Source organism: Cucurbita pepo, chromosome 14 (genome assembly GCF_057944985.1).
Source record: "Cucurbita pepo subsp. pepo isolate OVF chromosome 14, ASM5794498v1, whole genome shotgun sequence".
In the NCBI taxonomy this organism is placed as follows: domain Eukaryota; kingdom Viridiplantae; phylum Streptophyta; class Magnoliopsida; order Cucurbitales; family Cucurbitaceae; genus Cucurbita; species Cucurbita pepo.
Genome location: NC_141811.1, coordinates 11,531,348 through 11,589,592, shown reverse-complemented (window position 1 = coordinate 11,589,592; position 58,245 = coordinate 11,531,348). Strand labels below are relative to the sequence as shown.

The 58,245-nt window shown below is 36.6% G+C and overlaps 6 protein-coding genes, 1 long non-coding RNA gene and 11 other non-coding genes across 26 annotated transcripts; 7 read left to right on the top strand and 11 right to left on the bottom strand.

The window, feature by feature from the left end:
* The first annotated feature begins 1,448 nt into the window (after positions 1–1,448).
* TRNAW-CCA (transfer RNA tryptophan (anticodon CCA)) lies at positions 1,449–1,520 on the top strand. Its single transcript has one exon. It is a non-coding gene; the product is annotated as a tRNA-Trp (tRNA).
* An 83-nt stretch (positions 1,521–1,603) lies between these two features.
* On the top strand, positions 1,604–1,675 carry TRNAW-CCA (transfer RNA tryptophan (anticodon CCA)). Its single transcript has one exon. It is a non-coding gene; the product is annotated as a tRNA-Trp (tRNA).
* A 393-nt stretch (positions 1,676–2,068) lies between these two features.
* LOC111809630 (serine/threonine-protein kinase SRK2A) lies at positions 2,069–7,007 on the bottom strand. Of its 4 annotated transcripts, XM_023695996.2 has the most exons (9): positions 6,638–7,006; positions 6,103–6,177; positions 3,448–3,549; positions 3,295–3,348; positions 3,102–3,194; positions 2,925–3,017; positions 2,752–2,856; positions 2,584–2,682; positions 2,069–2,476 (listed from the first exon to the last, which is right to left on the bottom strand). In XM_023695996.2, the coding sequence occupies exons 1-9, from the start codon at positions 6,758–6,760 to the stop codon at positions 2,198–2,200; spliced, it is 1,023 nt and encodes a 340-aa protein (XP_023551764.2). In that variant the 5' UTR covers positions 6,761–7,006; the 3' UTR covers positions 2,069–2,197. The 4 variants fall into 4 exon arrangements, with proteins under 4 accessions (XP_023551764.2, XP_086973556.1, XP_023551762.2 ...); XM_087117430.1 differs by having other exon boundaries at positions 3,295–3,549; positions 6,638–7,007; XM_023695994.2 differs by having other exon boundaries at positions 2,925–3,194; positions 6,638–7,007.
* A 9,211-nt stretch (positions 7,008–16,218) lies between these two features.
* On the top strand, positions 16,219–19,882 carry LOC111810845 (calcineurin B-like protein 1). The gene is made up of 9 exons (XM_023697645.2): positions 16,219–16,490; positions 16,930–17,044; positions 17,119–17,201; positions 17,322–17,381; positions 17,909–18,017; positions 18,102–18,154; positions 18,490–18,570; positions 19,272–19,384; positions 19,478–19,882. The coding sequence occupies exons 2-9, from the start codon at positions 16,966–16,968 to the stop codon at positions 19,539–19,541; spliced, it is 642 nt and encodes a 213-aa protein (XP_023553413.1). The 5' UTR covers positions 16,219–16,490; positions 16,930–16,965; the 3' UTR covers positions 19,542–19,882.
* Positions 19,883–20,435: 553 nt separating this feature from the next.
* LOC147789597 (uncharacterized) lies at positions 20,436–23,965 on the top strand. Of its 5 annotated transcripts, none has more exons than XR_015411664.1 (3): positions 20,436–22,041; positions 22,109–23,039; positions 23,824–23,965. It is a non-coding gene; the product is annotated as an uncharacterized LOC147789597 (long non-coding RNA). The 5 variants fall into 5 exon arrangements; XR_015411667.1 differs by lacking the exon at positions 23,824–23,965 and having other exon boundaries at positions 20,436–21,550; positions 21,618–22,041; positions 22,109–23,323; XR_015411666.1 differs by lacking the exon at positions 23,824–23,965 and having other exon boundaries at positions 20,441–20,599; positions 21,071–22,041; positions 22,109–23,323.
* A 5,861-nt stretch (positions 23,966–29,826) lies between these two features.
* LOC111810264 (uncharacterized) lies at positions 29,827–33,857 on the top strand. The gene is made up of 3 exons (XM_023696921.2): positions 29,827–30,857; positions 32,165–32,423; positions 33,268–33,857. Exons 1-3 carry the CDS (start codon positions 30,049–30,051, stop codon positions 33,442–33,444), a joined length of 1,245 nt encoding a protein of 414 aa, XP_023552689.2. The 5' UTR covers positions 29,827–30,048; the 3' UTR covers positions 33,445–33,857.
* A 509-nt stretch (positions 33,858–34,366) lies between these two features.
* On the bottom strand, positions 34,367–34,454 carry LOC111810966 (small nucleolar RNA snoR114). Its single transcript, XR_002817481.2, has one exon. It is a non-coding gene; the product is annotated as a small nucleolar RNA snoR114 (small nucleolar RNA).
* Positions 34,455–36,932: 2,478 nt separating this feature from the next.
* On the bottom strand, positions 36,933–37,020 carry LOC147789596 (small nucleolar RNA snoR114). Its single transcript, XR_015411850.1, has one exon. It is a non-coding gene; the product is annotated as a small nucleolar RNA snoR114 (small nucleolar RNA).
* A 10-nt stretch (positions 37,021–37,030) lies between these two features.
* TRNAG-GCC (transfer RNA glycine (anticodon GCC)) lies at positions 37,031–37,101 on the bottom strand. Its single transcript has one exon. It is a non-coding gene; the product is annotated as a tRNA-Gly (tRNA).
* Positions 37,102–37,762: 661 nt separating this feature from the next.
* LOC111810967 (small nucleolar RNA snoR114) lies at positions 37,763–37,850 on the bottom strand. Its single transcript, XR_002817482.2, has one exon. It is a non-coding gene; the product is annotated as a small nucleolar RNA snoR114 (small nucleolar RNA).
* Positions 37,851–37,859: 9 nt separating this feature from the next.
* On the bottom strand, positions 37,860–37,930 carry TRNAG-GCC (transfer RNA glycine (anticodon GCC)). The gene has a single exon. It is a non-coding gene; the product is annotated as a tRNA-Gly (tRNA).
* A 1,171-nt stretch (positions 37,931–39,101) lies between these two features.
* LOC147789595 (small nucleolar RNA snoR114) lies at positions 39,102–39,187 on the bottom strand. The gene has a single exon (XR_015411851.1). It is a non-coding gene; the product is annotated as a small nucleolar RNA snoR114 (small nucleolar RNA).
* Positions 39,188–39,197: 10 nt separating this feature from the next.
* On the bottom strand, positions 39,198–39,268 carry TRNAG-GCC (transfer RNA glycine (anticodon GCC)). Its single transcript has one exon. It is a non-coding gene; the product is annotated as a tRNA-Gly (tRNA).
* Positions 39,269–40,489: 1,221 nt separating this feature from the next.
* LOC111810965 (small nucleolar RNA snoR114) lies at positions 40,490–40,576 on the bottom strand. The gene has a single exon (XR_002817480.2). It is a non-coding gene; the product is annotated as a small nucleolar RNA snoR114 (small nucleolar RNA).
* Positions 40,577–40,579: 3 nt separating this feature from the next.
* Positions 40,580–40,650, bottom strand: TRNAG-GCC (transfer RNA glycine (anticodon GCC)). The gene has a single exon. It is a non-coding gene; the product is annotated as a tRNA-Gly (tRNA).
* A 1,369-nt stretch (positions 40,651–42,019) lies between these two features.
* On the top strand, positions 42,020–47,264 carry LOC111810706 (putative plant SNARE 11). The gene is made up of 8 exons (XM_023697462.2): positions 42,020–42,753; positions 42,847–42,939; positions 44,436–44,529; positions 44,627–44,664; positions 45,076–45,164; positions 45,435–45,514; positions 46,523–46,747; positions 46,831–47,264. Exons 1-8 carry the CDS (start codon positions 42,677–42,679, stop codon positions 46,918–46,920), a joined length of 786 nt encoding a protein of 261 aa, XP_023553230.2. The 5' UTR covers positions 42,020–42,676; the 3' UTR covers positions 46,921–47,264.
* Positions 47,265–50,142: 2,878 nt separating this feature from the next.
* Positions 50,143–57,227, top strand: LOC111810558 (putative serine/threonine-protein kinase PBL19). 2 transcript variants are annotated; one of them, XM_023697277.2, is made up of 6 exons: positions 50,143–50,347; positions 50,695–51,021; positions 51,908–52,168; positions 53,107–53,229; positions 53,339–53,797; positions 56,535–57,227. In XM_023697277.2, exons 1-6 carry the CDS (start codon positions 50,309–50,311, stop codon positions 56,562–56,564), a joined length of 1,239 nt encoding a protein of 412 aa, XP_023553045.2. In that variant the 5' UTR covers positions 50,143–50,308; the 3' UTR covers positions 56,565–57,227. The 2 variants fall into 2 exon arrangements, with proteins under 2 accessions (XP_023553045.2, XP_086973575.1); XM_087117449.1 differs by lacking the exon at positions 50,143–50,347 and having other exon boundaries at positions 50,375–51,021; positions 53,339–57,227.
* On the bottom strand, positions 53,914–56,678 carry LOC111810557 (beta-amylase 3, chloroplastic). Its single transcript, XM_023697274.2, has 4 exons — positions 56,173–56,678; positions 55,885–56,095; positions 55,089–55,199; positions 53,914–54,953 (listed from the first exon to the last, which is right to left on the bottom strand). Exons 1-4 carry the CDS (start codon positions 56,676–56,678, stop codon positions 54,168–54,170), a joined length of 1,614 nt encoding a protein of 537 aa, XP_023553042.2. The 3' UTR covers positions 53,914–54,167.
* Positions 57,228–58,245: the final 1,018 nt, after the last annotated feature.

Genomic DNA, 58,245 nt, shown 5'->3' with positions numbered 1-58,245 from the left:
GATATCTAAGGTAGACACTGGACGGTATGTTAGCGAGAACGGTAAGTCCCTAAGAGGGTGGATTGTGAGATTCTATATCAATTAGAGAGAAAAATGAATGACTCCGAGTGTAGAAACTACTTTCTAGTAAACGCGTTTCAAAATCGTGAGACCAACAGTGATACGTAACGGAACGGATAATATTTACTAACGGTGTACGGGTCGATTTGGTTTGAAATTAAGAATTTGATGGGTTAGGAGTATACCAACTTGGAATTAGATTCCACATTTTCCCTTGTCGTGTAGTTATTAGTGATGTACGGACACCAACTTTCTTTCCATTTTTTGATGATTGTGGTCCTCTCTAGGACACCGACGCGGCGGTACGACTTGCTTTATTTTCACTCGTTGTCTAATGTTATTGACTAAGTTACACGATTTTGTTTTTATTGATATCGTTGCTCGTTCAAGAGGTCTCTCATAGATCCTTAAACTTAGAACAGTGCTTTATAGGTTATTAAATTATTAAATTATATCGGATAAATCTTGAATTATTCATGTTCGGATGCGTAATATGCTCTTTGGCTGATTAATTCAATGTGTTCGACCATAAACATGAAAATTTAAATCGTGTGATATCTCCTTTGATATTGAAATTTTTTAGCTAATTACAACTTCAATCCATGAATCTTTAAAGACGTGGTTAAGGGTAAGAATTTTCTATTGCAATGGAGATTTCCAACCGAGAATTAACCTAGAGGCTCACGTATATGATATACGTAGTTGAAGTAATTAACAAAATGATGTTGTATTATCATACATCATACAATCCGTCCAATCAAACGAACACTGAAGTCACTTACCTAGTTGACCTAAGCCAACGTCTCTAAATTTTTTGAGTCGATGTTCGTTTGATTATACTCGTCGTGGTCTAGTTTCGAAGCTAACTCCAAATGCTGCTACAGGCAACACACCTTGGACAAACATGACCGTGACATCAAGCAATATGAACAATACATGTGTTGATAAACGCAGTAGAAATATTCAAGTCAATATATGCTCTTAATGTATTGGTTGATGATAAAGTTTTTGTTGGTCGAGTTTCTAGCCTTGGCTTCGGTTGCATTTTTGTCTTGCATATCAATAAGTAATCGTTAATTCAATGCTTCAAGCAAAACCTATTCGCAAGTTGTGACGGGTGGCAGAGTACACTGTTCTCGAGTTTTATACTAATAAAATTTTAAAATTTAGGGACTTGTTAAGCGTACACGTTTAATATTATTAAGATATTTTTAAAGTTTAAAAAATTATTCAATCATGAAATTAACATGTAATGATGTGGGTTGATATTGCCCACTTGTCCATTTATTCCTTTCATTAAATTGAATATTCTTAATTAAAAAAAAATTATGGATCTTATAATTTTTATATATATATATGTATGTTGAAAGATAAAAATAGGTACTAAAGGATCCGTGGCGCAATGGTAGCGCGTCTGACTCCAGATCAGAAGGTTGCGTGTTCGATTCACGTCGGGTTCATTTTTTGGATTATTTTTTTTATTTTTTATTTATTAATTTGATGTCAAGAAAATAAAAAATAATCATATCTTAGTGACACCAAAGGATCTGTGGTGCAATGGTAGCGCATCTGACTCCAGATTAGAAGGTTGCGTGTTCGATTCACGTCGGGTTCAATTTCCTGAATTTTTTTGGATGATTTTTTATTTATTTATTTTTTTTTTAATATGACGTTATGGAAATAAAAGAGTTAAATATTTTTAAATCGGGTGAAAGCTTTCAAGTCGAAATCTGCTCTTAGCCTATTGGTTAATGATAGGGTTCGTGATGGTGGAGTTTCTAGCCTTTCCCCGTGATACATTCTTGTCTTGCATTAAGTAACCGTTAAAACTCATTCCCAAGGTGTGACAAGCTGGAATGCATACTCAATGTGGCACGTTGATTAGCGATTACTAGCAATCCAATCTCAAGATTAGCCTCACGATAACGAGGTTATACCCTGTGAAAACCTCGTCATCGTAGGTTTGGCGGGTGGGTCAGGAATACCCGACTTATCAAGAACTTCGATCAACAAAAAATGGACTATGTTATTGTTGATACAATGAACATTTTGCACAATGTTCCATGGCTTTCTATTCTCTCTATACAATGTGCTTTTGACACCATTTTATGCTTGTTTTTTCATAATCATACCATTCTCAAACAGCAGTTACATAGTCACCACTGACATCGACTTCAGAATCGATATCGGCGTCGAGATCGTCGAGCCCCGACCCTCCGGCCAACGCTTGGTCCCCGACCTTGGATCCTTCCCCAGGCGTCATTGCTTCCCGAACAATCTGCATGATTTCCTCGACGCTCTGCGACAGCTGGTTGTGTTCTTGTCGTTTGAAGTTCGTTTTCTCAATCTCAATCAGTTCCTTTGGCAAGTTCTTGAAAAACCATGGCAGCTGCTTTATCTCTTGGATAGTGATCCTCTTCAAACAAGAAATGAACAAGATTTATGACCAAAACTAGATCGAACGGAATTCAAACTTAGATTAATATGATCCTATATCGACATAGAGTCCGAGCTGCTTGTTACCTTTGCGGGGTTGGCAACGAATATGCGAGAGAGTAGGTTGCGACACTCCACGGATACACGTACGTAATCGGGTATGGAGTATTGAACACTCAATATTCTCTGTTTTTAAGATTACAGTCATGAGAGACATCACATACATTGTAAATGTTTTGTTTGAGAGACACTTACCGCTATCGTCTTACGAAAATTTCTTGGATCTTCGGGATCTTCGAACGGATACGCTCCGACCAACATCACATACAATGTAACTCCACATGACCAAACATCTGATATCTACAAGGAGTAACAAAATCATCAAGAACAGCTGCAGCCTGCAGAAGAGTATACCACATGGAAAATACCTTGCCATCGTACTCCTTCCGTGATAGAACCTCCGGAGCGATATATGCAGGCGTCCCAACGGTCGATTTCGGTTGCGAGTGTAACAAGCCAGACTGCAACGGATCGAACAAGCAAAAAAGACTGAATATATGACAGAACGAAACAGATTCGAGCTTGTTGGATGATAGATTATCAACCTTTGAGTAACCAAAGTCACATATCTTAAGTTGTGGTGTAGGACTTCCATCCAAGAGTGTGTTTTCGAGTTTCAGATCCCTGTGACAAATTTGCTGTGAACGACATAGAACGATTAAACCGAGCAAACCGAACTAAAACGTATAAGAAAACGAACATGTTTTCGACGACGAAAAGGAAATTTGATTGTTATACCATGGAATGGCAGTAGCTGACTCCGGATATTAGCTGCTGGAAGAAAAATCTTGCCTGATGTGCAGAACGATTCCGAGAAACCGAACAAAAGACGGGTTGAGAAATGGAAAAGATAAAGAGATATAGAAAAGCAAGAAAAGGTAAAACGTCGACCTCGTCTTCACTAAATCGACCAGCGCTGCATATTCTTCCGAAAAGTTCACCACCAGCTGCATATTCCATGACAATGGCCAAATGAGTTGGGGTTAAGAAGACCTGCAGACAAACATCACTCATTCAGGTGCTCCATCCATGTGGAATCTTTACAATGTCCAAGATAACGGTTAGAAGATAAGGATTTCGTGTGATAACGATCATGTTTTTAAGAGTTACCCTCGTTTTCCATATTCTTATAAGGTATGCTTCGTTCTCCCTCCCGACGTGGGATCTCACAATCCACCTCCCTTGAGGCCAAAGGTCCTCGCTAGCACGCCGCTCAGTGATTGGCTCTGATACCATTTGTAACAACTCAAACTCACTACTAATAGATATTGTCCGCTTTGGCACGTTACGTATCACTATCAGCCTCGCAGTTAATGTTGAGATATGATTCAAAGTATTCAAAATGAAGATATGATTTGAAGTAGTTGAGATATGATTCAAATATTCAAACTACGAAGATTTTAGGAGATTGTTAGTAGATTTGAATTTATCTAGATCGGCATGATTTACTATTTCTGGTCCAGTGTATTAGCTCTAAATACTAGAATTGTGTAACCCTCTAAGCATCAAGTTAGTAGACATTAATAAAGCACCGCAGCTTCTATCTATTCTCATCTATTCTTATCTCTTTCACTATTCCTCTTTCCAACAGTTAACACGTCGGTTAGGAAGAGGTTTCCAAACTCTTATAAGGTATACTTTGTTTCCCTCTCCAACTGATGTGGGATCTCACAATCCACCCCCCTTGAGGCCCAGCGTCCTCGTTGGCACACCGTCCAGTGACTGGCTCTGGTACCATTTGTAACCGCCCAAGCACACCGCTAATAGATATTGTCCGTTTTTGCCCGTTATGTATCACCATCAGCCTCACGGTTTTAAAAGACGTCTGTTAGGAAGAGGTTTCCAAACTCTTATAAGATATGCTTCATTCCCCTCTCCAACCGACGTGGGATCTCACAATCCACCCCCCTTGAGGCCCAGCGTTCTCGCTAGCACACCGTCCGATGACTGGCTCTGACACCATTTGTAACAGCCCAAGCCTACCGCTAGTAGATATTGTCCATTTGGCCCATTACATATCACCATCAGCTTCGCGATTTCAAAACACGTCTGTTAGGAAGAAGTTTCCACTCTTATAAGGTATGCTTCGTTACTTTTCCAACCGATGTGAGATCTCACAATCCACCCCCCTTGAGGCCTAGCATCCTCACTAACACATCATCCGGTGATTGATTCTGATACCATTTTTAACAACTCAAGCTCACCGCTAATAGATATTGTCTGCTTTGACCTGTTACGTATCACCATCAGCCTCATGGTTTTAAAACACATCTATTAGGAAAAGGTTTCTAAACTCTTATAAGATATGCTTCGTTCCCCCCTCCAACCGATGTGGGATCTCACAATCCACCCCCTTGAGGCCCAACATCCTCGCTGGCACACCGCCCAATGACCGACTCTGATACCATTTGTAACAGCCCAAGCTCATCGCTAGTAGATATTGTTCACTTTGGCTCATTACGTCTCACTATCAGCCTCACGATTCTAAAACACGTATGCTAGAGAGAGGTTTCCATACTCTTACTTCGTTCCCCCCCCCCCCCCCCCCCCTCCAACCGATGTGGATCTCACAATCCACCTCCCTTGAGGCCCAGCGTCCTAGTTAGCACATCGCATAGTGATTGACTCTAATTCCATTTGTAACAACTCAAGCTCACCACTAGTAGGTATTTTCTGCTTTGGCCCATTACATCTCACCATCAGCCTCACAGTTTTAAAACACGTCTGTTAGAGAGAGGTTTTCACACTTTTATAAGTTATGCTTCGTTCCCCACTCCAACCGATGTGGGATCTCACAATCCACCCCCTTGAGGTCAAGTGTCCTCGCTGACACACCGCCCAATGACCAAATCTGATAACATTTGTAACAGCCCAAGCTCACTGCTAGTAGATATTGTTCACTTTGGCCCATTACATATCACCGTCAACCTCACGATTCTAAAACACGTCTGCTAGAGAGAGGTTTCCACACTCTTATAAGGTATGCTTCGTTCCCCCCTCCAACCGACGTGGATCTCACAATCCACCTCCTTTGAGGTCCAGCGTTCTCGTTAACACACCGCTCAATAACTGACTCTAATATCATTTGTAACAACCCAAGCTCACCACTAGTAGATATTGTCTGCTTTGGCCCATTACGTCTCACCATCAGCCTCACAGTTTTAAAACACGTCTATTAAAAAGAGGTTTTCACACTTTCATAAGTTATGCTTCGTTCCTCCCTCCAACCAATGTGGGATCTCACAATCCACCCCCCTTGAGGCCCAGCATCCTCACTGGCACACCGCCCAGTGACTAACTCTAATACCATTTATAACAACAAAAGCTCACCGCTAACAGATATTGTCCACCTTGGCCCGTTACATATCACCATTAGCCTCACGGTTTTAAAACACATCTATTAGAAAGAAGTTTCCAAACTCTTAAAATGTATGCTTCGTTTCCCTCTCTAACCGACGCAGGATCTCAAAGCAAGCCAATCAACAACATAAGCAAGCCAAGGGAGATAACAAAACTCAATTTGATTTCATTATAAACTATCCTTACCTCCTTGAATCTGATAATGTTCGGATGCTGCAACGATCGATGATTAATGATTTCCCTTTGAACTTTCTCATCAATCTAAAGAACAGAACCATGAAAAAGAATGATTTAAGCCTTCAAATCAACCATTAACAAACATGTTTATGAACAATCCACATTCAAATATAAATGGAAAAGGCCTAAACAAAGTCATTAACAATCTATAATGAACAAAACCCATCTTGCATTCGTCTGGAATTGATGCATATGAATCATTATTAGGCCTTGTTCTATGAACACATTGAACAAACACCATGATCAATCAAAAAGCTTCATAAATTTCTTCACAAGTCAACAGAGAACAATGGAACAAACAGTGGGAAGCCATTAAAGCACCAAGCCAAAAGGTAATAAGAAACAAGAAAACAGCCAAACCCCATTAGCAAAACAATAATCAGACCAAGTTCTTCAAATCCCACCATTGTTTAAGCAAATTCTAAAGCATTAGAGCGCTAATCAGACCCATTACAGCATTAAATCCAATTAACAAGCTATTTACCTTCTTCCCTCTCTCAATGTACTTAACAGCAACAAGCTCGTTCGTCTTCTTGTCTCGAACGAGCCTAGCAACTCCAAAATTTCCAGAGCCAAGGTCCTTCAATGGCTCGAACCGATCCTCCATTAGAACTCAATTCAAAAGAAAAAACCCCCAAAAGGGAAATAAGAACACTAGGAAACTTGGGGGAAAAGAAATGGGGTTTGTCAAGAAATGAAGGGAAAAGCAAAGGGTATTGTTAAACGTGAAGCAGGGTTTTAATGGCGGAGAAAGTGGGGTCGTAGAAGAAAGATAATGGCTCAGGAAAGAGGCGGCTGCAGAGCAACGCACCCTTTTGAAGATGAAGTTCCTCCAAATGGGACTACTTTTCAACGACCCAAAATTCCTTTTACACGAGAAACCCATCATTTACGTTCAAAAACAACACTATGTTGTAATTGGTGGATGAATGATTTCCAAAAGTGGGTAACAATCCAATTTTTAGTTCATGGAGATTTACTCATGAAATCACTAAATTTCAATCTATATACTCCAAAAAAAAAAAAAAAAAATACCCTTCAAATTTTTATACTAGTTCGTAGCTATACCCACGAGTATATACGGGATTTTATGAGTTTAATCTATAAACTTTTTAGGTCCTTCATTTGATCTTCAAAAATTAAAAAGTATTTAATTCATCTGAGATCCCGATTGGGAGGAGAACGAAACATTGTTTATAAGGGCATGAAAACCTCTCTCTTGGATGCGTTTTAAAAACCTCGACCGAAAATCCGAAAGGTAAAACCCAAAGAAAATAATATCTGCTAGCAGTACACTTTGATCGTTACAAAATGAAAGCTAAAATAATAAAAATACTCTTTTAAGAAAGTTTCAAAAATATTTTTACCCTTAGTTTTGGATAAAAACAGTTAACGAATCTAATAGTTAGGAGTTTAATATACGCTTTATAAAGTTTAGAGACTAAATAAACTGTCTTTTTTTCAATAACGAGACCTGATATAATATTAGTACGAGATTAAATTCACCTTAACTTAATAACTCGAGCTTTTAAGTTCATAGATAATTTAATCCGAGATAATTAATTAAAAAAAATTGATATTATTTTTTCTTTAATTAATATTGATCACTACTTTTGGGATGATTAATGATTTAGTACTTAGCTCGATAAAGTATATTAATAAAAAAATAAATTAAAGAATATTAATAATAATTTATATTTAAAAGGCATTTAAAATTGAGAGAAAAATATTGTGTTGAACTCAATAATTGAATAATATATACAAAAAAATGAAAAATTGAATAAATCAAAGCTATAAATAACAAAATTATTTAAAATAAATTAGAATTAAATAACACGTAAGCTAAAACGAGCCGCTTCCAGCAAAATCATTGACCACGACAGTACGTGACTGTCCATTGATAATTAGCCACGTGGCGTCTGTGTTCTAAACGCGTGCGAATAACGTGAACCCGGTGCACGATAGCGTGAAGCGGACCATTTAGAAACGGGTCTTTGGGTCTAAAATGCACCGTTTAGTGGGACCCACTTCTGTAGCTGTCGGCTACGAGAATATTTATCCACCTGTAACTCTCTGGCTGATCAGATTTGTTTTTTTCTACATCTATCGAAGTCCAGTCGCTTTCACGGCGCGTGCATGTCACGATTTTTTTTTTTTTTTTTTTTTGTAGTTTTTTTTTTCAATTTTGGTTGAGTTGAATTCTTGAAAAATCGAAAATTCGGGTTAGTTTATGGGTTGACGTTTTTTTTTATCTGACCCGACCAACCCAAAAATGTTGGTATATTCCACTGCTGTCCTACCCTATTTTAAATTATATTCAGACTATTTAACATTTGTAATCGATGTTAGTTATGCATTGTGACTCGTGAATGTTCGATATTTAGAGTTTATGAGATTTTAGTGATTAATGCATGTATTGTGAATAAGTATAATATTTTTCAAATAATTGCCGTCCAACCCAATTCAAAAATAGAGGGTTGAGTTAGATTGGGTTGTGAACTCTATAATTTCGGGTTTGTTCAAACGATTTCTCCCACCCACCTCGTGTACACCCTTATTAGAGGATTTAGAATAAATTCTACCAAATTTTCTTTTCAATTTCGAAAATCAGAAACTTAATGTCGAGCTTAAGGAAATTGTTGCCGTGAATGTTTTTATTAATTTTGCAAGTTATGATGGTAACAGTTCGAGTCCGAGTAAGAACGTCAAACTATGACTATTTTCAGTCGAACGCAAAGAGTGAGCCTCTCAATACATTATGCGCCCAAGGTTCAAACGAAGAAAGGCTTAACGCGAATACCTAGGCATCCAGAGACAAGGAAGATCATAGTAAGCGATGAAATGCTTCGGGAAGTTAAAAATAAGCGTAGATCCAGAGATTCTTGAATAGGTCAGCAAAACAATCGACCAAAGGTAAAACACTTTATGAGATGTCTATAGATAATTTTCTTCCACATATATTGACAAATATATATATATATATATATATATATATATATTTGTAAAATTAAGAATTATATTGAAAATTTTAAAACTTTAGAAGTATTTATTTTTAGACGAAATACAAAATTTATATATTTTTATTAATTTAACTTATTTTGATTGTCCTTGAATGCGTATGATCACGCGCCACGGTGCACGTGGGGACAAATATGGATAAAAGGGTTGAATGAACCGATGTAACGACTGGTAGTTGAGTTACTAATCCAACAGCTGGACGCCACGTGTTCTTACTCTTCAATGGCCCACGCGCCTCAAGTATCGTGGATCCCATCTTACCTCCAAACAAACAATCACATCAATTTGCATAAAACAATATTATCCAACAACAATCTAATTAAACTCCAAATAAAAAATAAGATAATTATTATAATAATAAATAACATTCTAATAGTAGCCATCAATTCATTCTTATAAACTCGATATTATTTTTATATTTTAAATTTAAATTATATTAATTTAATATATATTATCAAACGGGTATTATTAGAATAATAAATTATTTAAAAATATTCCCAGGTAAAAATCTCGACTATCTAAATCATCCTCACAAACAAACCAAATGTGTTAATCTAAGGTTGTCAGACGTCGTTAACGACTAGAAAAATAAATTAATATAAAAAAAATGAAAAAAAAAAATAGCATATAAATGCAGTCACGAGCAACACTTCTTGAATAAGCATGACTATGACACCATACATCTATATTTTCAGACGTCGAGAGATTTCTCGATTATCCAGTAGCACGTCTAAAATAATTTATATAATAATATTTGTTTTTTTTTTAATTTATCAAATTAAAATATCTCTTTACCAAAAAAAAAAAATTATTATATTTACAATTAAAATTTTAGTTGATTTAAAAAAAATGGATCTATTACTTTTAGTCCATTTGATGGGTTACAAGCCCATGAAAGCTCAAATTGCAGGCCCAATTACTGGCCCAAGTCCATCGCTAGCAAATATTGTCCACTTTGGCCCGTTACGTATCGTTGTCAGCTTTGCAATTTTAAAATGCGTCTACTAGGGAGAGGTTTCTACGTAGTTGTAAGGAATGTTTCGTCCCCTCTCTAATCAATATGGGATCTCACAATGCACCCACTTGGGAGCCAGCATTCTCGCTGCCACACCGCTCGGTATCTGCCTCTGATACAATTTGTAATAGTTCAAGCCCCTGACCTATTACATATTACCATCAGCTTCACGGTTTTGAAGTGTGTCTACTAGAGAGAGACTTCCACTGTTACATTCCGCTGTCCTAATTTAATTTAATTATAATTTGAAAAGACGTGAGAAAAGAAAAAGTGTAATATTGGGTGAATATTTAATTATTGTTATATAAAAATAATTACATACAAATATACCAAACAAAAATTTAATTTATTCATTGGATTGATTACCTTAAACGTAAGGAGTTATGGCTTTCGGTGGTCGGTCATAAAATGTTTTGTCCATTAATTTCCGTAATTAATAATTAATGTTGGATTAAAATAGTCAACTTTCTGATTAAAATATAAAAAAAATTATAATTAAAATAATCCAATAATTGAGTAACGGCAACACGTCAGCACTTTGTTTGTGGTCTTTAATGATCTTGTCCCCTCGATGAAGGAACAGCCGTTATTTCTTCATTTCTTATGGATAATGTTTTTGAACGCTTCTATTTCTAATTCTTTATAATTTCAATTTTTTTTTCGTAACCGTCTAAACTCATCGCTAGTAGATATTGTCCGCTTTCACCTGTTACGTATCGACGTCAACCTCACGATTTTGAAACGCGTTTACTAGAATCGGTCAAACAATCTGATTGAGTCTCGATTTTGAATGAATCGCTGCGAAAACGAGAACGAGAATGATTTTCCTTCCCGATTATTCCTATGATTGTCGTATAAAATCTGTGTTTATTAAGAATTGGGTCCTACAAATAATAAGAATTTTCTCGTTTCCCTCTTCTTCTTTTTTTTCTCGATCGTTCAATTCTGAGTAGCTATCGTCTTTTTTTCATTCGTCTCTAAGCTTTTTTAGGTTCTTTATCTCCGTTCTTCTTACTTCACATTTGAGACATAAAAAGTTTTAGTGGGTTTCCTTCGAAATCCATATGCATTATTATAGTTTAAAAGCGACCCTTCTATTCTCCACACTACAACAAATTCACGTATTTTCAATACTAAAAAAAAAAAATTCAAAAGCATTGGCAAAACAGCTTATGAGAGCGGTACTGCAAACTCTAAAAAACGAGAAGAGGAGGTTTCTTCTGACAGTATGTGACGTATCTTCAAAACAGGTAGCTTCTCGGGACGATTGTTATAAACCAAATTAATAATAATAAAAAAAATATTATACATATATATTTTTTTTAATTTTTTTAATTTTAAGATGAATTTGAATTTTGATAATTTATTTAGAAACTGTTTCGATTATTTTCATCGAATTAAAAATAATTTAAAAAGTCAACGTGATATGAATTTTTTCAAAGAAATGTTGAAGGTCAATATTAAAATTTAATGTTAAATAATACATAAAAAGGATGACTTTTTTAGGGAAATAAAATAAAATAATACAACTACGTAAATAAAATTTTTAAATATTGAAAATAGGATAAGATTTTTGATTGTGAAATGGATCTATTGATGTGACAAAACTTATTGGAAAATAATATTTCTTTATTTCTTTATTCACTATACTTTTCTAAAAATATATAAACTTTTAATAATATTATTTTTTAATTATAAAAAACATTGAAAAATAGCCTTAAAACTTTTTTTTTAAAATTTAAAATATCATTATGATGAAAATAATTATCGAATAATACTCTTATAATTTTAAGAATATTTTTGAAACAGGGTATCCAATTTCCATCCAAAATTAATCATAATAGTATTTTTTTTAATTTTTTTTTAATTCTTAAAAAATACAGAGATAAAAATGAATAATTTAAAAGTATAGGGACTAAATTGAAATCTAAGTCGTCCAACGATTTTATTATTATTATTATTTATTTATTTTTGGTGAATTGTGACAAAATAATATAAAATGGCATAAGGTCCAACCACACACATGGACAAGCAAGGACATGTGAAATGTTGGACGATATTCCAAACCCCATTATTGGTTCTACCAATAAATTTCATTTTATTTTATTTATTTTTTATTAAAAAAAATGCTTTCAACTTAAATTTGTTTGTATTTTAGAATTTTTTTAAATTATATTTTAATAAAATTTATATTAATTTTAATTTATAACTCCGAGTCTTAAAGTACGGATCGGTTACTTAAAAACAAGACTCTAAAAAAAAAGTCGAACTTTCTCGAGTACATCTTTAAACATATTTTAAAAGACGAATTATTTTGAGAAAAAAAATAGTGAATATTACAAATATTCACTAAAACACCACCCGATCTAGCGTCTCTACTGGCACACCACCTCGTATCTACCCCATTTCGGGTCTCAGTGTCCTTATTAGCACACTGTCTCGTATCTACTCCCTTTCGAGGCTCAGCGTCCTTACTAGCACACCGCCTCGTATCTACTCCCTTTCGGGGCTCAGCATTCTTACTGGCACACAGCCTCGTATCTACTCCCTTTCGGGGTTCAGCGTTCTTACTTGCACACCACCTCGTGTCTACTCCCTTTCGGGGCTCAGCGTCCTTACTGGCACACCGCCTTGTGTCTACCTCCTTTCGGGGCTCAGCGTCCTTACTGGCACACCGCCTCGTGTCTACCTCCTTTCGGGGCTCAGCGTCCTTACTGGCACACCGCCTCGTGTCTACCTCCTTTTGGGTCTACCTCCTTTCGGGGCTCAGCGTCCTTACTGGCACACCGCCTCGTGTCTACCTCCTTTTGGGTCTACCTCCTTTCGGGGCTCAGCGTCCTTACTGGCACACCGCCTCGTGTCTACCTCCTTTTGGGGCTCAACGTCCTTACTGGCACACCGCCTCGTGTCTACCTCCTTTTGGGGCTCAGTGTCCTTACTGGCACACCGCCTCGTGTCTACTCCTTTTCGGGGCTCAATGTCCTTACTGGCACACCACCTCGTGTCTACCCCCTTCGGAGCCCAACGTCCTTACTGGCACACCGCCTCGTGTCTACCCCCTTCGGAGCCCAACGTCCTTACTGGCACACCGCCTCGTGTCTACCCCCTTCGGAGCCCAGCGTCCTTACTAGCACTTCCCTTTCGAGTTTCCTCTTAAGGCTTTAAAACTCGTCTGTTAGTGAAAATTTTCTACACCCTTATAAAGGGTGTTTCGTTCTCCTTCACAACCAATGTGGGATATCACACTTCTATATTGAGATAAGATATGCATACAAAAATATAACAAAAAATAAATAAAAATTAAGTGATTGATTTTATTGTGAGATCCCACGTCGGAGAGGGAAATGAAACATTTCTTATCAGAGTGTAAAAATCTCTCCTTATAGCAGACATATTTCAAAATTGTGAGGCTAATGACGATACGTAACAGGTCAAGGCAGACAATATTAGCAGTGGTCTTAGACTTTTACAAATGGTATCAAAGTCAAACACTGTGCGGTGTGCCAGTAAGGACATTGGGCCTATAAGGGTAGATTTATTTTTAAAGTGGAGTCACTCGCTCGTGACTTACATCTACATCAAGATCATCTAGCTCAACCTCAATCGATACACATAGATATTAACTAACCGGGATGACTTAGATAACTCTCTATCGGTTATCTTGGTAGCCAAGCACATAACACATTTAAAACGTGCTTTATGAGACAACTAAGCATATAACACAATAAAAACGTGCTTTATGAGACAGCACAATCATACAAATCACATGGTCATATACGTATACAAATATCGAACAAATTTAGAAAACAAAATCGTATGAAACTCATTCTATATAAGCAGAGAAAAATATAGAAATACAAATTTATTTATTTAATTTTCTACATTTTTCTCTCATTTATATTAATATTTATATTTTAAAAGTCTTATAAATATGTAAAAATTTAATGGAAGGCCTAAATTAATTCACTATAGTTTAAATCGATTTAATAATTAATTTAAAATTTTAATTAATATTCCTCCACATATAAATTGATTTTTTTTTTCAAAAATTAAATTATGACCTCATTATTTTTCTTCTAAGTAATAATAAATTATTTTTTTATTAGAATTGATAAAATTAAATTATGCCCGAACAAAATCCGACCCTAATTGTCTCGCTAAATCAATCATAATTGAACCAAACCGAACCAAATCAATTAAAATTAATAATATAAGTCTAAAATTAAATATTATAATATATTCATTAAAATGACATATATGACTTTTTCTATAGTTTTACAAAAAAAAAAAAAAAAACAGAAATTTTAATATATTTATATTATTTTTAGTCAAGATATTGAGCATTTTGTCTTGGTCAAACATTTTTCGAGATTCAATTTTATTCGGTTGACGAATAATTTGCCTAAATTAAATCAAGAATTACGAGAAATGAATCTCCGATCATACACGTTACCTAAAAATAATGGCGAAAATACAAAATTTCGATGTTTTGACAACCTCGACTGATCTATAAAGTCAAGGTCGGAATGGTAACCCATCCTAATTTACAATCTCCAACTGGGTTTTTATTTTTATGATTAATACGTTTTTTTAATTAGGTTAACGACGATAACCGAAGATAAATAGTTAACCCGTGTCTCGAACGAGGGAAGTCATTTGATATCTGTTCTTAAAGTTAGATGTTTATTTCTGAATATTCGTTTCATACTGTAGAATTAAAAAAATTATGGTCGTAATTTGACATTTTCTTAAAAAAAATAAAAATAAATAAATAACATTAAAAAAAATTACCTAATTTATACCAAAATTATTTTGAGAAATAAATTACATATTTTGAAAAAGGAAAAAAAAGTTGGTGAGGGCTATAAATTCTTTAAACTTAAGATACAAGAAATACATAATTAATTAATTAATTAATTAAATATATTTCATTATTTATTTATTGGTTTCTTTGATTTTGTTATTACTTTTTGTATTAATTTTTTTAAAATAGTTTTTTTTTTTTTTTGAAAGCTACACAATTATAAACATCGATCAACGCTGTTGAGCTGAAGCTCGCAACCACAAAATAAATAATAAGTGAGATAAAGAAATTTGAACGGCTCGTCTTTTAGTCAAGCACTCACGTGCGTTAACCAGTTATGCTATGTTTAGATTGTCACGTGCTCGAGGTTAGCATGCTATAGGTGAAAAGTTAAACCATTCTGCTAAATTTAGTCTTCTAAATATATATAGTTAAGAGATTAATATAAAAAAAACAAACTATAGAAGGTAAAACTTCACCCGACTTGGTACCCAGAACACCGACTTATTAACTCTACCGACTTATTAACCCTTGCTTCATAACTTAATTTAGCGCCCGAAAACGCCCACAAAATTTGGTCCATGGTTTGGTAATTTTGGGTGGTTTTTTCTTAAATCTACCATTTATTCTCTTTAATTTATCATTTATTATTGTACCTTTTTTTGTTCGTAAATGTTAGAATTGGTTAACGAATAATTAAAAAATATGAAGAAAATAATGGATAAAGTCGAAAAATATTAAAATATACCGAATTAAATTAAAAAATTTCAAATAAATTTAAAAATACCATTTTTATCCTTGTACGTTGGGTTCGATTCCATCGAGTCTTTATACAAAATTTAAAAATTATTTTAAAGATTTATTAAAAATATTAAGAGTTGAAAAATACTAAAATATTATATAATATACCAATTTAAGCATAGTTCAGTGGAAAATAAATTTGAGATATTTTATTAATGAAAAAGGAAGGGCAAAGGAGGAATTATAGAAACAAATGGAGGGCAAAATGGGAAGAAAAGGTTTTTATTTAAAATTAATATTTATATGGTAAAGATGGGTATATAATGTATTAAATTGAGCATTATTAACGTTAATTTTGAAGCATAATTAATTAAAATAATTAGCTTAATCACATAATTAAGAGTGAAGAAAGGAATATTCGGCGAAGGCCACGGTCACGGGCCATGGGGTCCCTTTCAGTTTCCTTTTTAACGAGCTCATGATTTCCACTTTCTTCCTCTCCCACTGTTCTTTCAATTCTCTTTATAATCGGGTTTTTGATTTGGCGCTCTATCTTCCACTCACTTTAATCCAAATGCCACTTCCATTTGCTCCGTTGGAAAAATCGACGGGAAGTTTGTAGCCAAGTTTGTTGTTCTTCCTCCAATTTTCCGCCCTTTGATCGATTTCTAAAACCCTCTCATAATCTCTAAATCTCGATTCGATCGCTACGTATTGATTTTCTCGAGTTTTTTGGGATTTTCGGTCAATACTTTGCCGGTAAGTTGTGTTTTCTTCTGGGTTGTTCTTGTTTTGTGGGGTTTTCTACGTGGATTGGTGTGTTTTTGATGATTGGATTTGGTTTCTTTATGCGGTTTGACATGATTTTCTGATTCTCATGGAATGGAATGGATGTAGCGTACTATGGATCTCTTACTGGTTTTGATTATCTTTCATGCACATTCTATTGGTTATTGAGATTTGGATAGCTTTTGGTGGAATTATTCATAGAACCTTTAGTATAAACTCTGTTTTTGTTAAGAAATCAAGTCATTTCCTAGCTCTGAGAATTGAAATCAAACAATTTGGTATTGCTGTTCATTATGTTGTTCTTTTTGACTTTCTTTTATGCTGATTTTCTCATGGATTTGCGTGGTGTTCTTGTATCTGGGTCTGTATTTGTAGTGAAGGTTAAGATGGTTTTGATAAAATATTGTAGTGAAGCCAAGGAGCTGCTCTGCCATTGCTTTTGTGAATGGGTTGTATTCAGTCTAAAGGAAGCAAACAATTTCCTGGATATGAAGATCCTATATACCTTGCTTCACAAACTGCGTGTAAGTTGTGCTTTGTTTATGGTCTCTGAGTTTTGACTTTCATATATTATTCATAATGCTTCTTGATTCAACAGTTAGTGTTAGTGAAGTTGAAGCATTGTTTGAGCTGTATAAGAGCATTAGCAGTTCTGTCATAGATGATGGTTTGATAAACAAGGTATTTGTTTCTGTCGTGACGAACCGAACGGGGTTATCCGTTACTTGGTGTGTGTGTTTGTCGTACATTTTGATCATGAAAGGTATTTGAATGCACATTGTTTGGGTAATTGTTATGCAGGAAGAATTTCAGTTGGCCATTTTCAAGAACAGAAAGAAGGAGAATCTGTTTGCAAATCGGGTAAAATATATACTCTCGAAATCCCTGATCAAAAGTGTCAGCTAGTCATCTCCATTGGATTGAATTTGAACATTGGAATACGGTTTTTAGTAATATTTTTGTAACAGCCTAGCTCACCGTTAGTAGATATTGTCCTTTTTCCGGGCTTTCCAGTAAGGTTTTAAAACGCGTCTGCTAGGGAGAGGTTTCTACACCCTTATCACGAATGTTTTGTTCCCCACCCTAACCGATGTGTGATCTCACAATCCACTCCCCTTGAGGGCCCAATGCTAGACATTGTCTTCTTTGGGCTTTCTCTTCTGGGCTTCTCCTCGAGGTTTTAAAACGAGAGAGAGTTTCGACATCCTTATAAGGAATGTTTTGTTTCCCACTCTAACCGACGTGAGATCTCACAATTTTTGGTAGTGAATCAAAGAACTTCTTGTGTCCTTAATGACTTATGGTTCCATTTTATTGATATACATTCCCATTTGTTTAAATCAACCTGTCTTTAGCATATTTTAAGGTTGGATCCTTTTTGCTTGCAGCTCTTTGATCTATTTGATGTTCAGCAGAAAGGGTTCATTGATTTTGGTGACTTTGTAAGATCATTGAATGTCTTTCATCCTAATGCTCCCCAGGAAGTCAAGATTGAGTGTAAGTGTGCAGCATATGACATAATACTTGACTTCTTTTATTGATTTACATGTGGCTGATACTCGTGGTTGATTTAATTTACAGTTTCGTTTAAGCTTTACGATTTGGATAACACCGGATTCATCGAGCGACAAGAGGTATGTTTTCAATGGTTCAGCTCGAATCACGTCAATATTGCAAGTAACACTAAAAACGTAGACAAATTTTCTTCCATTTGAATTAGATCCATTCAAGGATGAGAAAAAGTTTTTTCAATGTTTTAAAGTCACTTGAAAATAACTCAACTAGTTAAGATATATACCATTGACGGTCATAGGTTCGAATCATCCAACCCCATCTTCAACCAAAAAATGAAGATATGTGTATGCGGTGTCACGGTCATGCTCGTTCAGGGCGTGTTCCACTGTTCTTCCCGTTCATTTAGTTTCATCTCTTGGCTGCTAAGAGCTTTCTGATTTATTGACTGTGGCAGGTGAAGCAAATGCTAATTGCTCTTCTCTGTGAATCTGAGATGAAGTTAGCTGATGAAACAATAGAGATAATACTTGATAAGGTGAGCTACCTTAAAACTTTTGGATTACTAGTTTTTAGGGACTTGAAACATATTATCAAACAATTGTGGGGTCAATCTGCGAAAGAAAAATAGAGTTAGGGAATGATCTGAAATAGTTTTGACTGGTTCTAATGCTCTTCACAACTTATCTTTGTGAGGAATAATAATTGCAAACTACACCCTAAGATCTTTCTATTTCCGAGACGGTATCAGACAGAGCAATTTGATCAAATTCATTCAATGATCTCTTTCTGTCATCCCTCTGAGCGCTAAAGCTTAAGCAGCCTAGTGAATGATAGGAGGGCGGTCTTTCTTTCTATTATTATGGTGTGTTCTATCCTTGTGGAGGGGGTCTTCGTTTAGTCTATTGGTATGGTATTCTCTCAGTCTATTGTTCTAATTAGTTGGGCTTTTCTGCTGGAAGGTATTCTCATGTGGGTGCGTCCTGCTCTTTTGACTAGTCTGACTGATTATCGGTCGTGGTTGATTGAGCAGGTTCGCGTAACTGTGAGACGATTAGGTTCGTCCGTGACGCTTTGGGGCGGTGCCCCAAATCCCTCAAATCACACCCCACCATGTTTTAGAATTGGTTTCAAGCCAGTAGAGTGACAATCAAGAACACGATACCGAGTATCGTGTCGCAGTCACCTTTAAATCTCATGGAATATCTTTTTGTTTTTGTTTTCGATATATGTGGATAGACTTTCTTGGAGGCTGATGTGAACCAAGATGGGAAGATAGACAAGATCGAATGGCAAAATTTTGTTTCTAAGAATCCATCGTTATTGAAAGTGATGACCCTTCCATACTTGAGGTAAGGAATAAGCATATGAACATGAATAGATAGACAGTAGCTTTCAAGTGTTCTTGACCACCGGCGCTTGTTTTTTGGCTTTGGTTTGGGCAGAGACATAACCACCACCTTCCCAAGTTTTGTGTTCAATTCTGAGGTGGATGAGATAGCCACATGAGAGTTAGATAGCCATATGAAGAAGCCATTGTTGTGTTCTTGGGAAGAAATGGACGTTTTGATGGAAGGAAAAATGAGTTTTTGCTCTTCCCTTCACCACATAAGTGTAGTTTGAGCCATATTGGTCTCTTTACACTATTGAATTGTAAATCTTCATTGAGAATTTTTGTGGCTTTTCATTTCGCTATGAAAGTTTGTACAAAAAAAAAAAAAAACGAGAGCTTTATAAGTCTCATTTCGATCTCGCTACTTTGTATATATGTATTGAAAATATAATTTATATTAAGTGAGAAAGAGGACGGGGACAGAGAATATGAGTTGTCCCCTGTTTCATTTATCTAATGGGGAAAAATGTTCTCTTTCCCATCCTTCATTATCTGTCTAAACGAGAAACGAAGGAAAATGGATATCTCTATGTCTAACACACAAAATAAAGGAAAATGAAAAAAATTGGATAACGAATCAGAAAACTCTGGTCTTAGTTGTAATATATATGTCCGAACACTCAATTATGCTTTTTTTTTTTTTTTTTTTTTTTTTTTTTTTTTTTTAAAGATATTTCTTTTAGTTCATCACCAACTTCGAGCCAATGTAAGGTGGAGGAAAGGTGGAGGATGACAATCTAATTATCTTGATTATAAACGGAGACTTTCATCATGCAACAATAAGGTGGAGGATGACAATCTAATTATCTTGATTATAAATGGAGACTTTCATCATGCAACAATATTTAGATAATTAGTTGCGGTTAGTTTATCAAATTATGAAAATAATTTTAACCAATTAAATTTTAATTTAATTTTTGCTTTAAATTTTAGCAATCAATAATAATAGTTATTCTCCAATAAATTATTTAATACAATTGTACTAATAATAATAATAATAATAATAATAATAATAATAATAATTTCACCGCTCAAAAGAGTAAAAAAAATCACCATCGAATCACGGCGGCGAGGAAAGAGGATGGAAACGGCGACGATGGAGACGACGGAGAAAGCGGCTGAGGGATTGAGTTGCGAAGCCATGGATTGCTTGTCGGAAAGGCTCTCGTTGCAGGTAAAATCTTTACTGCCACGAATCTGTCTCAACGCAAGGCCATTCTGCTCGACCTTCGTTCTCGCGATGTCGCCGTGTTTCTTCGCCTCTCTCCCTCTCTCTATAACGCTGGATTTTTGCAACTTCTGGCATGGATTACTGTTGTATGTTGATTATTTTCCCCAAAGTTAAAAGAGCCTTAGATTAATTTATCGAATTCGAAGGAAAAAAAATTGAGGGATTTGAATGAGTAGTTTTGATATGGAGGGGAGATTTAATGGAAATTATCTGAATGCTGTCAATGCTGTGCCCTATGGTTCTGTTTCATAATCATTTAGCTCTTGGAAATTAAGTTCATAAACGCTACTTCCATACATTCCATGAGTTTTTTTCTTTTTGGTAATTATTTTGATTTTTATCCTTGGATGCTGCCTTGTTCTGTTCATTTAAATATTCTTATGTTTGTTGCTCCTCCAACTCTGATTGATGTAGAGCGTTATGGATCATAGTTGATATCCATTGAGCTCCATGAGTTTGATGCTCTTAAGGATGATCATGAGATCAATGTGCATTTAAAGCACATTTGGAGTGTAAAGAGTTCGACATCAGATGAACTACACTTTAGGTCAGTTATTGTGAAGAATAGGAGATGAGCATATCTGAATAAACTGATTTGTGATGGCCAGTACTTCTTGGAGGATGCAATGAGGGGGAGAGAGCCTTTTTTGCACCATGAATACTTAGGGAAGTTTCAGGATCCAAGTGGGAGAGGAATGGCAAGACCAGGGGAGCGATGATGAGGAGATCAAAGGAAGCAATGTTGGTTGCTAAGATCATAATAGAGCAATGTAGGTGCGAGATCCCACGTCGGTTGGAGAGGGGAACGATGAATTCCTTATACGGGTGTGGAAACCTCTTCCTAGTAGACACGTTTTAAATCGTGAAGCTGACGACGATACGTAACGAGCCGAGGTAAATAAGCTTGCTAATGGAGCTCATTCCATTGATAGGTAATGATATTTGACTCTTTCATTTGTAGGTAACCAGGGCCATGGATGAACATACACTAGTCAAGCTGCCTAGGGTGAGTCTGTTATGGAGAGGTTTCCACACCCTTACAAAGACCTTTGTTCTCCTCTCCCACCGATGTGAGATCTTACAATCCACCCCCCTTCGAGGTCTAGTGTCATCGCTAACGCTCGTTCTTCTCTCCAATCAATGTGTGATCTCACAATCCACCTTCTTTTGGCACCCAACATCCTTGCTGGCACACCGTCTGGTGTCCACCTCCTTCAGGGTTCAGCGTCTTCGTTGGCATGCTGCCTTGCCAAGAAGGGTGGATTGTGAGATCCCATATCGGTTGGAGAGGGGAACAAAACATTCTTTATAAGAGTGTGGAAACCTCTCCCTAGTAGACACGTTTTAAAAATTGTGAAGCTGACGACGATACGTAACAAGCCGATGTAAGTAAGCTTGCTAATGGAGCTCATTCCATTGATAGGTAATGATATTTGACTCTTTCATTTGTAGGTAACTAGGGCCATGGATGAACAGACAATAGTCAAGCTGTCGAGGGTGTATTTGCTAGGGAGAGGTTTCCGCACCCTTATAAAGAATGCTTTGTTCTCCTCTTCCACCGTTGTAAGATCTCACAATCCACCCTCCTTCAAGGTCCAGCGTCGTTGCTGGCACACCGTCCGGTGTCCACCCCCTTTGGGGCTCAGCGTCTTCGTTGGCACGCCGCCTGGCTTATGGGGGTGGATTATGAGATTCCATATCGGTTGGAGAGGGGAACAAAACTCTTTATAAGGGTGTGTAAACCTCTCCCTAGCAGACACGTTTTAAAAACCTTGAGGGAAAGCTAAAAGAGGACAATATTTGCTAGCGGTGGGCTTGGACTGTTACAAAAATAGAATTTATAGGTCCGGCCACACCCTCACGGGGAAGAGAAAGACAAGCTGAGTAATACACTTTCTAGTTTCTATTAATGGTTCTCATCTATGATGCCAAACACTAAATATTGGGAAATTTTGTTAGCATAATAAGATGATTCTTTCAATTGCTTAATGTTTTTTCACCACATGCTACCTTTTGTTTCATTCTTATTACAAACTCTCAGCTCTTATTCAGATCACGAAACTGGAAAAAGACGAGATGATGTAAGTGCGAACGAGCTGATGATGATCCGTGATGAGACGATGAATGCAACTAAAAGACTCGGCTGAATGATGTCGTAATCCTGGTAAGATTAAAAAATGATCTCTGTGCTAACTTCTAACTTTTAATGGGAAGGTTAGGTTCTTCGAGGAGTATGGGAATATAATTGTGTGCCACACTCCATGAGTTTGGTATTAGCCTTTTGCAGTTCCTTTAGCTTTTGTTTCTCACAGAAGAAAAGATGTTACTGAAATGGATAGGAAATTGGGTTCCTGGTATTGGCATCTGCCTCAACTGAAACCTTGTAAGTTCTACTCGTGTTCTACTCGTGTTCTTAGTTTCTGAATGTGTGAATATTGAGCGGTAGAAGTAAGGAGATTTGAACGTCTGACTTCGAAGTCCGAAAAAAATGCAAGTTGACATCATTGTATAGCTACTTTTACTAGAAATGTTCATTTTACTTGCCGGGCCGGGAGGAAATTTCCCGTTTAGATCGCGAATGGCGAACGGTTTTTTTTTTTTGTTAGATAAATAGGAAAAAAATAAATGAGTTAATTTTAAGATTCTAATTATAATATTTAAACTTAAGTCTATAGCGTAGATTTTTTTTTAATGGTTGAAGACTATAATGTAATATTAACATTTTAATTTTTAAAAATCACGTATATATACGTTTGAATATGAAATATATTGATTTATTTGAATTTTTTTTAATAAAAATTATATTGAAAAAATGAAAACTTTAAAATAACTATTTTTATAAAAGAATAATAAATGAAAAAAATTTTCTACGGGAGATTTGATTCTCGCAAATTATGCGCAGGAATCTCGGTCTTTTTGGAGAGATAAAGATAGGGAAGACTTCTTTTATCTTGGTTCTGACAGGTAGATATCTCTAATTTTTACTTGATTCGGTCTTTTTGGAGAGATAAAGATAGGGAAGACTTCTTTTATCTTGGTTCTGACAGGTAGATATCTCTAATTTTTACTTGATTCGATTCAAAATCAGCTAAATAAATTTATTCTTCTTCTAAAGTTACGTCAAAGTAGTGAGAAAAATTATCACGTAATTCTTTTTAAATATGTAGAAGACGAGCGGATGAAAAGTCACAAAGCTCCATGAAAGGTCCTAAAGTTAGATCCTTAGGACCGAATATTAGCCAAAACTTCATGAAAGATTTTTTGAAGTTAGATCTTCGGAACTGAATATTATCCAAAGCTTCCTGAAAGGTCTTGAACTTAGATCCTAGGGACCAAATACTACTAGATCTTCGGGACTGAATATTACCCAAAGCTTCATGAAAGGTCTTGAACTTAGATCCTAGGGACCAAATACTACTCTCCACTTTCGGGATCACCGCCACCCTCCTTCAACGACAACTACCATCCACTATCAGCATCAAATCATTGCCACCTCATCATCGTGGCAACTCGCAACTAGCCACACTTTCCGACCTCCCTAGATGCTACCGTCCCTTTTTGACTTACCCACAAAGGTTAAGGTCTATCCTTTGGAAAGAGACCACTAGTGGCAACTATAAACATCTTGTTTTTCAACGCTCGCTATCCTTTTGTTAACCACGGTTTGGGTCTCCATTGTATTAAACAACAAAGTTGTCTCTCTCGCATTTGACTATTGATACAAAAGTTGGCCACAAACTACTTAGTAATTGTGATGTTCGAGTAAAAGAAAAGTACATAAATGAACAAAAAAAAAAAAAAAAAAAAACATACGCAAATGAAAGTAATATTGAAAAAGACTCAGAAGAATTGAAGTTACTATCTAATCCAACTCGTGTACTTTTTTCTTTGTGGCTCAATCATAAGAACTTCAAAATTAAGCATGCTGAGCTTAGAGTAATCATATGTTCGGTGACCTCCTTAATTTTTTTTTTAAAAAAACATGTAAGTAGAAACAAAATATGCTAAAATGACCAATATGGATGTAGAAAAATGCTCACGTACTTAATAAAATAAACATATGTATATATATAACTGTACTTAAGTAAAAAAGATATATGTTTTAAAATTAACAATAATTTTAGGTTTATTTGGTTCGGGTTGGGTTGGGTTGGGTTGAGGGATTTTTTTGACCCAATCCATAAGTTCGGGTTGGTTGGATTGGTGCCCCAATCCTACCCAACCCAACCCTCTATTTTCAGGTTGGGTTGTCTTGTCAAAAAATTTTTTTAATAAGTTTTATTTTTACACGATTTATAATTATTCAGGTAGAATCTTATATAAAATATATTAAAAGTTCACAAACAAACACAAATCCATCTATAATTATTTACATAAAAAAAATCAATAAAAAACAACAAGCGAAAATTGTAACATATTAACGGTTGTCGAGTTGTCAATTTTTTTTTTAAAGTTTTATTTTTCGTTTATAATTATTCGGGTAGAATCTTAGATAAAATATATTAAAAGTTCACAAACAAACACAAATCGATCTATAATTATTCACATTAAAAAAAAATCAATAAAAAACAACGACAGACAGCTCATCAATAAAAAACAACGACAAACAGCTCAAAATAATAATTAAAAAAAATGTATATCTCCAACAGCGACGGCGTCAAACTCGGGCATGAGTGTCCTTAGCAAAGCCAAGGTACCACTCTGGCAAACCTATTAATAAGAAAAGATTATTAATCTTAAAATTTATATAATTTTATTTGACTTGGGTCAATTCGAAGGTTTTATCCACGAACCCAAAACCGAACCGATTCAGTTCGGGTTAAGAAAAATGAACCCAACCCTACCCAAAATGCTAATCCAACCCAACCCAATCCTTATAGTTTGGGTTGGGTTGGTCCAGGTTGCCGAGTTGAATGCACACCCTAATTTCAACCCAATCTAGTTTAGGAGAGAATACATGAAAACTCGATTCATAAAATTTTCATTTATTTGAACTCAACCAAATCCAACCCAGCCCAAGTAAAGCTCAAAAACCCAACTCAAACCATACAAATTGGATTGAGTTGATCGAGTTTTTCAAACCATCGAATTTGAACACCTTAATCATTTCCACTTGAAACACGAAATTTCTAACCTATTTGACACGTGTTCTCGTAGAATAAACTTAGTTATCACTTGAATCTCTCACCAAACCCGCTCGATTTAGGTTGTCCAAATTTCCTTAATCTAGTTTTGTCCAAAAGAAAAATGATTTGAAATCATGTGCACTCTCAAAGAAATGACTCATAATCCGAAAGGCATAATAAAAGATACGCAAATATATGATAAAAGCTAAGTCGGCATACCAAGAAAAAAAGAAGTGTAAAATTGAAGCAATGTTGTTCAACCATAAATTAATGAATTCTCACTATTTTTGATGTAAATGTAACAAAAATCACTCCAATTTTGACTTTAGGGAGCTTTGATTTTGTCGATAAGATTAAGATTTGTTAGTGGATGCTCGAGGAATGAAGAAAGGCTCAAAAGAACGGATATACCAACAATATGTACGGTCTTTTTCAGTAGCTAAACATGTCTAGTTTGGAGCAATCCTATGAAACACGTAAGTGAAGACAAAACATGCTAAAAAGACTCGTTGTTGGTTTCTGCCTTCTGGGGAGATAAAGTGATCATGTCTCGAGGATTGTCAAAGGCATTAGTTACGTATTACCATTAGCCTCACAATTTTACCGATCCACTGCTTCCCTGTATTGTCCTCTTTGGGTTTTCCCTTTCAGGCTTCCTCTCAAGGCTTTAAGACGCGTCTATTAGGGGAAGGTTTCCACACCTTTATAAATGATGTTTTATTCTCCTCCCAACCAATGTGGAACATCATAGTCCACCCCCCTTCGGGGTCCAACGTCTTCGCTGACACTCTTTTCTTCCTCCAATCGATGTGGGACCGCCACCAAAGTCACTCCCCTTCGAGGCCCAGCGTCCTTACTGGCACATCGCCTCATGTCTACCCCTTTCGGGGAACATTAAGAAGGCTGACACATTGTCCGGTGTCTGGCTCTGATACCATTTGTAATGACCAAGATCCACCGCTAGTAGATATATCCCCTTTGGACTTTGATACCATTTGTAATGGCCTAGATCCACCGCTAGTAGATATTTTCCTCTTTGGACTCTGATACCATTTGTAACGGCCTAGATCCACCGCTAGTAGATATTTTCCTCTTTGGAATCTGATACCATTTGTAACGGCCTAGATCCAACGCTAGTAGATATTGTTCTCTTTGGACTCTAATACCATTTGTAACGGCCCAGATCCAACGCTAGTAGATATTGTCCTTTTTGGACTTTCCCTTTCGAGCGTTACATTGTCCAGTGTCTGGCTTTGATACCATTTGTAACGGCTCAGATCCATCGCTAGTAGATATTGTTCTCTTTGGACTCTAATACCATTTGTAACGGCCCAGATCCACCACTAGTAGATATTATCCTCTTTGGACTTTCCCTTTCGGGCTTTAAAACGCGTCTACCTTCCCCACCCTTATAAATGGTGTTTTGTTCTCCTCCCCAACCAATGTCTATAATAGTCATGTTACTCTTCGTTTCTTCTATCCCCGAATATAGTTTCGATTTATCCCTGTACCCTTTCTGTAAAACTCCAAGCCCACCGCTAGCCGATAATATCCTCTTTGGGCTTTCCCTTTCGAGCTTCTTCTCAAGGTTTTAAAACTCATCTACTAGCTTATAAAGGGTGTTTCGTTCTTCTCTCCAACCAATGTGAGATATCACACTTTCTTTACTCGACTATCACAAAACATTCTTTAATTTTTAATTTGAGTTTATATATAATATATATATATATATAAATCAATTCAATAATTCAATACCAATAAAAAAATTAATGTTTAAGCAAGTCATCAACATTATTATTAATATTATAATGTAATGTGTCAAATCAAAATAATAATTAAAAAAAAACATATAAATTAGACTGATGAACTAGAATATTCTCAATAATAGAACTAGAAGAACTAAATTAAAAAAATAATATTTTTATTTTAATAAAAATAATAAAAAATAGTAAAATTAATAAAATTAAATGATTGGATAATAAGATAAGGAGATGACAAGGACAATAGTATGGAACAAAATTGGATAAGAATTAGGCTTTTAATTTTTTTATTTTTAAATATCTTTATAAACCTTTTAATTAAAATATAAAAAAGAAAAAAGAATAAAGAAAAAGGAGAAAATAATAATAATAATAATAAAGTTAAATCAATCTTTTTCGATTTTCCATATAAAGGGACGTATAAAACCTAACAAATTTAGTATTATTACCAATTTAAAATAATAATAATAAATTAATTAAAAGTATTTAAATTTAGGTTTTGTTTTTTTAAAATATAGCGTTTGTAAGTTTGGAGGATGAAACTGTCGATGTGATGTTCGGGATGGTAATAGATGTCTTCTATACGCCAATGTGAGCACAGCTCTACTGGTGAAACTATCGATGTTCGGGTTTAGGGCTCGATTTCCTCACTTCATGCTGAGCACAGGTGTTCGTGAATTGGGTTGGGGTTGGGTCGAGTTGTAAAATTTTTCAACCCAAACAATGAGCCCAACCATAATTTTTTTTTTATTAGGTTGGTTCGAGTTGTTCGAGTCATTTATTAAAAATTTTATTTTTAATAAATGTAAATTGTAAATTTGTATTTTGAAAAATTATTTTTTTAAAAAAAATATATTATTTAAGAGTTGTTGGAAATAAATAATAAAAATAAAATAATTATATGGCTTAAATTTGGATTATGAAATTAAATAAAAATAAAAGAATTGTATATTTTTTAAATTCTCAATTTAGTTTCTTCCACTAGAAATTATTAAAATTAAAATATTTTTCGTAAATAATATTTATTATTATAAAAGAAAAATTAATTTCTCCATCACCAAAATTCAAAATGTTTAATTAATAACTTTATTTATTTCTAGTGGGCTAATGTCTAGGTAGCATTATGCATGTATTAATATATTTATATTACTAAAATAATAATTTAATTATACAATAATTTTTCGTTGACAAATTTTAACTGTTAAATTTTCATTTTAATCTCCACGAAAGGTTTCCGACACGAGCTCATAGTCACGTGTTTCTAAAAGTTTCTGGTTGGTCGGGTTGATGAGCTTATCAATTCAAACAGAGTTTGCAACCCCAGCCCTAAAATGTCGTGAAATTCAAATATCAAACATTCATAAGTCACGCGATACTACCATTGGTTTCAAACGTAAAATATTCTTAATATTCATAATAATCTTAAAAAGTAAGGTAGGGTATAATAGAGTTGTAACTCTATTTTTGAGTTGGTCGGGTTGACTAGCTGCCCAACATAGCGTTCGTTGACAAAACTACCAAATGTCAACTTATGAACTGATTCGAATTTTTCGATGTTTCAAAAATTCAACTGAACTAGAAAAAAATCAAACCCAACATAATTTTTTAATGTAAATTTTTCATTGACAAATTTTCACTGTTAAATTTTCATTTTAATCCCCATCAACGTTTCCGACACGAGCTCATAGTCACGTGTTTCTAAAAGTTTTCGGTTGGTCGGGTGGATGAGCTTAGCAATTCAAATAGAGTATGCAACCCTGCTCAACCCAATTCAATTTTTTTTTTAATATTTTTTAAAAATCATAATTATCCACAATACACACGTTAGATTAATAACTAAAATATCATAAAATTCAAATATCAATCATTCACAAGTCACGACATCAATATTGGTTCCAAACGTCAAATATTCTTAAAAAGTACGGTAGGGTAAGATTGAATTGTAACTCTATTTTCGAGTTGGTCGAGTTGACTAACTGCCCGACGTTGCGTTGGTTGACAAAACTGCCAAATGTCAACTTACGAACTGATCCGAATTTTTCGATTTTTAAAAAATTCAACGGAAGGGAACAAAAAAAAAAAAAAAAAAAAAATCAGACTTTTTAATGTAAATTAATATTTAATATGTATTGAATGCGAAATTAAAATATTTATAAAAATTTGAAAGTATTAAAGTTGTAATTTAATGAAAAAAGAAAAAAAAATAAAAAAGGGAAATGGCATTTTCAGTAATTACAAAAAAGGTCACTGTTCTTGCATCATCTGGTTTCGTCTTCTAGTTCTTTTGCAGATACAAAACCAGCGATACCATTTCATACAAAATTTGCAGAAACTTTTGCAGTTATTTGGATCGATCTCATTCCCACAGAATCGACGGAGGTAAGAAGAGGCTTTGATTCCGGAAATATTATACCCTTCTTCAATCATTGAACAAACCAGCATCCGTTTCTGAATTCGGCTTTGAGAAGAATCCGTTCATGAAGAATCCACTTCGGTTTGCCCGTCTATGGCGTTTTCAAAGCTTTTCCCTGAGTTCTACGAAGGATTTTCCATGACCCAAACCACTTCTCTGCTATTGCGATTTCCGTTTTTCCCTTTCGTTACGAAATCACTGGCTTCTCAAATCTTCCGCCATTTTCGTTGTCGCGAGTTGCTTCGAGTTCACTCGCGATTAATCCTCCTCCTCTCTTTGCCGTTCATTTACTTTTTTCTTTCGAATCCTCGTCGTTCTGTTGCTCTCAAGTTGTTTGTCGTACTTTTCTTCTCCATTGCGGCTCTGATTTTTCTCAATCTTGCAGTCCCTCGTTTCCCTTCTTTGATTCGTTTGTTTCTTGTTCGATCGTCTCCAATTAACGCGTCGTTCTCATCTTCTGCTGCGACGAAGGCTGTTTCCAATGTTCGTTGGTCGATCGGGTCGAACCCCAAATCGGAGAAACGGTTGATGTCGGGTTCTTGGGTGAAAGTTTACAGTAATGGCGACGTTTACGAGGGGGAATTTCATCAAGGGAGGTGCTCGGGTAGTGGGGTTTATCACTACCATATGAGTGGAAGGTATGAAGGCGATTGGATTGATGAGAAGTATGATGGGTATGGCGTAGAGACATGGGCGAAAGGGAGTAGGTACCGTGGCCAGTACAGACAAGGCTTGAGGAATGGAATTGGGATTTACAGATTCTACACAGGGGATGTCTATGCTGGGGAGTGGTCTAATGGCCAGTGCCATGGTTCTGGAGTTCATACTTGTCAAGATGGGAGCCGCTATGTTGGGGAGTTCAAGTGGGGTGTCAAACATGGATTGGGTCACTACCATTATAGGTAATTTCCTTGAAGTTTTGGATCTTGAGAATCATTCTGTGTTTATTTTATCTGTGTTCTTGTTGGATATCTGCATTTTGCTCATTTGGAGATGGTTATCTCTGTTTCTCCTATTTGTTGATGGGGTGTGGGAGTGGCTAGTGTTTGTTATCATTTATCAAAGTGTTTCTAGCTTGTTGTTTATGAGTTTATGTCTTGGTTTTGTTTTGTTTTGTTTTCCTTTTTAGCTTAATTATTCAGATGCATTCAAAGCAGAACTTATTAGGAAACTGTGGTAGATCTTTTCCATCTATGAAGTAAGAACTTCTCCTTTGATTGTCCACATTCACTTGTCTAATTGTGAATTGTGATTTCATCTCTTGGAAAGGGAAGATCATGTTATATTACTATTTTCCTCGTGAGTTATCTCTCTTCTCTAGCTTGAAAATAGTTTCTGGAATCATCAATCTAATAGATATTGTCCTCTTTGGGCTTTTTCTTTCGGGTTTTCCTTCAAGGTTTTTAAAACGCGTCGGCTAAGGAGAGGTTTCCACACTCTTATAAAAAATGCTTTGTTGTCCTCCCAAACCAATGTGAGATCTCACAATCTATGCCCCTCTGGGGCTCAACGTCCTCGTTGGCACACCGCCCGGTGTCTGGCTATGATACCATTTGTAATAGCCCAAGCCCACCGCTAACAGATATTGTGAGACTCCACATCGATTGGAGAGGGGGGAACGAGTGCTAGCGTGGACGCTGGGCCCCGAAGAGGGGTGGATTGTTAGATCCCACATCGGTTAGGGAGGAGAACAAAGCATTCTTTATATGGGTGTGGAAACCTCTCCCTAGCAGATGCATTTTAAAAACGTTGAGGGAAAGCCCAAAGAAAACAATATTTGCTAACAGTCGGGCTTCGGCTAATAGCCAAAGTAGTTGGGTACTCATCTCTTGATTTTTTACTCAAGAGAAGAGTTCAATAATACTGTTCTTGTATGGATTGTGAATCTGTCTCTTGAATAGATGAACTTATACTGTTTTTATTCGTAAGGAGATTTATTATTTGGTGTTGTCTTGTACATTGTTTTCTAATGTCAATGTGAATCATTAGATTTATCCCAAAAGGAGGGAACAAACTGCTGCCTGTTTCTTACCAAACTTCTCAGTTACTCTGTGCTATTGAAGTCAGATTTAAAAAAAACACCTATCAGGTTTAGTCGAAAAGTAATAACAGATTCTATTTGAGATACCTCCAGTGGTTTATGCATCTGATTTCCTAGAACTTTGAACTTACTAGAGGTTGATGACTGTTATAATATCTCACAATGCAGAAACGGAGATACGTATGCAGGAGAGTATTTTGCAGACAAGATGCATGGCTTTGGAGTTTATCGGTTTGGCAATGGACATCGTTACGAGGGAGCTTGGCACGAAGGAAATAGGCAAGGGCTTGGTATGTACACTTTTAGGAATGGAGAGACACAGTCTGGTCATTGGCAAAATGGTGTTCTTGATGTGCCCAGTCTTGAAAGTAGCCATCCAGGGTCTTCTTATGCTGTCAGCCATGCTAAGGTTCTCGCTGCAGTCCAGGTAAACTCTTTATTGTTTGTTTTAGTGAAGAATATTGGAACCTAAAGATTCTGATAGAACTTATTTCTATTGTTTAAGGATAATACCCCCTTTGTCTCTAATGTGCTCCCCTATATATATCACACTCAATATCTCAAAATAAGTCCACATAGTAACTAACATGGGGGGCATATATAAAATAGTAATTCACTCGTGTGTCTTGTTTTGTGAGATCCCACATTGGTTGGAGAAGGGAACGAAGCATTCCTTATAAGGGTGTGGAAACCTCTCCCTAGCAGACGTGTTTTAAAATCGTGAGGCTGACGGCGTTATGTAACGGGTCAAAGCGAACAATTGTTAGTGGTGAGCCTAGACTGTTGCAAATGGTATCAGAGCCAGACACCGGACGGTGTGCTCGCGAGGATGCTGGGCCCTCCAAGAGGGGTGGATTGTGAGATCCTACATCGGTTGGAGAGGGGAACGAAACATTTCTTAGCGGTGGGCTTGGACTGTTACATGTTCGCTCTTCCATGCGTGTAAGAGCCTGACCTATAAATCGACCTTTTTGTTAGTTGAACTTTTGATTTTAGTTCATTGCTGATAGCTATGGAAACTAATCTGAAATCCAGTAGACTTAAGAAGTAGCAAGTCTCAAGTGTTGGCGTAGATTCAAAGTGTATGTTACTCTTTTAAACACACTCAAGCCCTCTAACATGATTCATCATTTTATATTCTGATGATACTTCATGATTAGATATAGCCTATGGGTAAAAAAGAAAGCACAATACTGTTCATTCGTTTCAAACTCGATAGTAACGAATGTATACGTAACAATTATGTTAACCGAGTGTCGTCACTGGAGCAGGAAGCAAGGAGAGCTGCAGAGAAAGCATTTGATGCAGGAAGGGTGGACGAAAGAGTTAACAAAGCTGCAGCTGCTGCTAATAAAGCAGCAAACGCAGCAAGAGTTGCAGCTGTGAAGGCTGTCCAGAAACAAATGGATCAAGAAACCTACACCAACCCACCAATCTTACTGGTCTGATCTTAAACGTCCTGTATGTAGTGACGACCTTTCCAGCACGATGCTTTTCCAAAAGGGTAGAAGCCACGGGAAACGCTGGTAAATGGATGTTCATTTTTGTTCTAAATTCTTTACCCTCCTATTAGGCTCTTACAATTGAAAGGTACCTGCCTGGATCACTTGCACCGCCGTGCAGGACGAACGACCGATCGAGGAGCCGATAGGTTTATTCCCATCTCGCTCTCTCTCTCTCTCTCTCTTATTGTACATAGAATGAGTTGAACCGAAAACGAGAAGACTGCTAGAGTTGAGCTTTTTGTAAGTAATTATATGTATAGCAGTAGAGATGAAGGATGGAACTATGCTGCTGACAATATTATGTTGTTGTTGTATAGTGAAAATCAGCCTGAGCTCTGGGCTCTATGCCTTCTCCACTTCCTTGTGTTTCGTTTCGACTCCCTTTCGAGTTCATCCTCCCAAAGTTTTCTTGACACGATCAAATATAATAGTCATCCGATTGTTTCATGAGAATAGTTGAAGTACGTGCAAGTGAATTCTTGAGGCTCTCATATATAGGTAGGATTTTTGTAAAGGAAAACGATACTTCTCTGTTTTGATTTTCCTTCAAACCTGAAAAAGAAGTGAAACGAACACGGTTATAGCTCTGGTGATGAGAATTATTATACAACGACTTAGACTTTAAACGCTATGAATTATTACTTCCAACATATTTAAGGATTAAAAATTATTTTTAATCTATTATTTTAAAATTCTAAACTTACAACGATTGTTGCTTTAAATTTTACAAAAAAAAAAAAAAAAAAAAAAAAAAAAAAAAAAAATCGTCTTGGAAATATAAATAAAATAAAACACTAATTACAGTGTTGAGTTTGTAATTAAAATGCAAAAAAAAAAGTTATTAATAAAAAATAAAAAATAAGTCAAGCTCAGATGCGCTCTAAACTTCGTCAGAATGATCGGACGGTTGTGATCGACCCAGATCACTGTAGGCACTTAATTCTTCATTGCAAGACAAATGGATGCACCGCCGGGAATCGAACCCGGGTCTGTACCGTGGCAGGGTACTATTCTACCACTAGACCACTGGTGCTTTTTGATTTATTGATCATTCCTTATAAAATTCTTAAAATTTTAATAATATATTTTCTAAATATTTTATATCTACTGTGAATAATTGTATGTCACAAATTGTTTATTTATTTCATTTTACTTTTTAATAATATAATTGTTTTTAGGGTAAATTTTAATCTTTATTTTTATTCCTACACTTATCAACTTATATTAGTTTTTACCCTAAAATCAAATTTAATCATTAAATTAGATGGTATTATATTATCTACCGCCTTTCAAACCATTTAATAAAAAAAAAAATAACAAAAACTTGTAAATTCACTAATTTCAATTATATAATTAAGATTTTCCTTACTTTAACTATAACACTGGTCATTTCACTTCTGGGATCTTCGTGTAAGAATGAGAGAATTTGACTAGATAAATTGTGAAGGATTATACTGGCTCGGGTCATAGCCTTCCTCACCTTCTTGTCCAATCTTAACCTTTCTGATAAAACTTCTTATTGTTGGATCGGTATGGCAACCCTAGAGGGGGGGGGGGGGGTGAATAGGGTTTTTACGATAAAAGTGTTTAAACGTGATTAATTTTTCTAATGATGAAACTTTTTACAAATAAGTAGATGATAATTACTAGAACAAAATAATTCAAGTCAAAACAATAATCAAGTAGAACATGTAATAAATCACAATAATAATCTTGAAATTAAATAGGAAAGAGTTAAGAGAAAATGACACCGTAGTTTTATAGTGGTTCGGTCAAACTCGACCTACTCCACTCCCCAAGCGCCTCTTGGGAATTTGAATAAAGAACTTTCCCGACTCTTTCCACGGATCAGAGCCAAACCGCTACACCGCTCTTTTTACGAGTTCAAGAGCAAACTCAATCCTTTCCACGGCGCAGGATCAAACCGATACAAGTATTTAAGTTTGATAATAACACACCACAACTCTCTCAAAGAGTAGATTTACAATTTGGGATACTCACAACTATTTCCTCACAATACAATAATAATCCCTCTCAAGAATAAGATGAAAAGAAATAAACTTGTAAGCTTGGAGAGAGCAACAAACAATGGAGACTTTGAACAAATGAGGATTGGAGCATATATGTAAGTTGTGTATTTTAAAATGTGGGGAAGATGAGTTTATATAGAGAAGAAAAAAGGCAAAATGTAGGAATTAATATTAACCATTGGATTGTGTTAGGAATAATGGAAGGTGGAGATTAAAAGTAAATAAATAAGAAAATTTTCTAAATTCATTTATTTCAAAATTTTAATATAATAGTAATATAATATAGTAATAATAAAAAGTTATGTGAGTAACGGTCAAATGAAATTCAAAATTTATTATAAATATAATAATATAATAATAATAAAAACTATATGAGTAACTACCAAAATTTTAAAATATAATAATATAATAATATAATATAATAATAATAATAATTGATGTGAGTAACGGTTAGATTCAAATTTATATTTTGTAAAAATAACTTTGTTTAAAAATATAATAATAAGAAAAACTCCACCATTTGTTACTCTCCCAAAATCATAAATGTCATACTTTGATATATTTTGATTTGTCCATCATTTTGATTTTGCTGCCACATCATCACGTCGGGTATGTTGTCTAGACTGTAATTTCTTTGTTTTAGCTCTGATTTGAGTAATTGAAAAGTCGTTGAAATTGTTATTCCCGACCTTATACTGTGGACAGTTCAAAATACTGAAAATAGTTAATAATTAAAAAGTAGGTTTGTTATCATCAAAACATCAATTAATTGATTGAAATTAATTAGAGTGAGATAAAGGGCCAAAAAGCCAACACTTATTCCATCAGTATTCTCTCTAGAAGGTCGATAAGGAGGCTCTCGAACTCGATATGGATGTGTATAGGGAAAGATATCCAGCCCGCATTAGGGCAATTGCAGAGGCTCAACTGAAAGAAAGGGTCGCTCAAAAAGCGCCAGGACGAGGTACCTAATCAAGAACCCTATCTTTTGACCTACTCGGTTATAAAATTTAAGTCAACATCGACTTTTCTGGAAAGGGTGATCAAAGTCATAGAGTGGAAATATATCTTATTTCATAGTTTTGGATAAGATCAAGATTTTGATTTTTACCACATAGTGAAAGTCCACTATTTTTAAAGTTGATCACAGATGTTCGAGCTCTGTGTACCAATTAGGGTTGAATTAGACGACCCCAATCCATGGAAATGACGAAAAGGATTTTGATGCTTTTAAAATATCTTTTCAACTTTTGAAATAAACCAATCATATGTTTAAGTTATTGTACGAGTTGATCCGAATTTAGAAAGTTGCATTTTCCAATCCCAGCCACTCCATTTCATTGCAACTTGCTAAAATAAAAAATGAAAATATTTTTTATTAATTAAAAAATACAAAAAGTCAAGCTCAGATGCGCTGATAGCTTCGTCAGAATGATCAGACGGTTGTGATCGACCCAGATCACAATCAGCGCTAAATTCATCATCGCAGGACAGACGGATGCACCAGCCGGGAATCGAACCCGGGTCTGTACCGTGGCAGGGTACTATTCTACCACTAGACCACTGGTGCTTATTGAATTTTTTATCGTCATTTACCAATTTTGTTAAAATATTTCTAAATGTTTAAACATATTACATATTTTCAACTACCGTCTAATTTTAATAATATATTTTCTAAATATTAATGTATTCGTTTTATTAAATATGTTATCCAATTTCCTTTATTTTATTTGGTTAATATACTGTTTTGTATAACGGTCGTTGTACCGTCATTCAATTTCACTAATTTATAAATTAATTTGAATAAAAAGCAATGCAAAAATCTTCAGAAGAGAAAAGTTGGTGAAACGAATAAGAATGATACCAAATGTAAACCTATGATTTTAGTGTTTATGAGAGAATTTTTACTTAAAAAAGAAATAAGAACGGTTGCAGGTATGCTTATTTCTTCATGGCAAGCAAACGGATGAACTATAATCAAACCCAAGTCTATGCCATGACGAGGTACTATTCTACCACTAAATCTTTGGTGCCTTGGAACTAATTATAAACATTATTTAAAAACTATTTTATATATTTTCAATTAATGTCTAATTTTAATAATAAAATTTTTAAATATTTTATATATGCTCTAACTAAATATAAATAAAAAATATGTAAAATTAATAAAGAAACAAGATTTCTAGATTTTTTAATAAAAAAATTTTTAATAAAAAATAAAAATAGAAATCTTGCTCTGATGCGCTAATTTGATTCGTCTGAATATCGGACGGTTGTGATCGACCCAGATCACATTTAACGTAATATTCTTCATTGCAAGAACCAGGATGCACCAGCCGGGAATCGAACCCGGGTCTGTACCGTGGCAGGGTACTATTCTACCACTAGACCACTGGTGCTTCTTGATTTATTCATCATCATATGATTTTTTAAACAGCTATATTTCCTGATAAATTTTTTTAATAGTTTTGTATTTTTCAATGAATGCCTAATTTTAACAGTAAATTTTCTAAATATTTTATATATACTATGTATAATTGTATGTCACAAATTGTTTATTTTGTTTTATTTTTATAGACATAATTACAACTTCTTAATATTTTTCTATTTTTTTTAAAGCAAATTTATTTAATCTTTTTATTTAAACAGTATATTGCTAATATTGAGATGTCATTTCCCTTTCTAATTATTTATTTTTTACTTTTGAATAATACAATTGTTTTTAGGGTAAATTTTAATCTTATTTTTCTTTTTTATTTTTATTCCTAGACTTATCAACTTCTATTAATTTTGACCGTAAAAATTAAATCACGTCGATTTTAATCATTAATTTAGATGGGTGTTGTATTTTCCACGTCCTTCAATATCTGATAATTAATAAAAATATTTTAAAAAAATTCATAACCCCACTAATTTATTATATAAAATTTTGCATATATATATATATATATATATATATGTATGTAAATATATGTATCACAGTGAGAACAATTAAAATATCGACTATACAATGTTTTTATTCAAAATCACGAGTTTTCTTTATTCAAAATGTTGAATCACAAGTTTAGAACAGAGTTTTATTTACTCTTGATCTTGATCATCAAAGTAATTCATTTCATACTTTCCTCTGGGTTGATTTCATATTACAATATATCTAAAATGAAATATACTACATGTTGTGCTTTTGAAGGGAAGAGACTTACAATGTAGCTATCAGCAACTTCTTCAGGTAGATCGTTGTCGAGATCTTCTCCAATCTGAGTCTCACCTTCCTTTCCTCCCTCGTGGTTTTTATTCCTAGCCTTCATTGACCTTCACAAACCACCTTCTACTCGTAGCCTACTTTTACTCAAGTAAAATGTTGCAAATAGTGCTCGTGATGCTAACGATTCATTGAAGCCATTTAAATTCTTCATTGCAACACAATTAGAAGCACTAATCTATACTTTGACAAGGTACTATTAGCTTTGTTTATATTATTTAAAAACATTTTCTAAATCTTTTTTCTTAAATATATTATATATTTTCAACTAGTGTCTAATGAAAAAATTATTTCAAAAAATTTACTTCAAGCTCAGATGCGCTAAAGCTTCATCAGAATGATCAGACGGCTGTGATCGACCCAGATCACAATCAGCGCTAATTCATCATCGCAGAATATATGAATGCACCAGCCGGGAATCGAACCCGGGTCTGTACCGTGGCAGGGTACTATTCTACCACTAGACCACTGGTGCTTCTTGATTAAATGATCTTCATTTTTCTAAAGTTTCTAATTATTTCCGATAAAATTCTTAATATTTTATATATTTTCAACTTTCGTTAATTCACTAACTAACTTTAACGAAAAGTAGTAATACAAAAATTTTCATAAACTAACTGTTGCGTCAACTGGGAATCAAACCCAAGTTTATACCGTGACAGGGTGTTATTCTACCACTAGACCATAGATTCTTCTTGAAATATCCATCAACATTCTTATAAATTCCATTAATATTTAAATACTTTTATATTTTCCATAAGTGTCAAATTTTAACAATATATTTTTTAAACATTTTATATCTATTATGTTTAATTGCTTTTAAATATATTATATATTTTCAATTATTATCTTATTTTAATAATATCTTTTCTAGATATTTTATTAAAATTTAATAAAATTGAAAGTTTGTAGTAAAAATTAATAATGGATGGAATTGGAGCATTTCAAATATTGATTGCACGTCAAAGTAACCGGTGCATGAGTAATTTTTTCACGGTCGTACACTTTTAATGGTGTGATGTCATGATCTTCGCACGCCCATGACAAACCTAGAGGTGAACCCAACCCTCATTTTCATTTTTCACTTGACTTTGTAGCTTCATCGGATATTAGGCAAGGTTTATCTTTGCCAACCGAACACAACTCATGCAGAATCTAAATTTGTTTGGCCACACACACTGCCCATGCATGTTCAATTAGTTGGACTCTAATCGACTTGTCTCTATACTAAGCCAAATCATCTAACTCAACCTTGCATCTACTTTAGGCCAACGTCTCTCATGTGTAATGTTACATCTCGTTTTGTCATCTTGGTTCTCAACAACACGACTTACACATCATCATGTCATCCCAAATCTCGAGATGTCATTGGTCTTCATAGCTCACTCGAATATATCTACCAAGAACTGGCCTTTGAGTCGATCATATCAATGAGACATCCTGAACATCCATCCATCCAAGTTTTATTGAAGCATGGATCATCTCGTGTCAATTTTAAATCATTTACGGATATCGTACTAGATAGCGGGTGCATATATGAACCTCCGACACATGGGCTAGGATGCAATGTCGACAAACTCATAAAGATATGAATAAAATGTGGATGAGATTGATATTTTTAGAAAAATATAAATAAAATTCCATTAAAATAAGTAAAATTTTCTCATTATAAATAAAAAAGCAAAAATAAAAAGTCCTGCTCTGATGCGCTTAGTAGCCTCGTCAGAATATCAGACGGTTGTGATCGACCCAGTTCACAATTAGCGCTAATTCTTCACTGCATGGATGCACCAGCCGGGAATCGAACCCGGGTCTGTACCGTGGCAGGGTACTATTCTACCACTAGACCACTGGTGCTTTTTGATCGTTATGATATATTTTATATTAATGTTTAATGTTAATAATAATTTTCAAATTGCTTTGTTCAATTTTTTAGTATTTCTATTCCTACTTATATGAACCATACAATATACTTCAATGAAGATGTAAAGAAAATGTTGTCAAAATTATCAAAAGATGTTGCAATTCATGCCACATTGAAGAGAAATGAAGTTTGATTGTTATAAATTTCGGGTGGATTACAATTTAGAGTAATTTAGAATTATTGTTTTTTAAGACTTTTTGATTTATTTTAGGTTACAATTACATAATGGTTAATTATGGTCCTTAAGTATGAATGTTACCACTCTTGTAATGCCTTTAGTAATTTCATTTTGAGGTTATATAAAGCCATGTATGTTGTATTTGTAAGCAGACTTGTAAAATATAGTAAAAGAAGTATTTGTGCCCAATGGCTAAGTTTCTTTGTGCCCAATGGTTGCCGGTAGAATCATTCAAACTTGACATGATCAATCTAGCTTGTAGAGTTATTCGAATCTCAAACAAGTGTTCTTGATCAACAAGAATCATTCAAGCTAGACATGATCGATCTTGCTTGTGGAGTGATTCGAATCTCAAACAATGTTATTGCCTTGAGATATTCGATCAACAAGGTAATCCTAATCTTACTCCCCTTGTAGTGATTCCTTATCTTATCACTTCCGGCAAACAAAATTATATCTTTCGTCCTAGACACTTCTTTACATGCTCAGCAACGTTATCTCGCATGCTCGATCAATACTACCACTGTTTAACTTTCATTAATTCATCAACTAATTTTAATGAAAAGTAATGCAAAAATCTTCGTACTAAATCTTTGTTTGATTAAAGTAGAAATTAACAATTAAGTAATTTTACCAACAATACACGTGTTTTTTTACAAAATGTCTTAAAAATATCATTTTAACTTAAAAAAATTTCATTAATATCTTTAAATTAGTGAAAGGTCAAAAATACCCTCGAGGGATAAATAGATAGTTTCTGTCCATATATTAACGTTAACAACTTTATATATATATATATATATAAATTAAGGGTATTAAAACACGATACTAATAATAATAATAAAATAAAATAAGGGTATTTTTAAATTTTTTTAAAAAAAAAATTGGGATATTTATATTTTTTTGAATTAATTTAGTTAGCTTCACAGGAAAAAGGAAGCGCGTGGAGCTACGTGTTATTTTGTGCGACTGGTTTTGAATTCTGACCCAAAAAATAAAAACAACCATTCTAATTATTTATTGGCCAAAAATTACGGGACCGAAAAGAAAAGATTCAAAATTTTATTTTTCTTGAAAAAAAAAAAATAAAAATAAATAAATAAAAACTTCGTCGCCTCTGGTTTTTGAGAGCCAAAACCCCCCCCCCCCCTTCGCCCCCTCCTTCCCCTTCTTCCCCTCTGTGAACGCAAAGACCTTCGAATTCCAGGAAAAAAACATATACCCAACAACCCCCTGATTTTGTACCATTCAATTGTAAATCTTAGAAGACTAAAAAAACCAATCAAATTCATGTTATTTCTGTACAATACATGGAGGTTTTTGTGTAAATCACGAGGTGGAGCTGTTTTTTGTTCTTCCGTGTTCCATTTAAGGGGAAGAATCTGAAAGGATTTGGTTGTTGGGGTTTGTTTAGATCGCTATCTCGGCCTGCATTGTTCAGATCTATCTGAATTCGGGTTTCATTGAATCTGGGTTTATTTGTAGCTGATTCTTTTTTTGGATCTGTTGGCTGAGGTTTTTAAGTTTTTGATTTGTTTTTTCAATTCGGTGTTTGCGAGAGATGAGGAATGTGTGAAATGGTGATGATCTGATTGTATTCTTTTGTTGGGTTTTTCGCCATTGACATCGATTAATCGGATTCTTAGAATTTTGGGAGGTGGGTGCTTAAGATCTCGAGGAAACTTTGCAGATTTTAGCTGTTGCAATGCTTGTAATGTGCCTTAATCTCTGAGGAGGACAAGAATCGGTGAATTTTGTTTCTTTGAGGTTTGAATTTGAAGATGGATTCCTTAGCTTCGATCAGCGAAGAGCTTGCAGATATCGAGGGGCAAATCAATGATATCCTCCGAGCTTTGTCGTAAGGATTCTTCGATTTCGTTCTGTTCTAGAAACTGAGATTGTTTTATGAGCTTAAATCTCTTGTTTGGCTCTGTTTTTGTTATAACTACAGAAATGGATTTCAGAAGTTGGAGAAGATTAAGGACACAAACAGGCGGAGTAGACAATTGGAAGAGTTGACTGATAAGATGCGAGAATGTAAGAGGTATAAGCATCTGATTCTTTCTTTGTTCTGTAATTTCCATGGTGTCTGCATATATTCTCTTCGTTTTGTTTTCAAACTTTGGAAGTTTTTCCAATAATTCAAGTTCTATCAGATGGTGTTTATGAGTTTTAATCTCTCCACCTCTGTTGGGCTTCACATCTCTCTCCGGAGAGAGATAGAGATCCGTTGCGTGATCAACCCGATTGTGTGTTACATGTGCTCTGATTGGTTGAAGCAAATGTCTTAGAACACATTCCCTCTAGGCTCGCCTCGAGGCAAGGTTCAAACTATCCGTTTCGGAACGAATGCCCTCTTTGGATCATGAGAGCCAGAGCGTCATGTCTCTTACAGAAAATGCTTGTTTCTCCATCAACACATTGAAGATCAATGATCACTAGAAGAATAATATGAATCCCTAGTTTCCTAAAAGATGTAAAGCTTCCTTGTGTGTGTAATATTCCACTTTCAAGCTTTACTACTTTCACTGCCTAGGTTTTGATTAACGTGGATGACAATTTTTTTTAAAAGTATGTGGACCCTATTAGTGATAAAGTGATGATGTTGAGAATGAACTTTTATAATCTTTATTTAAGAAGGTGACAATGGATAGATGTCTTTATATGTATATATACTTTTTGTACTTTCATACATCATTATGCTTAGTAATTCTTGATTATAATTTAAATGATATACAAATTCAGGTCTCACTCTGTGAGATCCCACATCGGTTGAGGAGGAGAACAAAACATCTTTATAAGGGTATGGAAACCTCTCCCTAGTAGACGCGTTTTAAAACCTTGAGGGGAAGCCCGAAAGGGAAAGTTCAAAGAGAACAACGGTGGGCTTGGGTTGTTACAAATGGTACCAGAGCTAGACACGAAGCGGTGTGCCAACGAGGATGCTAGGCCTCGAAGTGGGGTGGATTGTGAGATCCCACATCGATTGGAGGGAGGAACGAGTGCCAACGAGGATGCTGGGCCTTGAAGGGGGTGGATTGTGAGATCCCACATCAGTTGGGGAGGAGTACGAAACATTGTTTATAAGGGTGTGAAAACCTCTTTCTAGTAGACGAGTTTTAAAATCTTGAGGAAAAGCCCAAAGAGAACAATATCTGCTAACGGTGAGCTTAGGGTGTTACACATTCTATCTCAAGTCTTACGCCTTGCTTGTTTGAGAGGAGCCCATTGAATTTGTACCTGAAATCACTGTTCTCTTTTATGTTCTACTCTACCCCTCAGCATAGATGGTAACGAATAAATGTAACTATAAGATTTGATGTTAATCTTTTCCTGTTAACAATCCTTTGTAGTTCATGGATAGACCACATTGTGCAGTCTGTACATTTTATTCATGTATCTTGAAGTTTCTGGACTTAGTCAACAATATGCTATTAAACAATTCACCTGTATCTTTCATTAATCTTTAATTAAAACTCTTTTTCCTTTGTCTTGTTCCTGTTTCTTTTGGTGAACACTTTCTGTTTGTTTCCTTTACAGGCTTATTAAAGATTTCGATCGAGAAGTCAAGGATTTGGAAGGCGGGAATGACTCGAACACTAATAAAATGCTTAGTGAGAGGAAGCAGGCTATGGTGAGATGTAAACTTTGAAGTCTTTCTAAAGAAATCTTCTTTTCCTTCTTATTTGCTGGTAGTGCATTGTTATTAACTATTCTGTATTTTTATGCAGATCAAAGAGTTGAACTCATATGTTGCCCTTAAAAAGCAGTAAGATTCAATATCTACCATCGATAATCTTTTCGTTTTCATTCGACTTTCTGAATATCTCTCTTCTTCCTGTCTAATCGTTTCTTTTGTTCATCTCGAGTGAGATAAAACAAATGTTTTTGGTTGCTTCTACGAGCTTATTTTCTTCATTTGACTCGGGTTTGTGAGATCCCACATCGGGTAGGGAGGAGAACGAAACACTCTTTATAAGGGTGTGGAAACCTTTTCCTAGTAGACGCGTTTTAAAAACCTTGAGGGGAATCCCGAAAGGGAAAGCCCAAAGAGGACAATATCTGCTAGCGGTGGACTTGGGCCGTTACATGGTTCCTCTCCTTACTCCACTTATAACAGTTGAATTGTACATCTCTGCTTACATATGAAACAGTTCATAATGCTTGTTTGTTGATGCAGACATGCAAGCACTCTCGATAACAAGCGTATCGATCTCTTTGATGGACCTGGTGAAAATTATGGGGAAGAAAATGTGTTGCTAGCCTCAAGTATGCGTACTTTGCTTTTGTTATTTAGTTCATGATTTAAACCACTTTGAATATTGTTGTTGTACTGAGGACTGTGAATATGAGCTTGAGGCCTGAGATACTAAAATGGGCAAAAACCTGAATGTTTTGGTCTAAATGTTGGTTGGTTTCAGCATAGGTTCTGAATGTTTTCTAAACCGATCGGTGGGTTCGACCAAATCCGGGCTTGCCTATGATCTATATTATGTCTGCTGAATTTACTAATGTATTAGGCTATATATGTTATTGCAGATATGACAAATCAACAATTGGTTGATAGGGGAAACAAAATGATGGATGAGACTGATGAAGCAATTGAGAGGTCTAAAAAGGTTAGTTTTTCATTGAAAGATCAAATGTCTGCTTTCTTTCTATTGGATTTTGCATGGGAGGAAATTTCGAATGAACAAAACTGTCCGATTGTTAACGCTTTGAAATAGACTGTGAGATCTCATATCGGTTGGGGAGGAGAATGAATTATTCTTCATAAGGGTGTGGAGACCTCTCCCTAGTAGACACGTTTTAAAAACCTTGAGGGGAAGTCTGAGAGAGAGCCCAAAGAAGATAATATCTGCTAGCGGTGGGCTTGAGTTATTACAAATGTTATCAGAATCAGTCATTGGGTGGTGTGCCAGTAAAGACGCTGGGCTTTGAAGGGGGGTGGATTGTGAGATCCTACATCAAGAGAGAAGCGAGTGCCAGCGAGGACGCATTGTGAGATCCCACATCAATTGGAAAGGGGAATGAGTGCCAGCGAGGACGCAGGACCCTGAAGAGGGGTGAATTGTGAGATCCCACATCGGTTGGGGAGGAGAACGAAGCATTCTTTATAAGGGTGTGGAAACCTCTCCCTAGGAGACACATTTTAATTACTTTTGAAAAGGAAAGCCCAAAGAGGACAATATCTGCTAGCAGTGGGCTTGAGCAGTTACAAATGGTATTAGAGTTAGTCATCAAACGGTGTGCCAGTTAGGACGCTGGGCCCCGAAGGGGGATAGATTGTGAGATCCTACATCGATTGGAGAAGGGAATGAGTGCCAGCAAGGACGCTGGTCCCGAAGTGGGTAGATTGTGAGATCCCACATTGATTGGAGAGGGAAACGAGTATCAGCGAGGACACTGGGCCCTGAAGGGGGGGTGAATTGTGAGATCCCACATCGGTTGGGGAGGAGAACGAAGCATTCTTTATAAGGGTGTGGAAACCTCTCCCTAGTAGATGCATTTTAAAAACCTTGAGGGAAAGCCCGTGAGGAAAATCCCAAAGAGGACAATATCTGCTAATGGTGGGCTTGAGCTGTTACATAGACTGATATGTGGTGGTTGTTGTATGAATGTGATAGGTAGTTCAAGAGACGGTGAACGTAGGAACAGAGACCGCAGCAGCTCTGAAGGCACAGACGGAGCAAATGAGCAGGATAGTGAACGAGCTCGACTCAATACATTTCTCACTTAAGAAAGCCTCAAAACTGGTGAAAGAATTAGGGAGACAAATTGCAACTGATAAGTGTATAATGGCCCTCCTCTTCATCATTGTCCTTGGTGTCATTGCCATTATCATAGTCAAGGTACCCTACCATTCTCTCATTCATTCATTCATTCGTTCTTTCTGTATTTAGCTCAACAATTCTGGTTCTATACTTCTCCTCAGCTGGTGAATCCAAATAACAAGGACATTCAGGACATCCCGGGGCTGGCACCGCCCGCCCAGAGCCGAAAACTGCTATGGAATTCCGGTTAAAACCCCGAGTTACAAAGAAGAATCATCGTCCATATCCCGAAACGTACTTGATCTTCTGGGAATGCTGTGCACAATTAGGTAGCTACGTGAATTTGTTCTAGCCTTTTGTAGCTTGTGAGATAATAAGCTGTAGGGGCTGAATGAATGAAGGAAGGATAGGCAAAGCAAAGCAGCATGGGGGGGACAGCCAAGCCAGGTTCTTTCCTACGCCTACAACTGACATTCATTCTCATTGTCTCTTGTCCTGTCCTGTCCTGTTCTGTTCTTGAGATTTTATTGATTTTTATGTTTGGTTTTGTCTGTATAAATCTTAATCACTCATATATTCTATCATTTTACATTCATGTTTGGGGATTCATAATTATTATTTATGTTATTGTCACACTGATAATGTATATTAGATAATTCTCGGGCACAAACTATCATTGAAAATGACCTATCGGTTTCTGTTAGTTCATAAACACAAAAAACGACCGATCGATTTTTGTTCATAGAGACACTGAAAATGATTGATCGGTTTTCGTTAGTTCATAGAGACCGAAAATGGCCGGTCGGTTTCTATTAGTTCATAGAGACACCGAAAACGACCAATTGGTTTCTGTAAGTTCATAGAGACATTAAAAATGACCGATTGGTTTCTCTAAGTTCATAGAGACACCGAAAACGACCAATTGGTTTCTGTAAGTTCATAGAGACATTAAAAATGACCGATTGGTTTCTCTAAGTTCATAGAGATATCGAAAACGACCGATTGGTTTCTGTTAGTTCAGAGACCGAAAACGATCGATTGGGTTTGTTAGTTCAAAGACACTGAAAACATCCGATTGGTTTTTGTTAGTTCAGAGATGCTGAAAACGATCGGTTGGTTTCTGTATGTTCATAGAGATGCTGAAAACGACAGATTGGTTTCTGTATGTTCATAGAGATGCTGAAAACGACCAATTGGTTTCTCTTAGTTCATAGAGACACCGAAAATGACCGATTGGTTTCTGTAAGTTCGTAGAGACACCGAAAACGACCGATTGGTTTCTGTAAGTTCATAGAGACATTGAAAACGACCGATTGGTTTATGTTAGTTCATAGAGACACCGAAAACGGCTGGTCGGTTTATGTAAGTTCACAGAGACACCGAAAACGACCGATTGGTTTCTGTAAGTTCACAGAGACACCGAAAACGACCGATTGGTTTCTGTAAGTTTATAGAGACACCAAAAACGACCGATTGGTTTCTGTTGGTTCATAGAGACCGAAAACGAAGTACTTTTGAAACTGAAGGTATTAAACTAACCGTAAGGGTATTTTTGAAGTTTTCGATTAGTTTAATAGTGTTTCGATCCGTTTAATTTGAAGTTTTTTTTTTTTCAAAGACTTAAAAATATATTAAACCCTTCACATTTATTATTAGCTTGATTTTTTTAAAAAAGAAAATAATTGTAGAAAATGGTGTCCATAAAGTTTTTCTCCTCTAGTTTATTTCAAAAGTCTTCTAGCATGGGGCCAATATCACCCCATACTTGTACGATATCAAATTAATTGCTTATAAATGATGCGTTCTCGAACTAATTTTTAGAAATTCTTGTGAGAGAACGCTGGAAAGACTTTGATTTTGGATCGAGATTGGTTGTCTCATTTAATACTGCCATGTAAATTCAAAAGAACGAGCAAATTTCTCGAGTTAGATGTATAATCGAGTTGATTTCAATTAATTCAAACGAAGACGACAATCATATATTAGAATTCAAAATAATTTAATTGACCATGATACTAGTCTACTGTTCGTGACACGCTACGCTGGACAAAACTTTTTAGAAATTATTTAATTAATTAAAGTCAGACACGTGCCTCCATTGAACACCACATCTGTCGTGTTGCTCCTGCTGCCCTCGTGCTCTTCACTCTCTTTATAAAAATCGTGTACCTCGTATGTGATTTAGGTCATTTGGGGTAACGACCCATGCCTAGAATTCATATAAAAATCAAAATATGAATTCGGCACCTATGTGCCTCAACATTCCTCTGCGACATGGTCACGTTGATTACTCCTGGCTTCTAAAAGTGAAGACTATCCCCACATATCAACACGACTCCTTTCTTTAGAGCCCTCGAACAAAGTACACCCTTTGTTCCATATTTGAACACGACTCCTTTCTTTAGAGCCCTCGAACAAAGTACACCCTTTGTTCCATATTTGAACACGACTCCTTTCTTTAGAACCCTCGAACAAAGTATACTCCATATTTGAGGATTCTATTGTCATAGCTAAGTTTAGGGCATGACTCTGATATCATGTTAGAAATCAGACTCTCCACAATGGTCTCATGGCTTTGCTTTGGGCTCCCGAAAAGGCCTCATACCAATGGAGATAGTATTCATCACTTATAAACCGCACGATCTTCCACTAAATTAACCAATGTGGGACCCACTCCTAATAATCCTCCCCACGTCAAATATTGGAAGGGTATTTATGATTCAAGGATTCCTTGGAAACTAGGACATTTGAAAACAATTCCCCCAACAAATGGGTGTCGTGTTCCAATACAACGTTGAAATTCTCAAAAAACAAAAGACAAAAATGAATAAAGAAAAATAACAACTTTAGTATATGAGAAATATGACTCTTATTAATTTGTTTGTGTAATTTGACCATTTCAACCTTTGATCATCAGTAAGGTGTCGAGCTTTCCCGCAACCTTAACTAACCACGCGTTTTTTCTCTTTAATTCCTGTGCCTGTGTCTAGCACCTCCCTGCCTACGTGCACTCGCGCCCTACTCCCGAGGGCCTAGCTGCACCCTTCTACGTGCAGCATGCGTGCCATTCATCCCTCAACTTGCTCGAGCGCGACTTTTGATTCCAGCTCAGTAACTCTCGCTCAATTGGCGAATAATAGCAGTGTATAGGAAAGAGAATATCATAGGAACTTCGTGGTTAAACGTGTTTTTATAAGACGCTCGTGACCGTGACCGAGGAAAAAAAAAATGCTAGAACGACTTGTATTAGTATATGGAGATAATTTTCACCTTTAGAAGCGAAAAGTAATTAACATCACCGTGTTACAGAGGATACAAGGAAATGTCGAGGTGCATGGGAACATCGGGACACACAGGTGCCGAATCGTAAAACATTAGGTCAGCCACTGATTTGAAGTAGAATCAAACAAACAAAACCCCCAAATCGCCGCGCTTGTATGAATACAAGAAATTAAGCAGGATTTTGAGTCAATTCTTCAGCATGAGCACCCCTTCTTCAATTTACTGTTTGACGGATAGAAGAAAAGAATGGGCTCTTTCAAATTCCTGTCGCTCAATTCGGCACATATGAACAAACCCATCGCGTAAATATGACGTTATAATGTTCGTATAGCTCATTGATGATGATGCCACATTTGAATGGTCTTCTCTTCGGTCATCGCCGCTGTGGAAACTCAGGTATTTAACTTCTGTCCCTTTCTTCCCCCTTTTCCTGTTTTCATAGACGGTTCTTGCTCTTAATCTTGTATTTAATCGGATGTTTCTTATGTATTCCACTTACTCGTACGAGGATTTCGCTTTTTGCAGCAATCCCTTCACGTTTAATTTCTTGGGTTCTCTTTGTTTGTTCATATCCTGTTGCTGAAACTTCTATTGGGTTGCTCTGTTTTTCCTTGTGTTCTTTATAATTGCCTTCTTTTCTCTATTTTGGCTTCTGGGTTTGTGGTTTTTTCACATGTTCTAGCTCTTTTACTTCTTGTTCTTTCTTCTGGGTTTAAAAGATGAAGTGTTTCTTTAATCCCAAGGGAAAATCCAAGTCCAAAGGGATATCAAAATCAGCTACAGAGTTGAAACAAGGAGAAAAATCCGACATATCAGCCAAGAAAAATGGTTTGAGACCATCGAATTCATTGTGTTCAAGGAGTATTCCTGAATTGTACAAAGAGAAGGAGCAAAATTTGAGGGTTTTCTCTCTGCAAGAGCTTGTTGATGCAACAAATGGCTTCAGCAGGCTGTTGAAGATTGGGGAGGGTGGTTTTGGGTCTGTGTACAAAGGAATTATTAAGCCCACAACTCCCAATGGTGAACCTCTTGTGGTCGCCATTAAAGAACTCAACCAGCATAGCTTGCAGGTATTGCCTTCCTTCTCAGTTTTTTGTGTGAGATCCCACGTTGGTCGGGGAGGAGAACAAAACCTCTCCCTAGTCCCTAGCATATGCGTTTTAAAAACGTTGAGGGGAAGCCCGAAAGGAAAAGTCCAAAGAGGACAATATCTACTAGCGGTGAGCCTGAACCGATACAAATGGTATCAGAGCCAGACACCGGACGATGTGCCAGCGAGGAAGCTGTTCCTCGGAGGGGGTAGACACGAGACGGTGTGCCAATAAGGACACTGGGCCCCAAAGGGGGTGGATTTGGTGGGATCCCACATTGATTGGAGAAAGAAACGAGTGCCAGCGAGGACGTTGGGCTCTGAAGGGGGTGGATTGTGAGATCCCACATGGGTTGGGGAGGAGAACTAAACACCTTTTATAAGGATGTGGAAACCTCTCTCTAGCAAACGCGTTTTAAAAACTTTGAGGGGAAGCCCGAAAGGGAAAGTCCAAAGAGGACGATATCTGCTAGTGGTGAGCCTGGCCGTTACATTGATTCGTTGTTTTTTGTCTGGATGCTTTGGAGTGGACCTGAGGATTCAATATTTTATAAGCAATGTCATCAATCACATATAAATACTTAGCATCATTCTAAATTTGTAATCATCTGCCTGTATAGGATATTCTCTAAGCAACATATGACTCTAAATAATGAAGGACAGCTGACTTTCCCTTTCATCCCATGTCAAATACATTCCTTGTTTTCTGCTAGTCTTTATTTGTTTGGTTGTCATTTTACTGTCTCTTGATTTATGCGTATGGCTTATGGGCGGTTTTCTTGTTCTTAATGTTATTCTTTAGAATATTTGCACGACCATTGTGAAAACATTCGAAAACATTAAGGTTGAGTTCTTCTGTTGTGTAGGGTCATAAAGAATGGCTTGCAGAAGTTCAATTTCTCAGTGTAGTTAGTCATCCAAATCTAGTTAAACTTCTTGGTTACGCAGCTGAAAACGGTACGAAAGGGATTCAGAGGCTTTTAGTCTACGAGTACCTCCCGAACAGGAGCTTGGAACACCATCTTTTCCAACGAATGTCGTCGACGCTTCCATGGAAGAAACGATTAGAGATTATCATTGGTGCAGCGCAGGGCTTGGCTTATCTACATGGAGGGTTAGAAGCTCAGGTACAATTTAGGTGCATTGGTTTTTGTCAGTTGCTTACTCTTTTAGAGAGGAGATTCCTATAAAAATAATTTTCATTGATCAAAAAGGCCTAAATATGATGCATCCAAAGGATTCTTTTCCCATCTGTGAAGTGGATGGCCATTAAGAGTATAGATTAGCAGGCTATTGATATCTCTTGCTAAGACAAGATACCATTTAAAAGCAATAATCAAGTCTTTCCAAGATCTGGTGGCATAATGACAACTTATGTATGAGTGGTTTTGGGATTCATGGGCAGCTATATCGTAACGGCCCAAGTCTATCGCTAGTAGATATTGTCCTCTTTGAGTTTTCCCTTAAGGCTTTCCCTCAAGGTTTTTAAAACGTGTATGCTAGGGAGAGGTTTCCATACTCTTATAAAGAATGTTTCGTTCCCCTCTCCAACCGATGTGGGATCTCACAATCCCACCCCCCTTCAGGGCCCAATGTCCTCTCTCCAATCGATGTGGGATCTCACAATCCACTCCCCTTCGGGGCTGAGTGTCCTCGTAGGCACACTGCCCGGTGTCCACCCCCTTCAGGGCTTAGTGTCCTTGCTTTCACACTGCTCGGTGAGATCACACATCGATTGGAGAGAGGAACGAGTGCTAGCGAGGATGTTGGGTTTCGAAGGGGGTGGATTGTGAGATCCCACATCGGCGGGAGAATGGAACAAAACATTCTTTATAAGGGTGTGAAAACCTCTCCCTAACAGACGTATTTTAAAAATCTTGAGGGAAAGCTCGAAAGGAAAAGTCCAAAGAGGACAATATCTACTAGCGGTGGGCTTAGGCTATTGCATATACAAATATGCGGGAGTGTGGGGATAAAGTCTATCGTAATTGTTGCATATACAAAAATCAATCCATATCGCCACTTCAATTTGTTGAGATCATTTTTTGCACGTGCATTTGTGTAGGTGATATATCGAGATTTTAAATCAGCGAATATTCTACTAGACGAGAACTTCAAGCCGAAACTCTCAGACTTTGGCCTTGCTAGAGAAGGACCAAGAGGTGATGACACACACGTCTCTACAAACGTACGTACAATAGCTTTCCTTGTGTTGGATTTTACATTATGCATCTCATATAAAAAGATAATGCTTAGGCTGTACTCAAAACCCAAATGGCTGTTTTTTCATTTGTCAGGTGGTCGGAACGCATGGATATGCTGCTCCCGAATATCTTGAAACAGGCCGTCTCAAGAGCCAATGCGATGTATGGAGTTTCGGTGTGGTTCTATATGAACTCCTCACGGGCAGACGAGCATTGAATACAACCCGCCCGGTCGGAGAACAGAAACTTCTACAATGGGTGAGGCAGTTTCCAGTTGACAGTAGTATGTTCACCATGTTAATCGATCCTCGTCTCAGAAACCAGTACTCCTTATCTTCCGCCCGGGAAGTTGCAAAGTTAGCCGATCGGTGCTTGAACAAAACACCAATGAGTCGGCCAACAATGACAGAAGTAGTTGAAGGTTTACAGAAAGCGCTCGTAATGTCGGAAGAGAAAACAAGCTCCAATAGTAATCAGAAACAGTCTCATGGCGGCCTGTTTTCTCCAAGATTTCTTGATAAAAAGCATGCCATGATTGGAAGACAAGGAAAGGTTTGATCTTCTGATATCTACACTTTGTTACTTACATTCTTTAGGATGAAGTATGAAAAGTTTTGACCTGAAACTCCCGAAAATTCGTCTTTTAAGCACGTCGTGATATCTGAAAGTATAATAAATCTCATCTGAGTACCATATTATTTACCATTATGTGTATCCATTCTGCATTGTAGATGGCTGTTTCACTCATGTTCTTACCTATGTTTATGCTAGATCCCTTCTTGGTCCAACTTTTTTACTGAAGGACTCAATAATTACAGTTCTGAAAGTATAAAAAACTACATCTTTACACATAGAAGTATGAGGATTATGAGAGTTTTGGCTGTAGATTTAGGACTATGATAAGTATGTGCTGGTTTCATTTCTACACCACAGAAACTTCCTTGATCTTTTTCTCCTTAATGAATCCAATGTGAAGATCACTGCCACTGCAGTCGGATTCCGGAAGTTTCCGGTTCCGACCGCCTTCCGACATGGTCTTTACGAACTCGACCAAGTTTCTCCAATTGTTGGGTTCGAAAAGGTTCTTGTTCATTCTCAAGTAAGTGAATGCAGTCAAGCCATTTCCAGATTCGGACCTACTCGTGGCTAAAATTTGCTCATAAGCTCCTCCATCATACCTTTCCAATGCATTTTCACCTGCAAGTTCAGCCTTAGCATCCCTTGTAGCCATCTTCACTTGTCTAACCAATCCTTCCGGTGAGCAGTTTGCATAGCCGGGCTGCTGTCCGTCCTTCATTTCCATGCAAGTGAAGTTAAACACAACCCCATGTTTAGCTAGCATCTTCGCAATAGGTGAGTAACCATTTCGGTGTCGAGTGTTGTAGTACCCTGCGGTTAACTCGGCAGCATGGGCTCGAGTACCGTAATGCCAGTGAATTCCAGCTACTTTTGCTGATAGTTTTGCACCCGTTCCATGGAAAATTCCCTTTGAAGCTGCTAAGATTCTATCCCCGTGCTGTAATAGCTTGCCCGAGTACCATTCGAGGAAGAACTTGCCGTATTCTGTGTTCCATGTTCCTTCCTTTTTGAAGAAGCCTGTGTCTTCAGGGAACTGGTTGTATTGACCAGAATCATGTGGCCCTCCTTTGCTTCCCCAGTCTCTTTTTCCAATGCTCTCTGCTGCTGCTTCAAGGGAAGCTCTCATGTACTGTTCACCACAGAAGACATAAAAAATCGTTCTCAAAAACCATTTTCTCTAAACAGCCCCTAGTTTGATATTGCTGTAGAAGGATCCTGTTACGGTTAGATCAATACGTAAAAAGAAGTATATCGAGTCGAGTACCTTGTCGTAACATTGGAATTCCCCGATTCCGGGAAATCTCCATGTCCCATTTCTCTCTGGATAAGACGGATATCTGAGTTCCCCACATGGACCAGCCCCGACTTGAACTTCCTGCCATTGCAAATGAACATTGAATATCTAACTCTGGAAGCTATTTACTTGAATTCTATCTACGTGATTGTAACGGCTAAAGCCCACCGTTATCTGATATTGTTCTTTTTGAGCTTTCCCTTTCGGGCTTCCTCTCAAGGTTTTTAAAACGCGTCTAGTAGAGAGAGGTTTCCACACCCTTATAAAGGATGTTTCGTTCTCCTCCCCAACCAATGTGGGATCTCACAATCCACCCCCCTTCAGGGCCCAGTGTCCTCGCTGGCATTCGTTCCTTTCTCCAATCAATGTGGGACCTGCACCAAATCCACCCCCTTTGAGATCCAGCGTCCTCGCTCGCACACCGCCTCGTGTCTACCCCCTTCACGGAACAGCCTCCTCGCTGACACATCACCCGATGTCTGGCTCTGATATCATTTGTAACAGCCAAGGCCCATCACTAGCAGATATTGTTCTTTTGGACTTTCCCTTTCGGGCTTTCCCTCATGGTTTTTAAAACCCGTCTGCTAGGGAGAGGTTTCCACACCCTTATAAAGGGTGTTTTGTTCTCCTCCCCAACCGATGTGAGATCTCACAGTGATCGAGTCATGTTCATTCTAAGCTATCATCTTGTGGGAGGATTAAAGGTGTTCGGAGACGGTTAAGAAGAAGAACGATTAAGAGAATTGAACAAATTGTCGATGCATACCATGATAACTTCTCCCAAGTAGTCTCTAAATCGATCCCGAAAGCTCCTCATGTAATCAGCATAGACTTGGATTGGTGTTCTTCCTCTAAGCACAGGTAAGGAATCACATCCCAAAGAGATGTATTCCGGATTCCTCCTGCCTGATCTGTCGGTATAAACGAGATCTGGGTTCTTGCTTATTTCTTCGAGCACCCATGGCGGTAAAGGAATGCTGAAAGATCATAGATAGAAGGTTAACCGAATATCAAAAAGTCGAAAATGGTTAAGAAAACTTTCTCGGATTCATACCTGCAAGAATCTCCAACATTCCCTCCACACTGATGAAAAGACATGACTACTTGGAGCTTCAAGCCATGCTTTTGAAGCATCTGCACAAGCTCAGCATAGCCTTCCCAATTGTATTTCATAGGTCCATCTTTCTCCACCAATCCCCACCAAGCATCCACCATAACTCCTTCCACACCCGCACTCTTCAAAGCCATTAAACTCGCGTTCATCGCTCGAGGCTTGTTCAGATTCCCTCCAAGCGTAACCGTGTCAAGCGGCAACATAACAAACACAGGAACTCTCAAGTCATTCGTGTGATGATTCATAGATAACGAATGAAGTTTCTCCAATTTGTCACTCCTTTCCATCTTAATCTCTTGTAGGGAGCTTCTTATTCGAAGACGGGTCGGTGATTTTGCTTGCTTGAACGAGATTACGCCATAGAGATCCTCATGAAGATGAGCCTTTATGATCTTGGTGTCTTTCGGGTTGATGAAAGAAGTCGAAGATCGTAATGTTAAAGTCATTTTTTTCGAATATCAGAGAAGGTATCAGAGAAGGCATATTTATGAACAAAAGTCTCTCAAAAAGTTTTCACTTTGAAGCTGACAGCAAAGACGGTGGGCTCGTGTTCAAACGAAAAAGGTACGTAAAATCAAAACTTGTTGGCTTTACCATTTCAAAGTCGTTTTCGATATTACGCACTTTTTACTTTCATGTTCTTGGAATTATAAAGCTCAATATCCCGAAATGTTCACTAAGACCAGGCTTCCCAATAGAATGTTTAACCAATCCATCCCGAATTGTTCGGGTACCAGCTTTAATATTTTCAAGTGATTCTTGTAGCTATAGAAAGTGTTCAATGGCTGAAATGATGGAAATATCTTCCCTTTTTTGTTCCCTTTTCTGCTACTTTTCCTCTCTCTAGAGCTGAACCATATCTCTTCCTCTGTAAAGCAATTTGCTTGGCCAAAACTTTGTGAAACCCCACAAAGAAAGTGATTTGTGGACTATGTTTATGTTCTTAACATTCTATTTATGTGGATGACATAAAAGCTTTGAGAATATTGAATTTTCATTGGTGTTGATTGCATTAGGATAAGGAAGGCTAAAAGAATGCATCATTTAGCTGTGTACTCATGTGGCTGAAACTAAGAGTTCTCTTTCATTTCTTGGTTATAAGCCGGAGAAATTGTGAGATTCCACGTTGGTTGGAGAGGGGAACGAAACATTCCTTATAAGGGTGTGGAAACCTCTCCCTAGTAGATGCGTTTTAAAACCGTGAGGCTGATAACAGGCTGAAGTGGACAATATTCTAGCGGTGGGTTTGAGCTGTTACAAATGGTATTGGAGCTAGACATTGGATGGTGTGCTAGCGAGGATCCTGGGCTCCAAAGGGGGTGGATTTTGAGATCCCACATCGGTTGGAGAAGAGAACGAAACATTCCTGATAAGAGTGTGGAAGTTTCTCCCTAGTAGAGGCGGTTTAAAACGTGAGGCTAATGGCGATACGTAATGGGTCAAAACGGACAATATCTGCTAGTGGTGGGCTTGGGCTGTTACAAATGATACTAGAGTTCGACATCGAATGGTGTACCAGCGAGGACATTGGTCCCCAAAGGGGAGTGGATTGTGAGATCCCATATCAGTTAGAGAGGAGAACGAAACATTCCATATAAGAGTGTGGAAACCTCTCCCTAGTAGACACGTTTTAAAATCGTGAGTTTGACGGCGATACATAATGGGTCAAAGTTAACAAATGGTATCAAAGCTAGACACAAGGACGGTGTGCTAGCGAGGACGTTGGGACCCAAAGGGGGTGGATTGTGAGATCTCACAGCGGTTGGAAAAGGGAACGAAACATTTCTTATAAGAGTGTAGAAACCTCTCCCTAGTAGACGTGTTTTAAAATCGTGAGGTTGACAACAATATATAATGGGCTAAAATGGACAATATTTACTAGCGGTGGGCTTAGGCCGTTACAGAAATCCCCTCTGTGTCCAACGGACTTGTTTTCTAACTTTGCTTTATAGGCTCTAAGGTACCGGTAAAATATTGAGCAATGTGCACAATGTGGCGATGAAATTCACCTCG

Excerpts from the sequence above, each read along its gene's own strand:
- LOC111809630 (XM_087117430.1), bottom strand. The coding sequence starts at position 6,760 with ATGGAGGATCGGTTCGAGCCATTGAAGGACCTTGGCTCTGGAAATTTT. Across the intron at positions 3,550-6,102 it reads ACATTATCAGATTCAAGGAG|GTCTTCTTAACCCCAACTCA; the intron begins GTAAGGATAGTT and ends GTTTGTCTGCAG. Across the intron at positions 2,683-2,751 it reads ATTTTCGTAAGACGATAGCG|AGAATATTGAGTGTTCAATA; the intron begins GTAAGTGTCTCT and ends TCTTAAAAACAG.
- LOC111810845 (XM_023697645.2), top strand. The coding sequence starts at position 16,966 with ATGGGTTGTATTCAGTCTAAAGGAAGCAAACAATTTCCTGGATATGAA. Across the intron at positions 17,382-17,908 it reads AGAATCTGTTTGCAAATCGG|CTCTTTGATCTATTTGATGT; the intron begins GTAAAATATATA and ends TTTTGCTTGCAG. Across the intron at positions 18,018-18,101 it reads CCAGGAAGTCAAGATTGAGT|TTTCGTTTAAGCTTTACGAT; the intron begins GTAAGTGTGCAG and ends TTTAATTTACAG.
- LOC111810264 (XM_023696921.2), top strand. The coding sequence starts at position 30,049 with ATGGCGTTTTCAAAGCTTTTCCCTGAGTTCTACGAAGGATTTTCCATG. Across the intron at positions 30,858-32,164 it reads TTGGGTCACTACCATTATAG|AAACGGAGATACGTATGCAG; the intron begins GTAATTTCCTTG and ends CTCACAATGCAG. Across the intron at positions 32,424-33,267 it reads AGGTTCTCGCTGCAGTCCAG|GAAGCAAGGAGAGCTGCAGA; the intron begins GTAAACTCTTTA and ends TCACTGGAGCAG.
- LOC111810706 (XM_023697462.2), top strand. The coding sequence starts at position 42,677 with ATGGATTCCTTAGCTTCGATCAGCGAAGAGCTTGCAGATATCGAGGGG. Across the intron at positions 44,665-45,075 it reads TATGTTGCCCTTAAAAAGCA|ACATGCAAGCACTCTCGATA; the intron begins GTAAGATTCAAT and ends TTGTTGATGCAG. Across the intron at positions 46,748-46,830 it reads TTGCCATTATCATAGTCAAG|CTGGTGAATCCAAATAACAA; the intron begins GTACCCTACCAT and ends ACTTCTCCTCAG.
- LOC111810558 (XM_023697277.2), top strand. The coding sequence starts at position 50,309 with ATGGTCTTCTCTTCGGTCATCGCCGCTGTGGAAACTCAG. Across the intron at positions 51,022-51,907 it reads TCAACCAGCATAGCTTGCAG|GGTCATAAAGAATGGCTTGC; the intron begins GTATTGCCTTCC and ends TCTGTTGTGTAG. Across the intron at positions 53,798-56,534 it reads TGATTGGAAGACAAGGAAAG|GGAGCTTCTTATTCGAAGAC; the intron begins GTTTGATCTTCT and ends AATCTCTTGTAG.
- LOC111810557 (XM_023697274.2), bottom strand. The coding sequence starts at position 56,678 with ATGACTTTAACATTACGATCTTCGACTTCTTTCATCAACCCGAAAGAC. Across the intron at positions 56,096-56,172 it reads AATGTTGGAGATTCTTGCAG|CATTCCTTTACCGCCATGGG; the intron begins GTATGAATCCGA and ends ATGATCTTTCAG. Across the intron at positions 54,954-55,088 it reads AATTCCAATGTTACGACAAG|TACATGAGAGCTTCCCTTGA; the intron begins GTACTCGACTCG and ends TGTGGTGAACAG.